General features: G+C 48.5%; 1 protein-coding gene across 1 annotated transcript; it reads left to right on the top strand.

Moving 5' to 3' along the window:
- The first annotated feature begins 4,041 nt into the window (after nt 1-4,041).
- Nucleotides 4,042-52,578, top strand: DIPK2B (divergent protein kinase domain 2B). Its single transcript, XM_081793452.1, has 5 exons — nt 4,042-4,499; nt 11,499-11,763; nt 43,700-43,873; nt 46,957-47,245; nt 48,671-52,578. Exons 1-5 carry the CDS (start codon nt 4,267-4,269, stop codon nt 49,009-49,011), a joined length of 1,302 nt encoding a protein of 433 aa, XP_081649578.1. The 5' UTR covers nt 4,042-4,266; the 3' UTR covers nt 49,012-52,578.
- Nucleotides 52,579-71,512: the final 18,934 nt, after the last annotated feature.

Consider the following 71,512-nt stretch of genomic DNA (forward strand, 5'->3'; position numbering starts at 1 on the left):
GCACCCGGGTGGCTCTGTCGGTTAAGCGTCTGACTTCAGGTCCAGTCATGGTCTCAGTTTGTGAGTTCGAGCCCCTCATCGGGCTCTGTGCTGACAGCTCAGAGCCTGGAACTTGCTTCAGATTCTGTGTTTCCCTCTCTCTCTGCCCCCTGGCCGCTTGCACTCTGTCTCTCTCTGTCTCTCTCAAAAATAAATAAACATTTAAAAAAAGAACAATGAAAGAGTAGCAACCTGGGTGAATACAATATAGTTTCCTTTTCCTCTTGAGTTGTCTCAAATGCGCTTGATTTTTTGATCGAGTCCCATGTCAGGCTCTGCACTGACAGCATGGAAACTGCTTGGGACTCTCTCTCCCTCTCTCTCTGCCCCTTCCCTGCTTGTGCTCTCTCTCTCTTTCTCTCAAAATAAAGAAAAACATTAAAAAAATAAAGAATTTTTAAAAAATAAAAAATCAATAAAACACAACACTAATTACAAATGTTCTCCCCAAAATAAAATACATAAGTGTAGATCCAAAAAAAAAAAAAAAACCATACAGGGGGCACCTGGGTGACTTAGTCAGTTGAGCGTCTGACTCTTGATTTTGACTCAGGTCATATCCCAGGGTCTTGAGATCAAGCCCCGAATCTGGCTCCAAGATGAGCATAGAGACCGCTTAAGATTCTCTCTCTCTCCCTCTGCCCCTCCCTCCTGCTTGCGCACTCTCTCTCTCTCTCTCTCTCTTTCTGAAAAAAAAAAGAAAATAAAATAAAAAAGAAAAGAATGTACAGGACTTAGGGGTGCCTGGGTGGCTCAGTCGGTTAAGTGTCTGACTTCAGCTCAGGTCGTGATCTCACGGTTCATGAGTTGGAGCCCCGAGTCAGGCTCTGTGCTGACAGCTCAGAGACTGGAGCCTGCTTTGGATTCTGTGTCGCCCTCTCTCTCTCTGCTCCTGCCCTGCTCATGCTCTGTCTCTTTCTGTCTCAAAAATAAACATTACAAAAAAAAAGAATGTACAGGACTTAGATGCTGAAAACTACAAAATCCTGATGAAAGAAATAAAAATCTAAATAAATAGACATAACATGTTTATACAGTTGAAGACTCAACATAATAAAGAAGTCAATTCTCGGGGCGCCTGGGTGGCTCAGTCGATTGAGCGTCCGACTTCGGCTCAGGTCATGATCTTGCAGTTTTTCTTTATGATCTTGCAGATCTTGCAAGATCAGGTCATGATCTTGCAGGTCATGATCTTGAGCCCCTCGTCGGGCTCTGTGCTGACAGCTCGGAGCCTGGAGCCTGCTTCCGATTCTGTGTCTCCCTCTCTCTCTGCCCCTCCCCTGCTCATGCTCTCTCTCTCTCTCTCTCTCTCTCTCTCTCTCTCTCTCTCTCTCTCTGTCAAAAATAAATAAACATTAAAAATTTTTTAAAAAAGAAGTCAATTCCTCGCAAATTGATATACAGATTTAACTCAATCCCTATCAAACTTCCAGCAAGATTGTTTGTAGATACAGACAAGATTATTCTAAAATGTATATGGAAAAGCAAGTGAACTAGAATGGCTAAAATAACTTTGAAAAAGAAGCAGGTTGGAGGAATCAGCCTACCCGATTTCAAAACACAGTCTATAGCTACAATAATCAAGACTGTGTGATATTGACAGAGGAACAGATGCATAGGTCAATGGAACAGAATTGAGAATCCAGACACAGCCACCTACGATTACAGACAACTCATTTTTGACAAAGGTGCAAAAGCAATTCAACCGCAAAAAATATGAACCTTGTCTGACCTAACCACATCCTACACAAAAACGAATTCAAAACGGATCATAGACTTACATGTAAAATACAAAACCTTAAAACTTTTGGGGCCCCTGCGGGGCTCAGTCAGTTAAGTGTCCGACTTCGACTCAGGTCACGATCTCGCAGTTTGTGAGTTCGAGCCCTGCGTCCGGTTCTGTGCCCACAGCTTGGAGCCTGCTTCGGACTCTGTGTCTCCCTCTCTCTCTCTCTCCGCCCCTCCGCCTCTCGTGCTCTATGTCTGTCTCTGTTTCTGTCTCTCTCTCTCTCTCTCAAAAATAAGTAAGCATTAAAAAATACGTAAATAAATAAAAATTTTAAAAACTGTTGATTCTGCGAAAGGCCCTCTTAAGAAGACAAAAGACAAGTTGCCACCTGGGAGAAAATATTTGTAAGCCACATATCCAGCACAGAACTAGTATCTAGAATACATAAAGAATTCTCACGACTCCAGAATTAGAAACAAACACAAGGGGCCCCTGGGTGGCTCCGCCGGTGAAGCGTCTGACTCTTGGTCTCTGCTCAGGTCATGATCTCGCGGCTCATGATTTCGAGCCCCTCGTCAGGCTCCCAGAGCCTGCTTGGGATTCTTTCTCCCCCTCTCTCTGCCCCCTCCTCTGCTCATGCTCTCTAAACAAACAAACAAACAAACAAACAAACAAACTTGAAGTTTGTACTACTTGAAAAACACAGACACACAACCAGGCATTTCACTGAGAATAGACAGTTCGCTAATAAGCGCATGTGTAACCATCAGAGAAGTGCCATTAACCTGCTCTTCCTGCCAATTTTTGGCACAACTCCTCAATTCTCCTGAGACCATCCTCGGCCCAGTCTTACCTGCCTTTTCTCCCCTCTCCTAACCCAAGCCTGCCTTCCCTGATTTGGTCCATGCTGTGGACCTTATCTTGCTGTCTGTCAATCGCGGGGCAGGAAATGCCACCAAGTCAGGCCGGCCGCAGAGAAGCGAGGCAAGATGGTGAAGGGAAGTGGGACCCGCCGGCAGCGGGGAAGAGGGACAGACACAGCTGGGGGCAGGTGGAAGAATCTCTCCGGTGCTCCCTCATCACATCAGAGGCCACCAGATTCTTTCCCCTCCCTTCTTAGACCTGGGAGAGGAGCTGAAACACGGGCTTACTTGAGTGTTTCTATTCCCTAAGCAGCCAAAAGTTTTTGCCATTTGAATCAGTGTTAAATGTGCCATGTAAGGGCCAGCAAACTGACCTCGGGTTAGTTCATGGCCAAATAGAGTCAAAGTGGGGCTGGTCTGGCTAGTCAAGCGGCAGGCCAAAGTATCCGCTGCAGACAGGGGAAGTTGTGTGTGTGTGTGTGTGTGTGTGTGTGTGTGTGATCCATAGGGACAGATGTAATTAGGGTGTGTGCGTGTGTGTGTGTGATCCATAGGGACAGATGTAATTGGGGTGTGTGTGCGTGCGTGTGTGTGTGTGTGTGTGTATGTGTGTGATCCATTGGGACAGATGTAATTGGTGTGTGTGTGTGTGTGTGTGTGTGTGTGTGTGTGAGATCCATTTGGACAGATGTAATTAGGGTGTGTGTATGTGTGTGTGTGTGATCCATAAGGACAGATGTAATTGGTGTGTGTGTGTGTGTGTGTGTGCGTGTATGATCCATAGGGACAGATGTAATTGGGGTGTGTGTGTGTATGTGTGTGTGTGTGTGTGTGAGATCCATTGGGACAGATGTAATTGGGGTGTGTGTGTGTGTGTGTGTGTGTGTGATCCATAAGGACAGATGTAATTGGTGTGTGTGTGTGTGTGTGTGTGTGTGCGTGTATGATCCATAGGGACAGATGTAATTGGGGTGTGTGTGTGTATGTGTGTGTGTGTGTGTGAGATCCATTGGGACAGATGTAATTGGGGTGTGTGTGTGTGTGTGTGTGTGTGTGAGATCCATTGGGACAGATGTAATTGGGGTGTGTATGTGTGTGTGTGTGTGTGTGTGATCCATAGGGACAGATGTAATTGGTGTGTGTGTGGGTGTGTGTGTGTGTGTGTGTGTGTGTGAGATCCATTGGGACAGATGTACTCAGAACTGAAACAGTGGAGGGCGGAGGCCTTCAGGATCCTTTGAAACTCCCAGGTGGAACCCAGGTGGGACACACATCCTGCATGGACCTTTCCTGCCCGGCCAGGATATCCTGTGTTTGTCAAAAGGACCGCACAGGGAAAGCCCTGACCATTGTCCTTCCCGAAATCTGCCAGTCAGCCCTTCCCCAGCCTGCGGCAGCCGCCCCAGACAAAGGAAGAGTAACTCTGGAAACTGTGTTATCAGCATCCTCCATGGACTTCCTCACCTCCTCCCCAGCCCCGTTCGCCCCAAGCTTCTTAGCATCCTCCGACAGGAACCGGGGAGCCTGGGATGGGCTCAGCGCCCTGAAGCCAGCCCCCTGTCTTTTGCCAAGACCTAACCCCTGTGCAGCCTTGAGTGGGCAGCTGAAGGCTGTGGCCGGAATCCTGAGCCTGAGATGGAACCCCAGCTGGGGCCTACGGCTGCCAGCCTCTGCCCGGGCCGGCCGCACCTGCTGCTGTGGGTCTCAGCCCTGAGCTGTTGCGTTTCCTCGCTGGCTTCTCCCTCTCCTTCTCTGGTGCCCCGAATCAGAACCAGCTACAATTTTGGAAGGACTTTCCTCGGTCTTGATAAATGCAATGCCTGCATCGGGACATCCATTTGCAAGAAGTTCTTTAAAGAAGAAATAAGGTCAGAATCTCCATTAGCTAACGCGGAGGGGCAAAATTCCGTTCCCTTCATGTGATGATATCCAGGGGTTTACTGAAAAGGAGTCAGGATGTAATTGATGGGTGGGAGCCGAGGCACAGCCATCGAATCATAGTGGTGATCGGTTGAAGTTGGGGTGCAGAGGGGGAGAAGGTACGAAGCTGAATTCTAACCCTAGGTGCTGACTTCCAAGTTTTCTTTTGAGGTGGGAGCTTAAAGTGTTCCTTCCCACGGATGGAGTAGCCTGGGATTATGGAGTTTACCAAGTTCGTTTCTCATGAAAAGAGGGAAATAAAATTGCTAGAAGGCCTACTACGTGACAGACATTTTAAAGCTATTTTTTATGTTTATTTATTTATTTTGAGAGACAGAGAGAGAGAGAGAGAGAGCCGGTGCGCGTGTGAGCAGGGGAGGGGCAGAGAGAATGGGAGAGAGAATCCCAAGCACTGTCAGCGGAGAGCCCGACTCGGGGCTCAATCCCAGGAACCGTGAGATCACGACCTGAGCTGAAATCAAGAATCGGACACTTAACCGACTGAGCCACCCAGGCGCAACCAAGTTAGTTTTATTTACCCCTCGTCACCATCCTGGAAGTTAATGTGTTGCAACTCATTGTTCAGATAATGAGCTGAGACACAGCAAGATTCAGTGACTCGCCCAAGGTCACCACCTAGTAAGTGGCAGATCTGGGATTCAGATCAGGGCAGTTTGCTCTCAAGTTCCTGAACCAATTTTCGGATCCAGAGGAAAAGCCAAGCTTAGTAAATGGCGGTGCACGGGGATCTCACCCAAGGATGAGAGGTATCACACTGTCAGCACATGGTCAGTGAGTCTTTCCCGCAACCAAGAGCCAGCAGGTACTCTAGGGACATCCCTAGAACTCTGGCCATGGCCCTCCAGGGGTGCAGGAGGAGGGAGCCGTGTTACAAATAACAGTAATATGACCTGGTCTGATGCAGGCCAGAAGGGAACTGTAAAATGGGGACGGGGGAAGGGCTTCTCCAGGGGAAAGTATTCTGAGCAAGGCCTTTAAAGGATCAGCTGAAATTCAGGAGAAGGGTTTGAGGTAGAAGGACCAGCGAAACAATGGCCCAGAGTGTGGGAAGAGGTGAGAAGCACTTAGAGGCTGGAACATGGGGCATGTGTGGCAGAAGGAGGAGATTTGAAGAGTCAGATGGGGCAGGGACCTTGAATGCCGTGCCAAGGAATTGGGACCTTCACCTGTGGGCCAGTGTTTCCCTGCCCCTTCGATACTAAAGACCCTTCGTAATAGGCCTTTGCTCCTCAGCCCTCCCCCAAGGACCTATCTTAGGGTTAGCAGAAGGCATTCATTTACAACAATTTGGTTTCCAATCTGTATTAACCAAAGACATATTGGATGAGTCCACTAAGGTACCGAACAGATATAACAAATAGAAAACATCGATCAAAAATGGGGAACTTCTTTTGTGAGATGACAGATACTGTATTGATGTGGACTTTTCCCATCAGGCCCCTTTTAAAGGCATTTCAAATGGTGAAACGTTCAAAGACCTTCCCAACTGCGGGAGCTCTTGCAGACGATGGTGAAGGAGTTTAGGGGGTAGGCACAAGACGTGCCTTGTGTTAGGAAAGAATCTCATGGAAAGCAGCGCGCAGGGGGAACTGGTGACTTCAGCTCAAGTCACGATCTCACGGTTTGTGGGTTCGTGCCCCGCTTCGGGCTCGCTGCTGTCAGCGCAGAACCCACTTGGGATCCTCTGTCCCCCTCTCTTTCTGCCCTTCCCCCACTCATGCGCTCTTTCTCAAAAGTAAATAAAACATTTAAAAAAAAAAAAAAAGATAGATTTCCCCCCTAAGAGACAGGATGGAGAGGACCAAGAACAAAGGCGACATGGGGCTGATTCCCTAGAGAAAGGAGGCAGGGAGAATATGGACATATTTTCAGAGAGGAGGGAGGGAAATTATGGGATTCGACTAAAGGGGGCTCCCAGGTAAGTAAACAAGAGTATATGAATCTTACAGTTGACTCTTCACCAAGTGGCAGTAAATGAAGTTTTTCTCAGCGGGCAGGTATTAGCCAAATTCGGGAAGCATTTCCCCAAATAGGTTTGTGTTCATCCATTCAAGTTCAGGATATCACTTCAGCTCCCTCGGAATTTATTTTCTACGTGTGCCTGAAAGGGATATGTGCAGATACACGCAGGAAAGCATGGGGGGTGGGGGGTGGGGCAGGCAGGCTGGGGTTGAGGGCTCTCTGCCTTGAGAAGGCATATTCCTCAAGCACAAAGAAGCAGAGAGAGGCAGCGAGTGGGTCTCGTTTATATTCTTCACAATTTAAGCAACTGGTTCCTTATTTTAAAAGTCATGCCTGTTGATTTTAGAATCTTCTGGCAATATTGATAGTAGAAAGCACAAAATAAAAATCACGTACAATTCCTCCGCCAAGAGATCGTCCCTTAGTTAACATCTTGTGAGTGTCCTTGCCACCTTTTTTCCAAGTATGGATTTAACATTCTTTCCACACAACTGCGATCATCCTATGTACACCCTTCTGCAAACTTTTCTTTAGCAATGTGTCCGGAATGCCCTTTTCACATTATTAACTCTTGTCTTTGACATCAGCCACAGAGACATTTTTCTAGCTATGTCTCCTTTGGCCAGGAAAACAAAAGTGAAATTAAACTATTGGGACTGCACCAAAATAGAAAGCCTTTGCACAGCGAAGGAGACCATCAACAAAACAAAACAAAACAAAACAATCCACTAAATGGGAGAAGATATTTGCAAATGATGTATCCACAATTAGATTTTTAATGGCTTTGTGGTATTCGATTGCATCAGTCAAGCATAATTTATTGAACCAACCCATACTATGAGACAACTATGTTTTTTTTGTTTTTTAGTCTTCTAAAACGTTATGTTGAACATTGCTGTTGCTGGCTTTTTGTGCATATCAGTGATAAATTCCCATGACACATTCCCAAGGGTGGAATTTCTGGGTCAAAAAATACAGCACATTTTAAAGAGATTTTATATATGTATGTATCTCCAAACAGAGACTTCTGCCTCTGGAGCTCATTGATCGCACACTCACAAATATTTAATATTTGTACTTTTAGTATGTATTTCTTCTGAGTCGAGCCTTTTTTTTTTTTTTTTTCGGGCTTACTGGCTGTTTCTATTTCTCGTTCGCTAAATCGTCTACAAGTTCACATCGTTTGCCTCTCTCTCTAAATGGTGTGTTCATTCGCCTCGTTCATCTCCAAATATTTTCCCTCTTTTAACAATTATTATGATGATGCGGGGCCTGGGTGGCTCATTCGGTTAAGCATCCGACTTTGGCTCAGGTCACGATCTCGCAGTTCGTGGGTTCGAGCCCCACGTCGGGCTCTGTGCTGACAGCTCAGAGCCTGGAGCCTGCTTCCGATTCTGTGCCTCCCTCTCTCTCTGCCCCTCCCCACTCACGCTCTGTATCTCTCTCTCTCTCTCTCAAAAATAAATAACCATTAAAAATTTTTTTAATCATAAAAATAATAAAAATTATGACGATGATACCTTAGGAAAAAGCCCCTCCCAAACTCGCAGATGTTTGACTGAAATGCCCTCACCAGGCAAGCATTAACATTCCAGGCCAGGTCCTCTGTACGAATTGGATAATGTTTGTTCAGCAGCCGAGAGCGAGCCTGGGAAGCTGAAGACGCGTAATTCGTAGATGAAGGTCATGTTTCCTTCTATCCCTTATCTTCTCTTTGGCAAGAATGCTAACGATAAATCAATCAGATGCTTCCCATACTCACCCATTAACCTTTGGACGTCTCCATGTTTTCGGTACCAGTTTTCCCATGCATTCCATGTGGACTTTCAAATCCTAAACGAAAAAGTTAAGGGAAGCCAGAAAAAAAAAAAAAAGAAAGAGTAAACCTGATTGACGCACTCTTCCTCCTGCAAACATACCTATCTGTGAAATCCCAAGTGATATCACAGCCAGAGGCAAGATGTACCAGGAACTGACTGATCCGTATTGGTGTATGTGCAGGTAATAGGTGGGGGTTGGGGGGGTGGGGGGAAGAAGGTTGGGTACTTAGTAGCACTATTTCTGATCAGAATCGCTCCTACGGATTCCTGGGCTCCTACCAAGACAGATGCTTTACTTTGCCCTTCCTTAATGTACTCGCTTGGCCTTACGTCCCTGCCCCCCACTCCCCACATCTTAAGGGATGTTTTAAATACTTCTGAGTAGCGGAGGGCTCACGGTAAAATCAGTAAATCATTAGGCGCGACCTTGCCTTCTCTTCTCCCCTGCCCTCACCTGTCTCTTTCACCTCGGAAGTCTTGAGAGCTGCAGGGCCCCAGAGCTTACGACCAAAGCTTCCGTCTACACATTTAATAGTCCGAACATGCACCCATCCTTCCATTTACCCATTCATTCGGGCATCCATCCATGCATTCTTCCACCCAGCCACCACTCTGCAGCCAGCCAGCCCTCCACGTATCCCTCCACTCATCTATCCATCCATACACCTAAGGCGTGCAAGCTGCTTCCTTTGAGCTTTGGGAAGACGCCGGATGCTTTGAGGGTTCTGTGCAGAGCTGGCGAATGGAGATGAGGAAAGACAGGGAAGAAATATTTAGGAAGGCATGTCTACCCACTTGGCGTTCGACTGGACGGAAGCCTGAGGGTCATGCCCTAGAAGGAAGTGTTTTATTCTCATTGCAACACTGTTGCTCTCCTCCGCACCTCCACCCTGCTCTCCAGGTTGAGGGGCTCGTGGGGATTGGACCACACGACCTTTCTGCTTGCTTCCAGCTGCGGAAGCTGTGATACTGCTTGTGTATCTTTCATGATCTCAGTTCAGAAGGAAGATTAAAAGGCTGCCTTTGGGGGGGGCGGGTGGTGCCTGAGCGGCTCAGTCAGTTGAACATCCGGCTCTTGATTTGGGCTCCGGTCATGATCCCGGGGTGGTGGGATCGAGCCCTGTGTTGGGCTCCGTGCTGAGCATGGAGCCTGCTTCGGATTCTCCCTCCCCCTTTCTGTCTCTCTCTGTGCCTCTGTCTCCCTCTGCCCCCTCCCCCACTCACACATGCGCGCGCGTTCTCTCTCTTAAAGGAAAAAAAAAGGATGCTGCGTCTGTTTTGCAGGTTTCCAAATTCTGGGATTTTTAACATGTTAGTGAAGGGGAAGACCATATTTTCTCACTGACACTCTTCTGCTCAGTAAAGTAGGGATTCAAAGTTGTAAGAATATACATGTTTTCCTTTCCATGCCGTAAATTTAGTACCACTTCGGAAGGGGGGAAAGCGGCCTGTAAACCTCTTTATTTGTTCCCAGTTGGTTCTTAACGGGATGCCTTGAGGGCCACCCCTGAATGTGTACCACGTGTCCATTACAGGTCACCTGTCATGAAGGACCCTGCTAGCTACACCCCCTAATAATGTTCCCGATCTGGTCCCCAAAGCTAACTCATAAAAAGGATGACAGAGGACTAAGCAACGGCAAAGCGGTTGAGGTTGCGAGCTCTGGAGACTTGAATGCCGCTTCCTTCAATTTCTGGTTGTAGGACTTCGGACAAATTACTTGATTTCTCCGTGCCTCAGTTTCCTCATCCGTACGGCTAATAACAGTACCGACTTCATAGGCTTGCTGCAAGGTTTACTGAATTAATACACACCAAGCGTTTAGCAGCGACTGGCATGCTTGTTTCATACATGTGTGTTGCTATTATGGCTATCTTAGGCCTTCCAGGGGGTTGAACCCCATGAGCAAAAGCAGCTACAGGAAACACGCGGACGGCCCTGCCTGGGTGCCCTCTGCCCTTCCTTATCCTGTCACAGGGGAGGATCATTTCCAGTGGCTGTCCTGAAAATGCCAGTGCAATGGACTCATTGCTAGTTTACAAGGTTTCATCTTTTTTTCTTAATATACTTTTATTTTTTTAAGTTTATTTAGTGATTCGAGAGAGCCAGAGACAGCACAAGCTGGGAAGGGACAGAGAGAGAGGGATGGAGAAAGAGGTTGTCCCATAATGTCTGATAGCAAGAAGTTAAAGATTCTTCCTTCAATTAAATATAGAGCAGATCTTACAAGCCAAATGTTACTAATCATGAAAGTAGATAGCGCCTTGGTAATTTTTCATACATAAATCGGAAGAAGATTTAATATTCTTCCCTAATGGAAATGTTGGCACACAGCTAGAAGAATGACTGGAGAAAAGGGTCAAGGTTGTAGGCCAGTGCCTCTCCCCTGGAATTACACACTTCCTGGATCCCAGATGGCTTTTGGGTTTGGTGACCATTTAGCAGCCGCCGCTCCCTGTGACTTGGTTGGTACGGATGACTTAAATCTTTCAACTGAAAGCAAAATTGATGGGGCCTCTTGGGGAGGGATATGGAGAGCCGCGCTCGTCCGAGTGAAGGCCGAGAAGCCTCTTCACGAACTATGCTTCCAAGACCCAGCCATTGGTCAGAGGGCAGGTTGTTTCTAGAACTGGTGTAGGGAAGGGGAAAGACCCTGGGGTTTTCTGACAGAGGGCCCTGGGTTTGCCCCTCTGCCTGGCAACATATTGCCTGACCTTGGGCAAGGTACGTGAGCTCGAGAAGCCTCAGTTTTCCCATCTGTGAAGTGGGGAGGGGGTATTAGGAGAATCCTAAGGGACCGGCATGTATAAAGCTGCTGTCTTTACCTGGAGAGGAAGTTTGGAAAGCCATGGTTAGTCCTTCCGTGCCAGCTGCATGAAAAGGAGAAAGTTTGCGTCTGGCATACATCTATGTCACCTCTTCTGGCCTCACATATTTACCTCCTGAGTTTGAGGAAAGGAAAGTAGTGTTCTCGCAGAGTTTGGAGCGCCCCCGTGTAAGGAGGAGAAATGGAGCAGGCTGGGTGTTGTCTCCTGTCTCCCTGTCCCCAGGCTCTGCTGGCTCTGGCAGGTACAGCTAGTCCCTCCTTGGCCCCCCCTCCATCCCTCTGGCTCCAGGCAGAGCCTAAAAGGGCTGTTCTTCCAGGTTTGACAGCCGGCTGGCCTCCCGCGTCGGACTGCCTCCCGACCCCCTACCTTCTTACCCTGCAAATTACTCAGATGATTCCAAAACCTGGCGCCCTGTGGAGATCTCGAGGCTGGTCAGCAAACAGGAAAGTGACATCTCGGACAGGAGAATCTGTGCCTCTGCGGCAGCCCCAAAGACCTGCAGCATCGAGCGCATCCTGCGGAAAACAGGAAGGTTCCAGAAATGGCTGCAGGCCAAGCGCCTCACGCCCGACCTGGTGCAGGTGAGTGTGCTGGTCACAAGGGTGAGATGGGGGGAGGTGTCTATTTCCACCTCACATCTCAGGGTGGGGGAAGAGGGGTCGTGATCTACCGGAAATGGGACCAAACAAGTCCACAAAACAGTGGCTCGTGGGAAGACAGTGACCAAACAGGTTCAGTGGTAAGGACCCTTCCCATTGTCATCCTCCATTCTCGCTGATGTGACCCCCGGCAGCTATTTGGCAAACGGTTTCTGGGTGCTACCTCTGGTCTGAAGATCCGACGGGATGACCCTCACCAACCCTCCCTACAACCTTCTCAGGGGACCTAGGCCAACCCCCAGACTGTGCCCTCTCTCGGAAGCTCTCATTACACAACCTGTTTCACCAGCCAGAGAGCCCGCTTTGGAAATCAGCTTCCTCGGTTCCTCAAAAAATTAAAAATAGACCTACCCTACGACCCGGCCATAGCGCTACTAGGTATTTAGCCAAAGGATGCAAAAATACCGATTCGAAGGAGCACACACACCCCCACATGTATAACAGCACTAGCAACAATGGCCAAAGTATGGAAAGAGCCCAGATGGCCATCGACGGATGAATGGATAAAGGAGATGTGGTATAGGGGCGCCTGGGTGGCTCAGTCGGTTAAGCGTCCGACTTTGGCTCGGGTCATGATCTCGCGGTCTGTGAGTTCGAGCCCCGAGTCAGGCTCTGTGCTGACAGCTGGGAGCCTGGAACCTGCTTTAGATCCTGTGTCTCCCTCTCTCTCTGCCCCTCCCCTACTCACAGTCTGTCTCTCTGTCTCTCAAAACACACACACACACACACACACACACACACACACAATGGAGTATTACTCAGCCATCAAAAAGAATGAAATCTTGCCATTTGCAACTGCATGGCTGGAACCAGAGTGTATTACGCTAAGCAAAATAAGTCAGTCAGAGAAAGACAAATATCAGATGATTTCGCTCGTATGTGGGATTTAAGATACAAAACAGATGAACATAGGGGGAAGGAAGGAAAAGTAAGATAAAAACGGAGAGGGAGTCAAACCACGAGACTTTTTTTAAGTTTATTTATTTGGGGTGCGTGGATGGCTCAGTCGGTTAAACGTCCGACTTCAGCTCAGGTATCTTGCAGTTCGTGAGTTCCGGTCCCGCGTCGGGCTCTGTGCTGACAGCTCAGAGCCTGGAGCCTGCTTCAGATTCTGTGTCCCCCTCTCCCTCTGCCCCTCCTCTGCTCGCGCTCTGTCTCTCTCTGTCTCTCTCTCTCAAAAATAAATAAATACTTTAAAAAATTTCTTAAGTGTATGTATTTATTTTAAGAGAGACAGAGACCGCGCGAGTTGGGGAGGGGCAGAGAGAGAGGGAGAGAGAGAGAATCCCAAGGCAACTCCACGCTGTACGTGCAGAGCCTGATGCGGGGCTCGAACCCACAATGCCATGTGGTCATGAGACCATGACCTGAGCCAAAACCAAGAGTCAGACGCTTAACTGACTGAGCCACCCGGGCGCCCCAACCATAAGAGACTCTTAAGTACAGAGAACAGAGGGTTGCCACGTGGGGGGATGGGCTAGATGGGGGACGGGCGCGAAGGAGGGCACTTGTTGGGATGAGCATTGGCTGTCATGTGGAAGCGATGGGTCACTAAATTCTACTCCTGAAATCGTGATGACGCTGTGTGTTAACTAACTTGATTTAAATAAAATGCAAAAATTTAAAAAAAAAAGAAAGAAAAAGAAAATTAGATTCTCATCGATTTCCCACCATAAAGGAGAACCCAATCTGAGTCACGACAGAAGGAGGCTCTGGTAATCCAGCTCCCTCTTCCCATTTGAGAGCTCCCACTCACTCGCACGAGTAGGCTGCCTCAGAAATTGCCAGTGCTGTCGTATTGCGCGTTGTTCCCCTCCTGCACTATCGTCCCCCCATCATGCCCATGTGCTTCCACACACCCCCCACTGAGCCTGTTGGGGCCAAAGATGCCACCCCAGAGGATTGAGGAGGGACTCCCCTTCAGCAAAGATGGGAAAGAAGAGGCGTGAGAAGGCCATCTGGCTTTGCTCTTAGGTTGTGCGGAAACCGCTTCAAAATCAGGAGGAATCGAGTGGCTGACAATATGGCCGTCATCTGACGCTGAGCTTACCAATCTACACTCTAGACTCTGTGAATGTCACTGGCACCGGAGTGAGGAGAGAATGAGCCAGAGGAAGTCAAGCTGTTCCCAGGCCAGGGAGCGGAACGCTGAGCGGAACCTGGCGACAGAAGACAGATAACAAAGCCCACGCCAGGGTCCACACCCTAGGCATGATCTCCCCGCACCTCTTTTTCTGCACTCGCCGACAGACCCTCCACACGCTGGCCTGGGTACCTGCCATCTGCCATTGGCAGGCTGCCCTCAAGTACTGAGGCGCAGGAGAACCGATATGAGACCTTTCCTGCTTTGCCTCGAGTATGTGCTCAGGAGCAAGTACAAGTCCCCAGGAAGAACAAGACAAGATACACAAGGAATTGTCTCAGAGCCCCTCGAAAACCCCATCACCTCTTCCTGCCCCCATCATTGTCAGGTCCCGTGCTGAAGGACAAAGTTCCCCCAAGACCCTGGTTCCAGACGACCTCCACTTGGGACCTGGACAACATACCAGAAGGCGTCCCGGTGTTCAGGATACACTTGAGACCCCAACGGAAAGGAGCCAGACTGACCTTAGGCTCTGAACTGGAGAAAGCTTCCTCTTTCCCTCAGCTTCCAGAGATTTCCATAATAACACTACGGTGGGGATTATCGCAGGGGGCCTGGTAATAGATCTCTGGGGCCTGGACACTGGCCTTGAGGCCCGACTCTGCCGCTAAAAGCTGCCGCAAAATGAGAAGGAGCGGAGAACCAGGAAGAGCACAGGGCTTCCGCTTCCGGTGCCTCTGGTCAACAAGTCTCAACACTGCGCTGTATCCTGGGGACACAGAGATGACTGCGACACAAGCCCCACCCCCAGGCGCACGCGGCCCGCTAGCGAGGACAGATTCAAACACCAACAACCACCGCAAAGCAACGCGTGTTATGTTCTGATGACACCCTGGAAGAGAGCGAAGGACAAACTGTTGACTTGGGTCCTTCGCTCACTAACCAGTTGATCTCGCATTTAAGCCCAGGACTTCCCCCTACGACACAGCCGAAGCCATAACCGTTTTTGCTTTTCTGCTAACCCACCTTATCATCCCCACCAGACATCTTTCCTTTCGTTGTAAAACAAAACAAAACCAAACAAAAAAACAGAAAAATATCAGCAGCCATTTTATAAATTTAGAACAAACCCCCTTTTTCTTCCACCCACCAAAGCTCAAGGTTATTGGCATCCCGTCTGGCACCGTCTCCTCCCTCTCCTGTTCTCCTTTCCAGAGACGCTTTGTCCTTTCCCTCCCAGACCTCCCTCATCCGGGCAGCACCGAAATTCCTGCCCTTTTCTTCTTAACAAAACTCACCTACCAGACAGTTTCTGATGGATCTGTCATCACCAAAGATGGGGAGAGAAACTCACCTCTCTGCCCGAGAGTTGAAAATGTGTGTTCACACAAAAACTTGTACGTGAACCTTCAGAGCAGCGCTCTCCGCAGTAGCCAAAAAGTGGAAGCAATCCACACCTCCATCAACTGAGGGGGGAATAACACGAAATAGGTTATATCCATACAATGGAATATTATTTGACCGTAAAAAAGAGTGAAGAACGGACACCTGCTATGACACGGATGACCCTTAAAAACATTACACTGAGTGAAAGAAGCCAGATGCAAAAGGACAAATATTGCCCCGGATGGGCAAATCCATGGAGACAGGAAGCAGATTAGCGGCCGCCAGGAGCAGAGGGCACGAATTCGAGAATTAGGCGAGAATGCTGAATGGGTACAGGTTTTCTTTTGGGGGTGATGGAAAAATTCCGGAGTTAGAGAGTGGTGATAGGTGTACAACCTTGTGAGGATACTAAAAGCCGCTGAATTATACACCTTAAAATGGTTAGAATGAAAGTTGTACATTGCATGTTATGTGAATTGCACCTCACCTAAAAACAAAGCAAAAAAAAAAAAAAAAAAAAAAAGGGAGACTCAGCCCCAAAGAAACTTCACCAATTCTGTGACTGTATTGCTTTGGAGCCCTGATGGGCAGCTAATCCAATAATTTGATTCGAGCCAGGATGTTAACAGCTAACAGCATCTCACTGTTAGCCTCCCAAGAAACCGTTTCTGTGTTAAGCCCATAGGGTAATACTCCTTCTCGTCCACCCGTCACACCTTCCTGATACATCCCTGAGTTCTTCCCCCCACAAGATCGAGATGTGCCCCCAGAATCCTTCTCAATGATGTTCCGAGCAAGCAGCCTGTTCCTCTCTCTTTTATTTAATTATTTATTTTTTTAATGTTTATTTATTTTGGAGAGAGAAACAGAGTGCAAGTTGGGGAGGGGCCAAGAGAGAAGGAGACACAGAATCCGAAGCAGGCTCCGGGCTCTGAGCTGTCAACCCAGCGCCCGATGCGGGGCTCAAACCCACAAACCACGAGATTGTGACCTGAGCCGAAGTCAGACACTTAACTGCCTGAACCACCCAGACGCCCCCCAAGCAGCCTCTTTCTGAGTGATCATTCGTCCCAGATTTGGCTGAACAGCTCTGCTGGCCCCAGGGATTCTCTTGACTGTGACCTAAGTGGGTTTTCTCTGATTTTCTCAAAAGCCACTTTCCAACAAAGATCTAGGCCAGGGCCCTCCAGACTGTGTTTCTGTGTGTGTGTGTGTGTGTGTGTGTGTGTGCACGCGCGTGCGTGCACGCGTGCTGGTGTGTGTTTGGGGAAAGAAAAAGGGGCCCCGAGGAACTCACCGGTTTGCTCAGAGGACCGGCAAGGGAGAGAAGGGAAACAAAGAAATAAAAGAAAACTGAAGGCAAGGGGGATGTGACTGGGACAGGGCCCACAGAACCTTGAGTGTGCGTTCTGCTTATGAATAAATAAAGTCAACTGGGATGAAAAGCCCCAGTAGTCATCATCAGAGGCTGAGCCAGGGACCCCGCGGCTCCCTCCTGTAGGGCCAAGTGCTGCTTTGGATTAAGGAGATAGCGCAGGACCAGAAATCAGCCAGAGGCTGAAACAATGCATTGTGTCTACGTGCGTGTGCGTGTGTGTGTGTGTGTGTGTGTGTGTCACTTATGCTAATAAAACCATGACTTTTCTCCTCTAAAAACGGCATTGTTCTGATGGGAATGTCCCACAGCCTAAATTACTAGCCCACAGATAGAATCACAGCCAAGGACACCACCCAGTTTATCGTGATGTGCTTGTTCGAGAAACCACAGAGAAGGCTTCCTCGTCTATTATGCCAAGTGCAAAGAGGCAGCCACCCTCGGCGGCGGTGCGTGGCTAATCGGAGGAAAACACATATCCCCCATCGTGTGCCCCTCCCATCCCCTCCACTCTGGCGTCGCTGACCTTGTTCTAAACACAGACCCTGTTTTGCCCTCTCCTGGGACCGGATTCCATGGCCTTGAATCCTTTTCTCCCACTAGATGGCAGCATAGAGCGTCCAGGCAGCTTTGTTTAAACAGGGATGGCCGGCAATTTTACTTCCTCCGTCTCAATTATTTTTTTTTAATAGCTAGAATAAGGGAAATAAGGACATTAAGCAAAAATGCATGTTGGCCATCTACTCAGAACATGGTCTTAGAGATAAACACTAAAATAAAATTCATTTTTGCTTAAACTTAATCCAAAAACACTTCAGGGGTCATTGCGAGACCTACCCGAGGGCCGGGGAGAGGGCATAAAGGTGTGGAGACAAGGTCCCTGCACTCTGGGAGAGGGACACTGGGGAGGGACAGGCCCCATCTGACCCACTGTGATACAAGACAGGTTATGATAAAGTGTTTGAATGAAGATGAAAATTTTATACTGGGCTCACAGCTAGTTTCCAGAGTATAAATATTTTCATGTGTCACAGGCTACCAGCTCAAAGACCTTTCCAAAAAGTTACCGTCGTGTTTTTATTTTCATTTTTTTAAGTTTATTTATTTATTTTCAGAAAGGGAGAGAGGGAGAGACAGCAGGGGAGGAGCAGAGAGAGAAGGAAGAGAGCAGGTTCCCCAATGATAGCGTGGAGCCCGATGGCGGGGCTTGAACTCACCGACCGTGAGGTCAGGACCTGAGTCAAAAGCAAGAGTCAGACGCTTAACCGAGCGAGCCACCCAGGTGCCCCAACCTTCGTTTTTTTTTTAACATGACATGACTTGATTGATGCTGGGCATCAAAGATGAGATGAGTATTCGTAGAAAAGGAAATTTAAGCCACTAAAAGTGCCTCGCCAGTCCCACGTAGGTCGATATTCCCAGAACATCAGCACATACCTGCTCGCCATGACCCTTGGGAAGTCTTCCTGGTGCTTTGCCTGTTGCCCGTGGGGGTGTCGGGAGTCAACTGGAGAGAGATGATGGCCTGGGCTTGAGCCCCGCCCCGCCCACTTTCTCCTTCCAGTCACGGAATTGTGGGCAGCTGAAACAACTAAGACACTGAATCATGGGGTTTGTTGAGGGTTACGGCCACCGAGACCTCATCACCTTGGCATTTGGGGCAAACGGGTTATCTGGCATGGGGTAGAGACTAACCTATTAATTTCCAGGCCTCCGTTGTATGGAAGGCTCATAGTAAAAGGACTGACGGACCACTCAGCCCGTCATGCTCAAATGACTCCTAAATGACTCCTGATGGAGCTCATGAGTGAAAGGAAGACGGTGAAAGGTGTTCCCCACCTGGACACAAACAAGTTAGGAAATTAAAAAGAGGCAAGAGAAGACCCAGGGAAGAGAGGTGTGAGATGAGTCACCAGGGGTTCCTTCCCGAAGGGCTCAGATGCAGAATAGACGCAGCCCCCAGCCAAGGCCTAACTGAAGCCTGGACAATCATCAAGATGGACCAGCCAAAGCAGGCCGTGCTTTCAAAGCAGGCTTTTCAGCTTTCTCTGAGAAAGAGAGAGAGAGAGAGAAAGAGCATGACCGGGAGGGGAAGAGAGAGAGAGAGAGAAAGAATCCCAAGCAGGCTCCACACTCAGCACAGAGCCCGATTCGGGGCTTGAACTCACAACCGTGAGGTCATGACCTGAGCCGAAAGCAAGAGTCGGACACTCAACCGACTGAGCCACCCAGGCGCCCCTCAATATCCCTATTTTTCCATATGCTGGAATGAATGCTTTTGCTTGGCTCAGAGGCCTGATAATTGGCTGTGCCTCTACACATGTCCACATAATATTAAGTAAACAGAGGTTAAACTATATAGTATATAATAGATATCTACAAAGGTACTCACTCGGAAAAACCAATGCTGAAACTAATTGATATATTGGTGGTGTTCTGAAAACTGTTTATTACTTGGCCACAAAACCTCTCAATAAATTTGAAAACGTCGAAATATCACAGACCATTTTATCTGATTAAAAGCCAATGACAGCAGACATTGACAATAACAAAAAGGGGGAGAAAAAAGAACCCTGCCAACCCCGGAATTTCAAAACATTATCTTTGGAGCCACAAATAACTGAAATTGTAATTATATCGAGAAAATAACAATGATAAAAACTCTATATACCCCCAATCTATGATTTAACCTTTGCCAAATCGCTGCTCAGAGGAAAACTGGAAACCACTCCATTGTTGTGTTAGGCAGCTGTCGATACAAGTTTGGCCATTAATGCAGAGGAGTAATGATACAAAAAAGACATAAAAATGAGGAATTACATGTCAGTTTGGTCCTGACTTAGGGCCACTTATAACAATAAAAAATTTTCCAGTTTTGTTGGCCCTTCTCTTTAAGGATTACCGAGAATTCTATGGAAGGCTTGAGTTGTAAGCCGTTTCGGTAGATTAAGTATGAAATAAGTGTATTATTTACCCCTGGTTTACATATAAGAGAGCAAACCACAGAACAATGTATCAACCTGTTAAAGATCGAGATAGATCTCTACCCACTGAACCACACCTTTGGGGCTGAAAGAAACTTGAAATCTTACCAATTGAAACTCTCAAAATCTTTGCATCTTTTATGTTGCCAAACAAATTGGGAAACTCACTATCTTCAGAAACAGCCTATTCTTTGGGGCGCCCAGTGGTTTAATCAGTTAGGCATCTGACTCTTGATCTCGGCTCAGGTCATGATCTCATGGTTCATGGGGTTGAGCCCCGAGTCGGGCTTTGCCCTGACAGCTTGGAGCCTGCTTGGGATTCTCTCTCTCCTCTCTCTCTGCCCCTCCCCTCTCTCTCACGCACTCTCTCTCCCTCAAAATAAATAAATTAAAAGAAACAGCCTATTCCTTCTTTGAACCGACCAAATAATTAGAAAGTTCATCTCAAATCTGTCCTCTTGTGGCTTTCGCTCATTTAAATTATTAAATTATTTTTACTCCTTGGAGTTACATATGACACTTCCCCCTCCCATATATTTGCCCCCTAAATCCTGGCTTCCCAGTCTAGATAATCCCCAATTCCCTTTCCTATCTAGGTCATTCCCCTCAAATTGATGCATATTAAACATTGTGTCAGCTAAAGCCCCTTCCACAGCTAGATTTTAGTTTTGAAAAACACAGCCTTTTAGTTATCCTGTTATATATGACCTTCTTAGATTAAATCCATTACTCTAAGAGCCTGTCAACTTGATTCTGTTACTTATCATTGTCACTATCACCCCAACTATGTATCATCATCTTATGTTGATGAAAGCAATTTTTATCTAGGTCCTAGTCATAAATAAAAATGTTAAACAGATCAGGGAGAAAGAGAAAGTCTTTCTCGATGGGGATTAATCCGTTAATTCTCATTACTGTTGAATGCCTCACTAAAGTCAATATATTCTAAGTCTATTGCATTTCTCGGATTAAAAATCAAATAATGAGGTCAAAGAAAAAAACTGAAGTTGGTCTAGGATGATTTCATTCAATGAATCCTATATTATAAAATATAGCTATTTTCGGAGTTTGAAAATCAAAGGAGAAAGTATATACTTGAATGCAAAAATCTTCAGTGAACACCTGAAGTTTTGCATGTATCCACTCATGTAACCACGATCCACATCAAGACTGTGAACATTTCCAACCCCTCAGAAGGCTCTTTTATGTCCCCTCCCTAAAAAGACACCCCCCCCCCCCAGGGTGACCAACGGCACGGTTTTCTCGAGGCTATCCTGGGTTTAGCACTGAAAGACCCACATCCCAGGAAACCTCTCAATCCTAAGCAAACCAGAGCCATTGATCACCCCACCCCCTCCAACGGCAACTACTATTCTGACCTAACTCACCATGAATTGGTTTTGCCTGGTTTTGAACTTCGTTGAAATGAAATCACACAGTACATATTCTGCACGGTGTTGTACTATTTATCCATGTTGTTGCATGAATCCGTAGTCTGGGGTTTTTTTTTTTCATCGCAGTATAGTATTCCGCCGTGTGATGATGTCGCTATTTATCCATTCTGCTGTTGATGAACACTAGGGTTGTATTTAGTTTGGGCGATTGTGAATTATAGCTGCTGCAAACATTCTTGTGTATGTCAACGGGCGACCATCAGTCTACTTACGGAGCGAAAAGTGCTGGATGATAGCATGTACGTGTGGACTCATTCAATAGATGCTACCAGTTTTCCAAAGCGGTTGTACAGAAGCGAGTTCCATTGTCCCGCGTCGCCCTCAACACTCACAGTGTTACTTTTCCATTTTCGTCATCTCGGTGGGTGCCTGGCAGTATCTCGTTGTGTGGTTTGAATTTGTATTTTTCTCCTAATAATATAGAGACCCTTTTTGTAGATGTATCGGCCGCTTTGACTTCATCCCTTGTAAAATGCTGGGTTAAGTTGTCCATTTTTTATCGGGTCACCTGCCTTTCTTGCTGATGCGTAAAAGTTGCATTTACATTCTAAGACACGAGCCCTTTGTTGGGTATGTGTATTACAAATATCTTCTCCTAGTTCACTTTCTCCTCGTTTTCTCCTCGTTTTCTCCTCGTTTCACTTTCTCAATGGTATCTTTTGATGAACTGAAATTCTAAATTTCAGTGTAGTCCAGTGTATTGACTGTGTATTTTAAAGTTAATGCTGTTAGCATCCTGATTACCCCGCGATCATAAATGTATTCCCCTATGTACTTCTAGAAGCTTCCACGAGTTATCTGTCATATACAGCTCGCTAATCATCTGCTCTGCTGTGCCCAGTTTGGTGTTCAATCCAGCGAATAAGTTCTTAATTTCAGATATTGCACTGTGTATCTCTAAATGTCATTTGGGTTTTTTTGTTTCTTTTTATAAATCCCAATTCTCTGTTGAAATTCTCTCCTCTTCATTAATTTTATCTGTCTTTTCCTCCGTTTTCTTAAAATCTTAATCATAGTTACTTTGAATTCCATACGTGCCAACTCTGGATGACCTCTGGTTCTACTCCCACTTCTGTGGGTTGTTTTCCTTTTTCTTGATTCTCAGTTAGTTTTTCTTGCTTCTTCACATTTTTTTTTTTTTTTGGTAATTTTTTATTAGATGCCGGATTTTCGGGAGCTTTGTAGAGGTTCCGAATCACATCGCCCTCCACGAAAGATTGTTGAGTTTTGTTCCAGGAGCCAACTACGTTGTTTGCAGATGACCCAAGTCCGGGGCTTCCCAATCTTGGAACTGTTGACATCTGGGGACGGTTATTCTTTGTTGGGAGGATGTGCCTTGTAAGGTGTTTAGCAGCGTGCTTGGCCCCTGCCCACTAGACGCCAGTAGCCTCACAACCCCCAACCGTGACAACTCAGAACGTTTCTCGATGTTGCGAAACATCTCGTAGGGTCCAAAGTTGTCCGCCGGTTGAGAGCCACTGTCTTCATCCTGTTGAGGCTGGGCGTTAGACTTGGTTCATGCAGATCTTTTTCAGTTTTGCTTTTGCTCCTAGCACATGTTCCTTGGACCACGGACACGGTAGGACTTGCTGAGGTCCGATTCAAAGCCCAGGGTGCTGAGATGCCCAAGGTCCAGCCTCCATCTTGCCAGCAGTGTGTGGCCAAAGACCTGACTGGCACTTTTACATATATGGCGGGAGGGGAGAGGGGGTCCTTCTCTGTGGCTTTCTCTTTTACAGGACCCTGCCCCCCCCCCCCCCCGCCCAATCCCAGCTACTCTGGCAGCCCCAAACTGTTTCCTTTACCCAGCAAGACCCTGTACTGCCGCTTGGAAAATGCCCTCTGGGAAAGAAGATAGTGTGAATATGGGGCTTGGCTCATGGGCACTCTTTTTCTCAAGAACCATTGCCCTATGTTGGAATAGGAATCTCACCTTATTCTCAAAGGCTTTGGCATTTGGGATACTATTTCAAGGCTGAAGGAAGTGCAGGGGATACCTGTGGCTTTCTGCCCAGCAAAAATGAAAGGAAGGAAGCCTGGCCTGGGAGCCAGAGGAGAATCTGACTTGCTAACACACAGCAGACCAGGAAGGCACTTTCTATAGAGTACATGGCATTGGTTTTCTGTCTTTTGGGTTTTGCCTCTCCAGCCAGACAGGGTGCTGCTTGCCGGCAGGGACGGCATCTTTTTGTTGTTGTTGTTTAGCTTTTTTTAATGTTTATTTATTTTTGAGAGAGAGAGAGAGAGAGAGAGAGGGACAGAGCGCAAGGCAGGGGAGGGGGCGAGAGAGAGGGAGGCACAGAACCGGAAGCAGACTCCGGGCTCCGAGCTGTCAGCACAGAGCCCGACGCGGGGCTCGAACTCACAAACCTTGAGATCATGACCTGAGCTGCCGTTGGACGTTTAACTGACTGAGCCACCCAGGCACCCCAGGGATGCATCTTATTCATCAATGTCTTCCCTCACGCATGTCTGACATGGAGTAGACACTTCAGAAAAGTCTGGGAGATGAAGGAGTGATAGAATGAGGGAATGGATGGGACATCATTCACCACTCGCTATTTGTGGCTTCAGGGTGACTCTCAGTCCAAGCCAGCGCCTACTCCCTGGTCAGCTCTAGAAGCCGTCGGATTTCAGAGTCTGAAAATCCTGACTTTCCCCCAAAGAACCTCTATACCAGCTTGACCCAGGTGTTAACACGTCCGAAAGTATCATGGTCCCTACTCCTTGGAATGTGACTCTCACTGCCAGAAACGTCTACCAGATTTAAGTGAGGAGGGATGGTGACCTGGTTATCCGTTAACCTTCTCCAGGGCTTGATCTCTCCACTGTGGCCTTGGAAAAGAGACCACGAAGGCGTTTTGACCCAGGGCAGGGGAGGAAGAAGTAGATGCCTTTTACTCGGGACAACAAGGGGTGGTGTTTCCAGGGGGTTGCCTGATAAGCTGGACTGAGCACTTCCGAGGACTGTACTTCAAAGGGAAGGTGAGACACCAGATGGAGAGGTGAAGTGCAAAGACTAACCCCCCCTTCCATCACTCTTCCTCCTAGGGTCAGCACTGCCTCCCTACGAAGCGCTTCTGGGAAGGTCAGGGGGCCGGGGTGACCGTGCATCTAGGGCCCCCAAAATGGCACCACTGGATGTGGTGGAGACCTTCTGCACACCATTATTTATTCAGATTCAGCAGGTGGCATTTCGGACTGGCATTTTCCAATCCTGGGGACAAGACAGTGGACATGTGTGCTTCTCATGGGGCAGGCAGTTTCTACGACATAGATGACTTTTGGGTATTAGCCAACAAACAGAACGGCCTTCTAGCATTTCGAAGTTGGCATCTTCTTGTCATCCTAAAGTTATGGTCCTCCCCCAGGGCTCTGGTCTAAGGAAGTCTATCTGTTCCTGGGTCCATGTGATCCCCCGGTCCTCCCAGATATCCTGCCCATGGCCCAGTAGCGAGCGCTCTATGTACGGCCTCCCCTTCCGGTTGTCTATTTCAGCTGAATTCCTCAAGGGCTCGCAGGTCTGGAGGCCATAGGATTGCCTGAGCACACTTTCCCCCTGGAGGTCCCCGGGGCAGGTCGCCTCCCCTCTGTTCCGACTCCTTGGCTGTGCACAGAGAGCTCTTCCAACCCAGCCCTTCCCCTTCACAACGTGCCAGCCCTTCCCCGCCCGCCGTGGGATTGGAGGACACCACTTCCGGCCCGCTGCAGAGAGCCCTGTGACCTGTCCCTTTCTTCCCCACCGCTCCATTCCCGTACACATTCTCACCCTGGCCACCTGTCACCCGTCACCCCCAAAACCAGATCTTTCCTTTCATGTTCAATGTTTAAATGTTATTGCTAATCATCAAAGGAACATATATTCATTATAAAAATGGCTAAAGTATATGGATTGAAAAACCCATAAGGAAGTAGGGGGGAAAAATCACAACTCACCCCCTGCCCCCCCCCCCCAGAGGCAACCACCATCAACCCATTGGAGTTCTTTCTTCTAGTCTTTCCTCTAGTCATATTAACTTCATTAAAAATGAGTCCAGGGGTAGGGGCGCCTGGGTGGCTCAGTCGGTTAAGCGTCCGACTTCGGCTCAGGTCATGATCTCTCGGTTCATGAGTTCAAGCCCCGAGTCGGGCTCTGTGCTGACAGCTCAGAGCCTGGAGCCTGTTTCAGATTCTGTGTCTCCCTCTCTCTCTCTGACCCTCCCCCATTCATGCTCTGTCTCTCTCTGTCTCAAAAATAAATAAACGTTAAAAAAAATTAAAAAAAAAAAAATGAGTCCAGGGGCGCCTGGGTGGCTCAGTCAGTTAAGCGTCTGACTTTGGCTCGGGTCATGATCTAGCGGCTTGTGGGTTCGAGCCCTGCGTCGGGCTCTGTGCTGACAGCCGGGAGCCTGGAGCCGCTTCAGATTCTGTGTCTCCCTCTCTCTCAATGCCCCTCCCCTGCTCTCTCTCTCTCTCTCTCTCTCTCTCGGCCCCTTCCCAACTTGTGCTCTCCTTCTCAAAAATAAGTAAAACACATTTTAAAAACTAAATAAATGAAAATAAGTCAAATACTTAGTAAGTGGAATAAGTTGAAAACTTACAAGAATAATCTTTAAATATTCAATGCGTGGATCGTGGCACGTTCCCCTGTAACTTAATATTGCATCTCGTACTATCTCCTATATCGTTAATGAAGAGAAAAGTCACCCGGCGAGACCCACAGAAAGGTCAAGGCGCGGCGGTGGCTTTGTCAGGTGTCACCTGGGTGGCCGAGCTGCATTTCCCAGAATTCCCTTCCCCGTCGATGTCTGTTTCAAGCAGCTACGGAAAGATTCGATTGGGAGTTTTGGACGGCAGAAGGGAAAGAGTGACCGTTTGGTCGCTCACACACAGGGTGGCCTCAGCTTCTCTGACTCCTGGCTGGGTTTAGCTCCATCCCACGGGACCCCGGCTTCCACAGGTCACCGCAGCATCAAGCTAAGATCTGACACAGGTTTCAGAGTAGCTTCATGAGCTCCAGTCTATGCTGGTGGGTTCAGCCTTGTCCTTGATCTTCCCTGCCCGGCTGCCTGCCTGTGGACTTCAGCTGCAGCATCAGATAGGGAGACAGCAGCCCCACAGAGACTGCTTAACCTGCTCCTGTCATTGTGTGAGGCCAAATCTCTGCTTTTAAAAACAAAGAACCTAGTGATTCTGCTTCTCTGATTGAACCGTGGCTGATACGGGTGGTACAACCTCAACAGAGAGGGGCCGGAGAGAAGCAGCCTGGCCCCCAGGCGAGACCCTGGCGAGCCCCGCCCCCAGGCGAGCACAAGACTAGTTTGAAGCTTTCCCTGACAATCAGGATTCTGTCTGAGCTTCCTGAACCACAGGACCTTTGCACGGCAGAAGGCACTGAGCTCCTATGGAAGTTTCTGCAAGCTTGCACGCTCAAATGAGTTGTCAGAAGCACTTGGTGTCCTGTCTTCTGATTCAAAAAGAAAGGTGGGGGGTGGGGTGTGGCAGGGAACCCAGCAGCCCATAAAATGGAACGGCCCCATGGAGAATTATGACCAACCTTGGCATACCTGAATCAGAATGACAGACCATGAAATAATGTGGTTTACTCTGCATCAGCTGCCCTGTCTGTCCCAACTATCAGCTGAATTGCCTGCCACCGTGATGATTTCATCTGCCACAGTGAGAAGCTTTGAGCAGCTCACAAACCCCTCAGGGGCAAAGCCTGGGGCCCCGGAATGGGGGAAGACGGAGCATGAGGTGGGAAGAAAGAAAGAGAGAGACTCCAATAGGACGAAGCTAGTCACCAACCCCACAGGCAGGGTCATCGAAGACGTTGACTCCCCCCACGGAAGAGGGGACCATGATTGCCACCAAGTGAGTCTCTGGCAGCCAGAAGTTTGACAGCAAGGAGCCCAGGTAGGCAAGGAAAGGAGGAGCCCTGATCACAGCTTCCGCTACACAGATGCCAGGAGTCACACTGTGGGGAGTTCAGCTAAGACGGTCACCTACGGAACCACAATGATACATGTCTTCCAAAAGGGAAACATTTGCTTGTAACCTAAGCAGCGATCAGAAACCTCCTGAGAGGGGTGCCTGGGTGGCTCAGTCGCTTGAACTTCTGACTTCAGCTCAGGTCATGATCTCACGGTTCGTGAGTTCGAGCCCCGCGCCGGGCTCACTGTCCGCCTCTCTGTCTGCCCTTCCCCCACTTGCTCTCTCTTGCTCTCTCTGTCAAAACTAAACACACATTAAAAAAAAGGAGAAAGAAAGAAAGAAAGAAAGAAAGAAAGAAAGAGAGAAACCTTAGAACAATTAAAGTAAAAAAAAAGGGGGCTTATTGTGCTGGAAGTACATCCCTTTGGACCTCATGGAAACTAGAAAGTTCTAAGGCACCTGGAGGCAGACACCGGCCACCTGACTCAGCATCTCAAGAACTGTGGGTTGGAGCAGACACCCCAAGTAAGCGCGCCCTGGCACATCAATCAGTCCGTGACCCAGTATTTGCTTGTTAAGGACGTAGAAAGTGTCAAGCCCCGTGATCACTGTCTGTGTCAACAGCAGTGGGTAACATCGAAAGGGCAGGACTGAGAGGCAGGGAGGTGTTGAAGTTCATTCTGTAAGACAGGGGTACAAGGGTTCTCAAACTTGAGCCTGCGGCAGAATCTTCCAGACGGCTTGTTAACACAGGCATCGCTGGGACCCAGCTCCAGGGGTTCTGATTCAGCAGGTCTGGGGCAGGGGCTGAGAACTTGCATTTCTTTCCCCACCCCCTTCTTTTTCTTCTTCTTTTTTTTTTTTTTTTTTTGTAAGAGAAAGAGAGCACAAGTGAGCGTGGGTGGAGAGAGAGGGAGAGAGAAAGAGAGAGAGAGGGAGAAGCGCGGCTCGTGGGTTTTTTTGTTTTGTTTTTTTACTGAAGGGGGGCTCGAGCTCACCCGATGCGGGGCTCGAACTCCCGAACCGTGAGATCATGACCCGAGCTGAAGTCAAATGCTGAACCCGCTGAGCCATCCAGGCGCCCCAGCATTTGTGTTTCTAGAGTAACGTGGCTTAAGGACAGTGGATCTTTCCAGAAATGGGCCTAAAAAAGTAGTAGGCAGGGTGGACGGACAAGAGTCTAGAGTGGGGTTGGGGCGGCTGGACAGCAAAAGTAAGACAGGGCCATACACATACAACAGCTGCTGGTGAAGAAAGTTGGGGGAGGGGAGGGGAGGGCACATCCACGATGCATGGCATCTGCTACCAGCCGGCCGATGCCCAGGGTTCCTGGAGGAACAAGGACACCTGGGATCCAGGTCATGACCACCTGGCAATACCTGGGAGAGAAGGCCTAATACGGAGGCTGCAGGGGCCAACGCAAGAGGCCAGTATGGTCTGGTCTGGGACTCAGACGGGCCTGAATTCGAATCCTAACTCCAGCACTTAGTAGGAAACCCTGAGTATCTCTAAACATCCTGGCATACAGAATCCTCACCGTGGGCAACAAAGCAACCCATGTGAGGCACAGAGCGCCACGCCCGAAACAGAGCAAGCCCCCCGGTGACGTTAGCTGCGGCTGCTATCGTCATCAAAGGATGTAAAACACAGCCACGCACGGGTGTGTCGCAGGAAAGGCCATCCTTTCTGCCAGCTCCTAAAGAACCTCACAGGCTGGCGCTTATGCTGGTCAATTCACCACAGCCCTGAGTTGGGCCGTCAACAATTCCTCCACTGATTTATTAAACAGCTACGTACGGAGTGAGGACTTTCTACCGAGTGCTAGAAACACAGTCGTGGAGAAGACTGAATTTTGCCCTTTTGGAGCTCCTGTGTGGTGGTCTTACTGCTGGCCAAGTAAGTCGCCGAGCCACCAAGTGAAATGGCCACTAAAACAGCGTTACCGTCACCCAGAGTGGAATGTACTTCTCTGTGCATGAAGACAAGCGCAGTAGAAGACAGCTTGCGGTCAGAAAGGTGGTGGGTGGGTGCCCATTCAAGAAGGGCTCTGCCAACGGATCGTCAGTGGCCCAGCCACCTGCCCGTGGGACACAGTGCTGGAGGCTGACCCCAAGGCTGACTTCTGATCCTCGGATTTTCCTGTCCGCGTGCCCAACCTGACCAACCCTTTATGTCCGCTTGGCCTTTGCAAATGGGGAACAAGACAATAACACTCATTTCCCATCTGTTCTCCCTGAAATTACTTCCAGAACTCTCTGCCTCAGGTTTCCTGGGGCTCCCAACTGGTTTTCCCATGTTTAAAGACAGTCTGGGGTCAATCATAGTCACAGCGTGGAGGTCATTTGTTGGACCCTCCAAAAGCAACCTCGTTTCCTACCCAGAGATCTGATGATAGCTTGTGAAATTGATGAAGGGGATGTATGACCACTGAGCCCATCGACTCCCCGACCTGACCACAGTCTCTTGTGTTCGCAAGGCCCTTCACAGTCTCTGTTCATCACACATTCGGGAAAGCCGTATCAGGTGCCTACAATGTCCAGAGTCCCATGAGAGCCAAGCAATGGCGTGATGTCCTTGGTATAAGCTGAGCAGCCATCATTGTGCCCACAAAAAGAGACGAGGAAACAGGCCCAGACCTTGGAGGACAAGGAGAATCACGGGCTCACTTACAGGAGTGGGAAAAACCAAGAAAGGTGCTGTCTTTGGGGTAAACAACAACAAACACTTACAGAGCCTTTGCCCCACACCAGACACTTTTCGCACAGATCTAAAACCCCCCAGCACCCGGATAAGGTGGGTGCCCTAATTATTAGGGTAACCGTACCTTCAGGGTTGCCTGAGACAGTCCCAGCGTATGCCTGTTGTGCCAATGTAATTACTCATATCATCCCTTTCCCTCTCAAAACTATCCTGGTTTAGAAGATGGGTCATAAGGTCTCCTTAACTATTTTCGCTCAGTTACTCATGAGGAAACTGAGGCACAGATCAATTCAAGAGCTCCCCCCAGGTCGTTAAGTGACACAGCGGAGATGTGAACCCAGGCAGCCTGTCTCTAAAGGACATGCTCCGAACCACTTTGTCGTGGTGCCACTTTTTCACCTTCATAGTTTGGGGTGAAGGCTGTCCGCCCATTCGGGCAGAGGTGCCGCGGGAGAGGCATGAGAAAAGAAAAGGCCACCCACTGCGCCCTCTGGAGGGTGGGGTGGGGGGGACTCTTCATCGTTCTTCTCCTTTGAACCTGGTCCATCGATTCAAACAGAACTTCTCGAACATTCCACCAGGGCTCAACCTAGAAACTGCAGAGTACCACGAATCCAAGCAAACAGAAGCCCTCTGCAAGGAAAGGATGTCACCCAGAGTTAGAGGCCCTGTTTTCCGTGGAAACCAGAGCTCGGCCAGAGACGGACCTTCTGGTGCAAGGGAAACATTTTCTATCCATCAGCCTCCCTGTTTAGTTTTTATTTTTTATTTATTTATCTTTTTTAACGTTTATTTATTTTTGAGACAGAGAGAGACAGAGCATGAACGGGGGAGGTTCAGAGAGAGAGGGAGACACGGAATCTGAAATGGGCTCCAGGCTCTGAGCGGTCAGCACAGAGCCCGACAAGGGGCTCGAACTCACGGATCGCGAGCTCATGACCTGAGCCGAAGTCGGACGCCCAACCGACCGAGCCACCCTGGCGCCCCAATTTTTAAATTAATGTTATTTTTATATCTACACAACCTCCCTGGGTGTGTTTTCCACTCTGAGTTGATCCACAGCAAACTCTAACTTCGGGACCTGCTCCTGGCTCGTTTCCTGTCTCTGTTTCTACTCGTTGAGCCTGACTTTCCATCAGTGATTGACCTGTATGGACCCTGAACTGAGAAGCCCAGGCAATCTGTAGTGGAGACAAACTTCCTCATGGGGAAGTGATAAATCTGTGATAAATCTACCCTATCATGGGTTCCAAAGCCAAATCGAAAGAAGGGACCATCTACCATACAAAGTCCCCTCCCTTCTCTGGTGCCAGGAACTGCATGACATGGGGCTCGAACTCATGAACTGTGATCTGAGCCGAAATCAAGAGTCGGACGCTTAACCAACTGAGCCCCAGGTGCCCCCGAGGACATTTTTAGACATCTAAACTTTTTAAATCATCCAAATGGTTTCTCCCAAATAATCGCTGTGCTGGATGGTTTAAAAAGTTTAGATGAAAAAGCAAAAAACACAAGACGATCAGAAAGCACGTCAGTAAAAGGGGGTCAGAGATCCGTCTACTGGAGTGGGAGAGAACTGGGAGCTGTTTCTTGTGATAAGAAAAGCCAAGTGGGTTTTCCTGGTTTTGAATAAATACAATGCAGCTCAAAGAAACGTTCAGTAACTTGCGACTTAATTATCCAGAACAACGGGTACAGCCAGTGAATCATCGCTGTTTTAATTATGACACATTGATTAACTCTGATACATAATTAACCTAAACCCTGCTTCGCGAGCATATTTAACAACTAAATCATGTACAAGGTGTTCGGGTGTGTATCCAGAAAACCCACTCAGGGCTTTATTAGCACCCGAATGCTCTCCTCTTCTCCCTGGGTGCTAGGAGAGCTTGATAACAGTGAATTCACTAAAAGCAAAAACGTGTTCGAGATTTCCCTCAGCCCTCCCAATCCCGCCAAATCAGAGCAGGGCAGCCTTCTTACTGGAAAAGCTGACTTCCAATTTTTTTTTTTTCCGGGTATCACTACATGAGTGTATTCCTACATCCCCACATGTAACGATGGTAGCTTGGAAATGGTTTGAATGTCCCAAGATGAGTGCACACGGGATGGCCAACTTTGGAAACTTCTTTCCTCCCAGTGCATGGGGAAAAAAAAAGTGCACTGGTTAACTGTTGGCGAAGGAGGTGGAGAAGGTTAAAAGGGGGGCCGGGAGGCGGGGGGAAGTGACTTAAGCACGTGTGCCATAATTTATGCACATAAAATAATATTTATTTGGGGGCACCTGGGTGGCTCCGTTGGTTAAGCATCCGACTTTGGCTCAGGTCACGATCTCGCGGTTTGTGAGTTCGAGCCCTGCATCAGGCTCTCTGCTGTCAGCGCAGAGCCAGCTTCGGATCCTCTGTCTCCCTCTCCCTCTGTCCTTCCCCCGCCCATGCTCTCTCTCCCTCTCTCTCTCAAACATAAATAAGCATACAAAAAAGGAATAATTTAAACAATAAGAAGAAAAATGGTATTTATTTGCCTTATTTTTATGTTCTGTAAAACCTTAAAAGAACAGATTCTATCTGACAAGTGAAAACTAATGCTCATTTGAACATGAAGCTCTCCACTGGTCCGTTGACGATGTCCTTGGAAAGCGACCTTGGAATGAAACTGCGCCTTCAGCCATCTCTATGACCTCAGATGGCGGACCTCCAATCCCGAAAAGGAAAGCCACCCTTCTCATCGTAGATTTTCTTTCCGAGAGCAGTTAGCGCTCTTTCTTCGACACATTTATTTCCATCGGAGCAAGTGTTCAAATATGTCCGGTGGTGGTAAATCTTTTGTCTTCTGAGTCATATTTGCATTTGGGAAACGGCCAAAAGTTATCCAGAACCAAGTGGGACAATTAATCTGGGAAATGAGTTTGGGGTTAGTATGGCTGCAAGCGGCCCAGGGTGTTGAGGTTTGTTTTGTTTTGTTTTGTTTTTTTAGTGTTTTAATTTTAGAAAATCCTCCGTCCTCTGGTTGGGTTCTGAAAATCTGGTCACCGCTAGAGACTGAGATGTTTGTTCAAAGGGTTCTAGAACCCTGGATGAGCCGGGGCACATGGGGAGAAACACGATTCACTCATACACCTCAATTGATGCTGTGTCCATCACCCATTTAGCCCAGCCCGCCTCCCCCCTCCCTCCAGCAACCCTCAGTTTGTTCTCTATGATGAAGAGTCTCTTACGGGTTGCCTCCCTCTCTCTTATTATCTCATTGTTCCGTCCCTTCCCCTATGTTCGTCTGTTGTGTTTCTTATATTCTCTATATTAGTGAAATCATACATTTGTGTTTCTCTGACTGACTTCTTTCGCTGAGCATAATATGCTCTAGCTCCATGCACGTTGTTGCAAATGGCCACATCTCATCCTTTCTCACTGCCAAGTAGTATTCCATTGTCTATATAAACCGTATCTTCTTCATCCATTCATCCGCCGACGGACATTGGGGCCCTTTCCATCCTTTGGCTGTTGTTGCTGGTGCTGCTAGAGACAAGGGGGTGCACGCGCCCCTTCGGATCAGCATTTTTGTATCCTTTGGATAAATCCCTGGTAGCGCAATTTCTGAGTTGTAGGGTAGTTCTATTTTTAATTTTTTCAGGGACCTCCACACTGTTTTCCAGAGCGGCTGCACCAGTTTGCATTCCCACCCGCACGGCAAGAGGGTTCCCCTTTCGCGTCAAATACTTTACAGAGATGCACACTCACCCGCATTATCTTCCCGAGCCCTCCTGCCATCTTGTGAACCATCATCTCCTTTTGCAGAGAAGGAAACTGAGTCTCAGTTGGGCCAAGATTCTGATCCGGACCCACTGACTTTCCCTCGTGCTTCAACGAGGCCACCTTCTCTGGGTTAATCAGGCTGCTTGGGAGCAAAGAGTCAGTGAACCCACTCTCTGGAAAACGAGTTTGTGGTAAGGCTCACCCTGGCCTAAAACTGGGCCCAGAAGCTTCCGGGACCCGAGGCAACTCTGACATCCAGCTACCATGCGTCTAGCACATCAGCCAGTCTCTCGTGGGCGCCCAATCACCCCGGCTCATGGCACCCCTTCTTTCCACAGCTCTGCCCCATTCCCTCTTTCTCAGATGGAATCCAAATCTAAACTCCAAGACAGAGTCTTTCACTTGTACCCCATTCACACCAGGCACCCCGCTCCCATCAAAGATGGCCTCCCCCTGGCTTGTAGCCCGGGGAAAGGAAGCCTCAGCTAAACGGGGATATAGTGCATGGAGAGTTCCATGGCTGGTTAGAAGGCGCGTCTATAACGTGGCAGTGATGATGCTGACGCTGATGACAACGAGGGCGACAATCATCTGTACCATTTACTGAATACAGAACACGCACTTCCCGCCACACCAAGCTTTTTGCACGCGTGTTCTGCGGGGCTTGTAAACTGGGTCTGTGCCCAGTCCTCAAAGAGATAGCAGGACAGGCCATAGTGGCGAATGTGAACAACTTCTCCAGCCTGTCTACCATGTGAAAATGGACAACTCAGCTGTGTGACTTCTGGAGCCATCTCCTGGCCAAAATAACCAAAGGGGAAATCCTAGAGTCTTCACCCATCCCTGACCCAACATAGGAAGCATAAAAATGGAGGCGTCTAGGAGTCCAGCCCCCCCTTCCGGTCCTGTCCCCCTGGGTTGTGGCTTGAGACCAATGGGCAGTCTGGGTCAGTACGCGGCCCTTGGACACTCAAGGCCTTTCCAGCTGTAGCTCGCCCCTCCCCTCCCCCCCGCCCCAAGGAAGAGATGTTTGCAAGAGATGTTCCAGCCTCCTGAGAAAGCAGAGCAGGTCTGAGACGGAACGGCAGGGGTCAGCCACCTATCCCTCCTCCAGGCATCTGATTCCCTCCTGAGATTCATCCAGTTGGGTTTTGAAGGTGGTCCCAGCATCCCTTTTACGGCATGCACAGCACCCCCTTCAGAGGGTCGCTCTTCTGGAAGGTCTCAAATGGTCTGAGGAGTGTCTGGGAAGTGTTTCTCCACCAGGTGTCCACACTCTGCCATCCAAAGTGCACAACTGTATTTGCATCCAAAATAAAGCTCGCCACCCCCCCCCCACACCCCGCATCTCCCACCTGCCTGATAACAAGAATGACCCAGGACACCTGTCAAAACATGCAGAGTCCTAGGCCCCCACTGGACCTACCTATTCAGATGGGGCCGAGGGAATCTGTATTTTTTTTTTTTAGTTTCTATTTTAGTTTTGAGAGAGAGAGTGAGCAGGGGAGGGGCAGAGAGAGAGGGAGACAGAGGTTTCGAAGCAGACTCCGCACTGAGAGCAGCGAGCCCGATGCGGGGCTCGAACTCACGAACCATGAGATCATGACCTGAGCCGAAGTCAGATGCTTAACCGACTGAACCACCCAGGTGCCCCAGGGATCTGTATTTTTATCGCACTTTGAAGGCTTCAGTTGTCGGTCAAGTTTGGGACATGCTACCCTACTCTGAAATCACCAGTTTCTCCCAGTGTCTGTCTGTCTCTCTCTCTCTCTCCATGCAGTCATTTTAAATCCCCTACTGAGATCTGGGTATGAAAGCAGGCTTGGGTACCAGTAAGCAGCATGATCTTTAACAAGTCACTTCTGTTTCCTGGTTCTTACCTTAGTACACTTATCTGGAAAATGGGTGCATTTTACTAGCTGCCTTGATGATACAGCCTGCCATTTGCATTTGGCAGCATGGGCTGTGAAAATTAGCGTCACGGAATTTTCCACAACTTGGGAAGCCCTTTGTGAAGCAATCACTAAATGTCCAGGATTGTCACCAGGGCAAGGGAGGACTAAAGGTTCAAAGTTCCTGCAAACGCCAAGGTAACGTCTGCGACAAGGCTGGCCATAGAGCCTGACGCTTATAACTTGTAGAAGGTGTTACTTTCCTTACCCCGATGGTGTCATGCCAACCCTGTTTGTCAAACAGTGATCGCTGCTGAGGCCTCGCGGCACAAGCAGCTCCTGTGATAATCATCAGATGCGGTCCCCTGGCTGCCATCTTTCACCTCCAGTGGAAACCCTCAGGTTGGGCAGATCTCACCCATGGGATGGAACTTGAGAAGAAGCTGGGGCAATTTTCGCACAATTACTGAAGATCCACATAACTTGAAGTGGTGATCTGCTCCGAGGGAAAGTCCCGTCTTGTTCCACCTATGGATGAACTCTCTTATCTCTAGCTTCTAGAAAGGAACAACATGCATAGCTCTTTTTTTTTTTTTTTTTTTAACGTTTATTTATTTTTGAGAGAGAGAGGGACAGAGCATGAACGGGGGAGGGTCAGAGAGAGAGAAGGAGACACAGAATCCGAAGCAGGCTCCGGGCTCCGAGCTGTCAGCACTGAGCCCGATGCGGGGCTCGAACTCACGGACCGCGAGATCATGACCTGAGCCGAAATCAAGAGTCAGACACTTAACCGACCCAGCCACCCAGGCGAACCCATGCATAGCTTTTTCTGTTTTGTTTTGTTTTGTTTTGTTTTCTTAATTTAAATTCAAGTTAGTTAACAGACAGACTAGTCTTGGCTTCAGGAGCAGAACCCAATGATTCATCACTTACATATAACGCCCGGTGCTCATCCCAAAAAGTGCCTTCCTTAATGCCCGTCACCCATTTAGCCCATCACCCCACCCACCTCCCCTCCAGCAACCCTCTGTTTATACTTGGTGTTTAACAGTCTCTTACGGGCTGCCTATCTCTCTGTTTTTATCTTTATTTTTCCTTCCCTTCCCCTATGTTCATCTGTTGTGTTTCTCAAATTCCACATATGAGTGAAATTATATGATACCCGTCTTTCTCTGACTGACTTATTTTGCTTAGCATAATACCCTCTAGTTCCATCCATGTTGTTGCAAATGGCAACATTTCATTCTTTATCATCTCTAAGTAATATTCCATTGTGTGTGTTTATACCATATATATATGTATATATATATATATATATATATATATATATATACACATATATATATTATATACCACATCCTTGTCCATTCATCCATGGACATTTGGGCTCTTTCCATACTTTGGCTATTGTTGATAAGGCTGCTATAAACATTGGGGGGCATGTGCCCCTTTGAATCAGCATTTTTGTATCCTCTGGACATATTCCTAGTAGTGCGTTTGCTGGGTCGTAGGGTAGTTCTATTTTTAATTTTTTGAGGAACCTCCATACTGTGTTCCAGAGTGGCTGCACCAGTTGGCATTCCCACCAGCAGCGCACAAGGGTTCCGCTTTCTCCTGTCATCCTCGCCAACGTCTGCTGTTGCCTGAGGGGTAACGTTAGCCATTCCGACAGGTGTGAGGTGGTATCTCATTGTGGTTTTGATTTGCGTTTCCGTGATGAGGAGTGACGCGGAGCAACTTTTCATGTGTCTGTCGGCCATCTGGATGTCTTCTTTGGAGAAGCGTCTATTTGTGTCTTCTGCCCGTTTCGTCACGGGATGATTTGATTTGGGGTGCTGAGTTTGGGAAGTTCTTTATAGATTTTGGACACGAACCCTTCACTGTTTAAGTACCTCCAACAGAGTCATGGGATCATTTGTCTAGACAATTCGACACTGATGTTTCTGTTGTCGTAAGAACCCTTGCAATGAGGACCCTGTTGGCGGCTGGTGATGTTTTTTGAGCAAACACGCGCGAGAATGTGGATAAAAGCCAACCAAACATCAAAGAACTCATCGGGGAAGTTAGGCCTCGTGTACTCAGATTTCCCGAGAGGCTTCAAAAGTGGAAGCACCTCCAGATTTTGGTCTCAGTTGCTGTCATGTCCACAATGAACAAACGCTTTTCCTTTAGCACCAGTGTGTAATCTGGGTGTAACGTATCTTGTGTATCGTGTTAATAGATTATATTCGGTGCCATATTAATCATTTATTAATTAATATTAGTTCACATGGTGTAAATTATTACTATAATATAAATATTTTGCAGAATATCTAATATTTTATATGCATGTATATATACAAATACACGTGTGTGTACATATATATACATACATATGAGATGTAGTTCAAGGAATTGGCTTATGCAATGATGGGGGGCTGAGTCCGACACGGGGCTCGATCCCACAAACTGTGAGATCATGACCTGAGCCGAAATCAAGAGTCAGACACTTAACCGACCGAGCCACCCAGGCGAACCCATGCATAGCTTTTTCTGTTTTGTTTTGTTTTGTTTTTCTTAATTTAAATTCAAGTTAGTGAACAGACAGACTAGTCTTGGCTTCAGGAGCAGAACCCAATGATGGGGGGCTGGCGAATCCCAGATCCACAGGGCAGAATTTCTTCCTCCCCGGGGAAATCTTAGTTTTGCTCTTAAGGCCTTTCAGCTGGTTAGATGGGGCCCACCCACTCTATGGAGGATAATCCCTTCTCCTTTAAGTCAGCTGGCCGTAGATGGTAACCACATCTCCAAAATCTCTTCACGGCGACACCTAGATCAGCGTTTGGTTGAAAACCGGGCTCCATAGCCCAGCCAAGTTGACACGTAAAACGCCATCATGGTGACATACCCTTTAGATTGTATTGGCCGATGTACAGACTGTTAGGGATTGCGGAGGAGACGTGTGACCATCGCTGTCAGTACCACCCAGCACAGATGGCCCCTGGTAAGTGGCCGTGTGGCAGAGCAGAAGCCCAGTCACTAGCAGCACAGCATGAAGACTTTGACCGGCTGCCCGGGTGCCCCGGGAGATGGTATGAGGCAGGAAATGCAAAGATAAGGAATCCAGGCGCGCTTGTGAGGGGCGGGGCAACAGAAGACCAGGCTTTGCGTTTCCTTTAACCTCTCACTGGCAGGTGCTGCGTTAGCCCTGTTGAGAAGGGAGTGGTGGCTTAGAAATTCCAAAGCAGTGGGCGATCCCCGAAGAGGGTGCCTTTGGCCTGGGGATGAGTCATGGTTTTACTGAAAATGCTTCGTTTCCCAATGCTGTTCGCCGTGAGCCGAGATAATCGCGGGCTTGCACTTGGCCAGAATACACCACAGACGGAACTAGTTGGAGCTCCACTCTGCGGGTGGGACCCCGAGAAGCAGCCGCCTCCACCATAAAGGGAGTTGGGGTACGAGATGGCTTCAGAGCCTTTTCTGGCCATTGTTCTAGAGGCGGGGGGCGGGGGGGGGGGTGTGCTCAGAACCTTCTCGGCAAATGTATCAGTTATGTATTGCTGTGTAACAAACCCTAGTGGCCTCAAACAACGACAACCATCGATTTTGTCCAAAAACTTGCAACTTGGGCAGGGCTTAGAGGAGCGAGCTCACCCAGCTCCACGTGGCATCCCCTGGGGTGGCTCAATACAGCCACCAGGAGCCATTTCCAAGATGGCTCAGTCACGCGGTGGCACGTTGGGGCTGGTGTCAGCGAGGCACTCCACTGAGGGCTGCTTCCTCTCCCTGCGGCCAGGATTTTCTTACGGCATGGTAGCTGGGTGCGAGAAGACAGCCAAGGAGAAGCTGAATCACCTTTCATGGCCAAGGCTCGGCAGTCATGTGTCATCACTCCCCTAAGCATGCCAGTCACTAAAAGTGAGTCACCCAGGCCAGTCCATGTTCCAGGGGAGGGGAATTAGACTCCACCCCTTGAGGGGAGGAGAGTCGAAGAGTTTGCGAACATGTTTTAAAATGACCACAGCTGGCGTGCCTGTGTGGCTCAGGCCATTAAGCACCTGACTCAATTTCAGCACGTGTCCAGGGTCCCGGGGTTGTGGGATCAAGCCCCGTGTCAGGCTCTGTGCTAAGCATGGAGCCTGCTTGAGATTCCCCCCCACCTCTGTCTCTCTCTCTCTCCTGCCCCTCTCCTCCATTTGCCCCCCCCAACTCTCTCTCTTTCTAAAATTAAAAAAAAAAAAAAACCTCAGCAAATGGCATCCACCCTCACGTTGGGTGTTATCTCCAACATGTCCCTTTTTCTTGCCCCTCCTCCCCCATCCAGCCAATCGCCCAGACTGATGGATTCTACTGCTGACGAATATCTTCAAATCAAAGCTTTTCATCCTCCCCTCTCACACCTGGACCACTGCATCTTCCTGATTTCCCTGCGTCCACTCTTTCTTCCTGTGACACTTGGGATTAAGTTCAGTCGCATATGACAAGAAGTTCAAATCACAGTGGCTTACACAAGATCAAAATATATTTCCCTTTTACATAAAAGAAACAGATCCAGGGGCGCCTGGGTGGCTCAGTCAGTTAAGCGACCGACTTCGGCCCAGGTCATGATCTCGCGGTCCGTGAGTGCGTGGGGCTCTGTGCTGACAGCTTGGAGCCTAGAGCCTGTTTCGGATTCTGTGTCTCCCTCTCTCTCTGCCCCTCCCCTGCTCATGCTCTGTTTCTCTCTCTCTCCCTCTCTCTCTCTCTCAAAAATAAATACACATTAAAATTTTTTTTTAAAAAAAAGAAAAGAAACTGACACCTGAATGTCCAGGGATGATACAGTGACTCTATGATTCTCGAGGACCCAGGCTATTTTCATTTTGCTGCTCTACAACACTCAGCATGCCCTGGTCCAAAATGGCTGCCTAATCACCAGCCATCGCTTCCGCATTCCGGGGTGGGGTGGGGGGGGCGGGGAAAGAATGAAGAAGGATACACCCTGTCCCTTTAAGGGTCCTTCCCAGAACTTTCTCCATATATTTCATTGACCAGGACCCAGTCACATCACCACACCTAGCTGCAAAAGAAGCTGAGAGAATGCAATCTTTAGGCAGCCATATGCCTCACTAGCATCCAAGAGCCCATAACTAGAAGACACAGTTCTCTGAATCTATCCACACTGCACCCAGAATCATTTTCCTCAAGTGCGTATGTGAGTATATCACTTCCCTGCTCAAGGCCTTCAGTGGTTCCCAGCCCTTCGGGATAAAATTAACATTCCTTAAAATGACCCCAATGTTCCTGCCATCTGGCCTCCTCTCTTCCCACTGTCACTAGCGTATTCTCTCTCATCTCAAGGTTTATTCAAGGTGTTCTGTCTGCAAAGAATCCTCTCCCACCCTCTCTGTGGGGTCCCTCTACCCATGCTTCCGGCCTCAGCCGAGACGTCCCAGTCCTCCAAGATTTGATGAGCCGATAGATGTGTTTTCGTTTCTTTTAGAATCGCACAGAAAAACTGAGCTTTTGGGTTCAAGAAAATGTTCGCGTTTCTCAATATTCATACTACATGCCTCCCTCGGCTCTTGCAAGGCATAAATAAAAGAAGCCACTACCTGTGAGGGGCTTAGAACGGCTCCTGTTGTACAGGAAGCGCTCAATAATTATCATCTATTATTATTGGCCAAATATAATATGGCCTTATATAATATAGCCATATATAATTGGCCATATATAATATGGCCAAATCGTGTCCTACCTCTTCCAGAGGTATTTTCCCGGGCATTGGGCTCACAGAAGAGAAGAGATTACTTATCTCCTCCTGTCCCCAATGATTATCTGTAAAGGTGGAATTTCAGGCTGCCCGGGACAGAGATCAGAAGCAAAGAGATGTTCTTGTAGCTTCAAATCATCTGTGGACTCCACCTGGGTAGCTTATGGGGACAGAAGTGGGGCAGGACCTATTCAGGGGAAATGGTGCGGATCTAACAGATCAGGTCCTGTCTTAGCTCGGGCTACTGTAACAGAGTAGCATAGACTAGGGGGGGTTAAACAACGGAAGGTTATTTCTCACACTTCTGGAGGCTCGGAAGTTCCAGGTCAAGGTGCCGGTCCATCGGCTCCTAGGGAACGCTCTCTCTTCGTGTGATGCTCCCGTGTCTCTTCTTTTTTTGAGAGAGAGTGAGAGAGGCAGAGAGAGAGAGAGAGAGAGAGAGAGAGAGAGAGAGAGAGAATCTTAAGCGGGCTCCACGCCCAATGCAGAGCCCAAATCAGGGCTCAATCTCACGACCATGAGATCATGAGCTGAGCCGAAATCAAGAGTCGAAAATCAAGACTGAGCCTCCCAGGTGCCCCAACGTGTCTCTTCTTATCTAATCCCTTTATGAAGGCTCCACCCTCGTGGCCTAGTTACTTCCCAAAGGCCCCACCGTCTGATACCATCCCGCTGGGGATGAAGGTTTCAACATATGAATTTGGGGGGGGGGGGGGGCAGGGGGACAAACATGCAGTCCCTACCCGGTTCAAATCCTGAATCCAACCCTTGCCCACACTCTGAAGACTTCCAATTCCTCGGTTGCAAAACAAGATGCATAATGACACCTACCTCGTGGGTGCCTGGGAGCATGAAATGAACTACTACATGGGGAATACCCAGCCCACTGCCTGGCAGGTGGTGGGTTAGTCCCCACTCCTCCCATCTATGAACATTCCCGAAGGATGGAACACACAGGAACTGGACCCTCACAGACTCAGAGGTGCAAAAATGGAATGGTCTTTAATCTGCTCTCTCTGAGCTCAGCTCCCGCGCTGTCACCCCTCTGGGGAGTAAGCCGGGGCATCTGAACACCGTCAGACGACCCCAGTCACATTCCATCATGCCCAGTCACTTCAGAATTTGGACCAGCCCCCTCCCTCCCTGGGGAGTCCGAGGGCTCACTGGGTAGTTCAACATGGTACCATGGTACTATCCATGGCAGTTCAACAACCCTCCGCACTGGCTTCTACCAGTCAGTTCTGGTCATCGTCAGGGGGCAGAGGCATGCTGTGCCCTCGGCCGTGGTCTAGCCATGTGGGAATGTGACCAACTGTCTCGGGTTCCCAGTTTTAGCTCTGAAAGCTCCATGTCCCAGGAAACTCTCAGTCCCAAGCAAACAGGGATGGTTGAGTCTATCTGTGCCCCCTTCAACCTCCAAGACGCTCAAGGCATCTCAAGGCTCCCAGTGATCCTTCCATCCTCCTGGGTTCTGGTTGTGGAGATGGCGGGCTCCAGGCTGCCACCCCGGCCCCGTGCTAGGATGTCCGGGGGCTCTGGAGAACCCCCCCCCCCCACCTCGCCACCTACCCCAACGGCTCACTCAGCCAGAGCCTCCGCTAGGCGGGCAGCCCGGAAACACGGTCTACAGACACCTGTGGGACACTTTTGGCCCTGGACCTTTCAGGCTTTGGTTTGCAATCTTCAAAGCCAGGCTCTTAGAGCTTGAAAATCCTGTTCTCAGCCACAAAGCCTGACTCCTGTTCCTGCTGCTATCATTGGCTATCACCCCTATCCTCTGTGCTGGGAGTTTAAACTTCTTTCATGCAATAAAAGCCGATAGCGTTTACTGAGTGCTTACCGCTGGCCAGACGCTCTTCGAGTATTTTACACCTATTGGTTTTTTTCATCCTCATGATCTCTTATTACTGGCACCCTCGCTTTAGACTTTAATCCAAAGTACAGAGAGACGAAGTAACTCGTCCAACGTCACACAGCTAGCCGGTAGGTGTGGGGCTGGGGCTGAATTGTGGCCAGCTGGGCCCCAGGCCCCTATTTTTAACTCGCTTTTATCAGTCGGTTGGGTTCATTCTCTTGGTTCAGCGTGAAGAGAAAATGGCGGCAGGGTGGAAGGTCACGGAAGGTAAGCATAGGTCCGGACCTCCCAATTTGATCCCAAGAAGATGCTCACGTGTAACACCACAATCGTGGTAGGCGTCACGAGACGGTGGAAGGAATCGAAAAGGTCAGTGAGGGCCGCTCTGGTTAATTCGGTGTGAGATTGGCTCTCCGTGGAGGGGCACAGTGGGGGTGTGACGGTGGCCAAATGCAGGATCTCTAACACGTTCACTGCCTGCTGGGCTGTGCCACCTGCCCAGCGCCTGCTTACCCTGCCCCTAGGACAGCTCATCCTTTCTCCCTGGCCCTCGGGGTCTCCCCCCCAGGCCCCCCCCCCAGCCCGAGCCCGTGCAGCCCCTTACTCTCTCCATCCTCCAAATCTAGTGTCTCCTCCCACCATCAGGGCCTGCCTGTGTCCCGTCCTGACGGCTCCCCACAAGACCTCAGCAGCCTTTCCCCCTCCTGGGGTCTCTCCCACCCACCTCCCACAGGGCCTGCCCAGTCCCTTCCTGCGCTGCCCGTCACAGCGACTCCTGGACCGTGTGGTCCGACGCTACGCCGAGGTGGCCGATGCTGGCAGCATCTTCATGGACCACTTCACGGACCGCGACAAGCTACGTCTGCTCTACACGCTGGCTGTCAACGCGCATCCCATCCTCCTGCAGGTACGCGGGGACTCCCCCCCCCCCACCCTGGGGAGGGGGTTCAGGTCGGGCTCCAAGGGGGCCAGCCCCGGGCTTAGCTCTCTTCCCCTTTACAGCAAGCCTTGGGGCCACACCTCCTGGAGATGAGCCCCGCAGCGATGCTTAGAAAGGACAAAACCGTGGAAGTACCCTAGATGTCTACCAATAGGGGAATGGGCAAGTAAATGAGGGTGCACTTGAACTTGGGGATACACTGATCAGTAAGGCAGTCATGGTGGCTCCCCGTTTTCTTGTAGTTTCCAATCCAGTGCTGGAGGCAGCCACCGAGCAAGTCAACAAGCATCCACAGAACATGGGGAGCCCAGTCGCACCCATTTCCCCCAAATGCCAAGAATCAGGATGCTCACACCATGGGCACAAAGGAAACTAGGAAGTGAGGGGAAGGAGCGGGAAAAGGAGGAGGGCTACAGAGAGGAGGAGGGAGAAAGAGGAAGGAGGGGGACAGAAAAGACATGGAAGGGCACCTGGGTGGCTCAGTCGGTTAAGCATCCGACTCTTGACTCTTGATTTCGGCTCAGGTCATGATCTCGTGGGTTGTGAGTTCGAGCCCTGCTGTCGGGCTCTGCACTGACAGTGTGGAGCCTGCTTGCGATTCTCTGTCTCCCCCTGCCTCTGCCCCTTTCCCGCTCATGCTCTGTCTCTCTCTTTCAAAATACATAAATGAACATGAAAAAGCAATTAAAAAAACAAAAGAACGAAAAGAGAAGGAAAGGGAGAAGGTACAAGTGGAGGAAGAAGACGCCCCAGCAAAGACACTTGATATTTATGATCACAATTAATTCTATAATTATTAATTTCATCATGTTAATGTAACTTTAAGTATAATCATATGCTGTTGTTAATTGTGCATAATTAATAATTATTGTTATATTAATTAGATTGCATATTCTATCATATATTAGTAACTGATATATTAATATATTTCTCATCTATAATTATTTGATATATAATTATTTATTATATATCATATATTAATATATATTAATCATTATGCATAATATAATTTGTAAAATATAATAATAGAATATAAAATTAATCATTATGCATAATATAATTTATAAAATATAATAATAGACTATAATATAAAATTAATCATCATGTGTAATATAATTTGTAAAATATAATAATAGACTATAATATAAAATTAATCATCGTGTGTAATATAATTTGTAAAATATAATAATAGACTATAATATAAAATTAATCATTATGTGTAATATAATTTGTAAAATATAATAGAATATAATATAAAATATATAAAATGAGTTATAATTCTATGATAGCATATATAATAATATATTAATAATCATATGATTTGCTATATAACCATTAATATATTAATGTATAAGTTACTGTGTCGTGAATGTATATTTATTAATACATACATGATTACTATTTTGAAATATAATGAGCTACTCTCACTTCTTGAGCACCTGCCAGGTACTGGATATTGTATTGAATGCTTTACATCACGACCACTCGACAACTGCACGGAAATATTATCATTGTCCCCCTTTCCAGATGAGGTGGGTGGGGCTCCGAGATATGAGGTGACCTGACCACAAGTCACTTAGCTAAGGTCAGCAATGGGACCCAAACCCAGAGCCATCTGGACCCAAATCCAGTGCTGGGTCCGGACTCTTTCCGCTAAAACCTGCCTAGTGACCCCCGAGGGTCTTCTTTCCCGTTGTCCCAACCTCAGTGGTGGCAGCCAACTCCCAAGAGGCCTGGGCTGGGACCCTCCATGCACGCAGGGCTGGGGGAGGGGAGGGCAAGACCTCCCTCTACGGCAATAGTGGGAGAGCCTCACAACATGCGGATGGGTTAAAAGGGGCAGAAGGCCACAGAAAATCATCAGAGAGGGGAATCAGTTCTTTTTCTTAAAGAAGGAAAATAAGAAACAAAAAGTGGTATTTATCCTTTCTGCCGTTTCCCCCTGGTTTAAAGAAATACCATTCTAGGGGCGCCTGGGTGGCTCGTTTAAGCATCCGCCTCTTGATTTCGGCTCAGGTCACAATCTCACGGGTTCGTGGGATCGAGCTTCACATCGGGCTCTGTGCTGACAGTGCGGAGCCTGCTTGGAACTCTCTCTCTCTCCCTCGCACTCTTCCCGGCTCATACTCTCTCTCTCAAAATAAATAAAAAGGAAGGAAGGAAGGAAGGAAGGAAGGAAGGAAGGAAGGAACTATTCTAGATACAGCTGCTTCAATAAATAGTCAAGAAAAGACCAGCCAGGATTCCCGCCTCCCTCTGTCATTTCCCAAATCCACACAAGTGGTGCTCTTGTGAGGACACAAAGGACATCCGCTGGGGGCTGTATGCTTCCCTAGATCAGTGTCAGGCTGTTGGAAGGTTCCAGTTTTGGGAGTGGGGGGGCATTTGTGATTAGGTAGTTACCCAAACCAGGCAGATTCACCCAGAGTCAGTGCCATGGTTCCCAAAACTTGTGCCACCAGGGGCCACTTTCATGATTTTGGCTCTATCCCAGAACCTGGTGCCTGTGCTGTCATTTTAAAAAATATTTTTCTCTGGGGCCCCTGGGTGGCTCCGTTGGGTAAGCATCCCACTCTTGCTTTCGGCTCAGGTCATGATCTCACGGTTCGTGAGTTCAAGCCCCGAGTCGGCTCTGCGTTGGCAGGGAGGAGCCTGCTTGGGATTCTCTCTCTCTCTCTCTCTCTCTCTCTCTCTCTCTCTTTCTCTCTGCCCCTCTCCACTCTCTCTCTTTCTCTCTCTCTCTCAATAAATAAACATTTTAAAAATATTTCTCTTTAAATAAGCCTCTTTTTTTTTTTTTTTTAAGCCCATGGCCTCTTCCTAGGCACTGGTATCTGTGAAATCCCAAATACTGGTCATATTTTCTCGACTCTTCAACTCTTAAAAAAAAAGGGGGGGGGGGTTGAGGGCCCCGTGGCGGACACGTTTGGAGACGGAGGGTGCCCGGTAAGGCTGATCCCTCCGGGTGCTGCCGGTGAGAGGCAGGGGAACAGGTGTCCCGGCAAGTTTTTCTCTCTCATCCTCTAATGCGTCCTCCTTCCCGCTTCCAGATCTTCCCCGGCGCTGAGGGCTGGCCGCTGCCCAAGTACCTGGGCTCCTGCGGCAGATTCCTGGTCAGCACCAGCACCAGCCCTCTGCGGGAATTCTACGGCGCGGCCCCGGACCAGGCGGCCGACCTGGCCTACCAGCTCCTCGGGGTCCTGGAGTCCCTGAGGAGCAACGATCTGAACTACTTTTTCTACTTCACCCACGTCGATGCGGGCACGTTTGGCATCTTTAACAACGGGCATCTGTTCATCCGGGATGCCAGCGCCTTGGGCGTCATCGACAAGCAGGAAGGTACCCAGCGTGGGCCCGGCTGAGCAGCTGTCAGAGGGGAAGTCAGGGTGACAGGAGGCAGGGAGGGGTGACTGAGTGGGGAGGGGAAGGTCGCACCCCCAGGTCTTTCCAGTCTCTGGGTGTCACAGTGAGAGCAGCCCACGGTCGGCGGGGGCGGCGGGGGGGGTGTCAGCTGTCACGTAAAATGTCCTTCTCCCCCGTTTGAGTCTGTGCTCCGACTCTATCTCTAAAGGGGAACTGGACCTTGGCCATGGAGGCATTTTGCATCGTGGCCCGGCCCCGACTGCACCCTCAGGGCGCTGCTGTTGACCCAATTCGGTCTGGGCACACTGGGACTCGCCCTGCCCCCTCTTCGCACACACACCACCACCGGATCCATTTTCTCAGAGCCTTGCGCATCAGATGCTTCTAGCCCTTATCTGAAACTTACATATCTGGCTGATTCACTGGTACACGTTGCCATCCATTTCCGCACTTTCGCTTTGTAAAAATGTTCAGACTAAAAACCACGGCATCAATTGAGGTGTATGAGTGAATCATGTTTCTCCCCATGTGCCCCGGCTCATCCAGGGTTCTAGAACTCTTGGAACATCCCAGTTTCTAGCTGTGACCGGATTTTCCGAACCCAATCAGAGGACAGAGGATTTTCTTCTCTGATCTCCGATTTTGCTTACACGAGAAGGCCTACGAAGACAGGCCGGTTAAGCCACACTTGCTTCCTGATTTGCCTTTATTAAGAAGAATCAAGTCAGTGGGCGCCGGGGTGGCTCAGGCAGTTGTATGTCTGACTTCCGCTCAGGTGGCGATCTCAAGGTTCATGAGCGCGAGCCCCGCGTCGGGCTCTGTGTTGACCGCTCAGAGCCTGGAGCCTGCTTCGGATTCTGTCTCCCTCTCTCTCTCTGCCCCTTCCCCACTTGTGCTCTCTCTCTCTCTCTCTCCAGAATAATAAATATATAAACATTAAAAAAAAAAAAAAATCAAGTTAGAAGAAATGAGTCTGGTTCCATAATACTGGGGATACGAAAACTATTGCGCCTGTCGGTCGCACTGAATGCATATTCTGAATCACCTGTTGTTTCTCCCAACTCTGGACTCAAAAAGAACCAGTGGATCCGGTTCCAGCGATTTCTGGGGCTCGCCCATTGAGTCATTATAATGGGAGCATCGCAGTGCGGATGCGAGCCCTCTGATTCGAACCCAGCCTGTGGCAGGGACAAGCGCACGCTCCGTGCCCAGGCTTCATCCTACCGCAGCACAGTGAGCCCGTCCCACTGTTGTTCCCAGCCGGGACCATTGTGTCCCCGACGCTCTGCATCTGGTGACTGGACACGCCGGGGCGCTGGCCGCACCATTCACCCCGCAAGTCTAACCAGTGGCGCCCCCCGCCGGTTGCAGGGCGTCTAACATCTCCCATCTCTCTTCCAGGCAGCCAGGCGGCCGCCAGGGCAGAAGAGAGTCCAGACATCTTCAGCTGCCTGGTTTCCGGCTGCCGGGCCCCGCTGCCCTCCTGCGACGCCGTCCCCGAGAAGCAAAGCCTGGTGCTGGTGTGTCGGCGGGTGCTGCCTCAGCTTCTCCAGGGCAAGTTCCCCTCCCCCGTGCAGGACGAGATAGACGCCGCCCTTGCTCGATGTGGGGAGGATGCCAGCCCAGACCCCGAAGTCCTCGGAGCCGCCAGCCGCCTGAAGGACCTCTTGAGGCCCCTGAGAACCTGTGACCCCAGATTCGCCTACCGCTACCCGGATTGCAAGTATAATGAGAAGTTCTGAGGGGCCCGGGGCCTTTGGTGGCCCGGCGGGGACCACATCCTTGGCTCCTCCCCTCCCCCCCTCCAGTCGCGTGGCTGCAGGGTGCAAAGAGGCGGCTGTGTCCCCAGACATTAGGAGAAATGCACGTTCATTTCCCAGGACCCGAGGAACCTGCTGACAGCCAGAGGGGGCTTGTGTCACACGACGTGATTGTCCCAGGGCCAGGCGGTGGCAGACTCGGGTGTGGACACTCCCTGGACCTCTCGGAGCCTCAGTGTCCCCTGTTCTCCATCAGACTCACGAGTTCGTGAAAGAAGACAGGGGGATGTGAAGGGTCACAGACACCTGCCGGTGGTTACAGAATGTTCCAGAAGTGTGCGCGGGCAGGGCAAATGAGACAGAGCCGTGGGGGTGGGGGCCGTTGGGAGGGAAGGCAGGGGGAGGGGGAGGCCCTCTGGCCAAGACCCTGTTAGACTCCAACCAGAGGGGCCCCCTGCCTGCTCTCTGTGTGCTCCCACTGGCCCTCCTGCCGTGCTCCCCACACTGCCACGGGTCGGGGGGAGGAGACCCATGGACAGGGCCACACTCCGGGTGAGCCAAGGGTGAGAAGCGATGACGGGTGGGCTGGGGGGGGGGGGGGGGGGGAGCGATGTGTCGGTCCAGGAGCTCCGAGAAGCAGGTGTCAGGACAGGGGTGAGAGGGGCGAGAATCGGATTCAAAAAGATGCCCGCGTGGAAGGCAAGAAGGAGCAACTCAAGTCTGAGCCCAAGTGAGGGAGAGACGGTCAGCTGCACAATCTAAAGGAAGGTTCGGCAGGGCTGCTGGGGTTTCCTGGAGGACAAGCCAGCCGTCAGAGGAGCCCCGAGTCTCCCCAGGCCAGACGGCCCTTATATCCCGGCTGCCCTCGGTCGCTGGCAGGAAAACAGCCTGCCGCGAGCGTGGCCTTGGCCTAACCGCCAAGATGGATTTCTCCCTGGAGCGGGAGGTCTGTGAGGACACCGCAGCCACTGCCAGGGCCCCAGGCCAGCTCTGTCATCACCAACAGCCTCCAGTGCAGGAGGCTAAGGAGTCTGAGAATGTGCATTCCAACTTGACCTTACAGGTCATTATAAAAATTTTGGTGGTGGTGGGGGGCGCCTGAGTGGCTCAGTCCATTAAGCGTCTGACTCTTGACTTCGGCTCAGGTCATGATCTCACAGTACGTGAGATCGAGCCCCGCGTCGGGGAATGTGCTGACAGCACAGAGCCTGCTTGGGATTCTCTGTTTCCCTCTCCCTCTGTGCCCCTCCCCTTGCTCGCGTGCTCTCTCTCTCTCTCTCCCAAAAATAAACATTTAAAAAATAGTTTTTCAAGGTCAGCCAACAAAACATACTCTATTCGACAGTTTGTCAGTTTGCTTCATACCTTTGAGATATTTAGCCACATACTATGTGGGCCCCTGTGTGTAGTCTTGCCCGGCACCTCAAACCTCAGTGGGGGGCTCTTTGGACCTTTGTCCAGCCTCCCTGTCAGCCCTCTCCTCTCAGGGACCTCCCGGTCGGCCTCCTCTTTCTTCCCTCTGAATCACCACCTTTAGGTCAGAATGCCTGACTTAACAGGCTTCACACGGCAGACGGGGAAACTGAGGCCCAAGGAGGAAGAGCGACTCGCTGAGATAGTTCCAGAACTCCTGCTACCAGTCCACGCCCCTCCTACCTTCCCCGTCACCTGCTGATTTTCACCCTGTCCTAACCACATTGGGTCCCTTCACTCACATTCAAAGATGGGCCAAGAAAAGTCGTATTTGTGGTCCACCAGATTGGTTGTCTTTGGGGTTTGCCCTTCGACTGTTCCAGGCACTACCCCACCCCCCATCCCCAGGGCAATGACAATAGTGAGGATGACGGGCCAAGCTTCTGGAAGGGCAGGGTTGGGCTGCCTGAGAGTCTTTGAGACCATTGCCCTCTGGCTTGGTCTGGAAGGGCAAGGATTGACCACCTTTCCCAACACCTTGCTTTCGACCCAGCGAAACTGATTCTAGACTTCTGGCCTTCAGCACTACGAGACGATACATTTCTAGCAGCTGAAAGCCACCCATTTTGTAGTAATTGGTTCTAGCGGCCACAGGAAACTGACACGCACCCCACACTCTGTCTTAGCGTCTGCTCCTCAAGAACCTGACCTGCAGTATTCCCCAACGCCAGTCTATAGTGACAGGTTCCAACGCCGGACCTGCCCACTGTATGCACCTGTACCCAGGGCTGAGGTTCAGATGGTTCCAGATCTGTGTCCCAGCCTGCCATCCAGCTGGGAGCTCCCTCAGCATGGCGGTGACATGGGGTCCTTTTGTGTTCCCCACGGCAACCGGGCTGGGCACAGAGCGGGTGCTTGGAAAATGCTCTTGCTGAGGACAACGACTGCATTCTCCAGCCCTTCTGGCTTGGTGTTTGTCACAGACCGTGTGCTCTAGACGAAATGTTTGTGTCGCCCCAGAATTCCTACGTTGAAATCCTACCCCCCCGTGTGATGCTGCTTGGTACTGGGCCTTTGGGAGGTGGTTAGCTCCTGAGGGTGGGACCCTCGTGGGTGGGATTAGTCCCCTTGTAAAGGAGACCCCAGAGAGCCCCCTTGTCTCTTGTGCCAAATGAGGACGCAGTGAGAAGATGGCCGCCCACGAACCAGAGAGTGGACCCTCACCAGACACCAGATCTGCCGGCGCCTTGATCTCAGACTTCCCAGCCTCCAGAACTGTGAGAACTGTGAGAACCGACTCTCGATTGCTCACAAGCCACCACCCCGCCCCCCCCCCCAGGTCTGTGGTGTTTGGTTACAGCAGCCCGAACAGACTACGACATTATGCTGGCCATAGACAGGACAGAGGGGCTTCCTTGAGAACGGCTCTTTCCCCTCGACGGCCGGGAGACGGGTTGAGTCAGCACTCAGGAGACTTGGGTCACAAAGATTATCATTGTGGTACATTCTCAGTCCTCGGGAATCCTACTGGAGGCCTCAGAGTGTATTGCTGAGTTTTGCTAGCCACCGCCATTTTATAGCAGGACCAGCTACATAATCTGGGGAGGGGGGGGCTAGTAGAAAACGAAACAGTGGGGCCTCCCGGTATTGAGATTTGCGAGACCACAGAACATTAAATTAAGTGCAAGCCCTGTGAGACTGTACAGTTTGCATGGCCCGTGAAGCTGGTCCTGGGTGCTTGAGAATACTAATTGTTAACCTTGGTGTAGAGGGCTCCTGGGATTCACTGGGGTCTCACTTGACCTCCACAACCAAGGGGACTAGGTGTGGGATCAGAGGTGATATACAAAACACTTCATCACCACCATGGCCAAGGAACTGATCTACGAGAAAGGACTCCACTGGCTGCAGCTATGAGGTGGGCTGTTCAAAGGAGAAAACTAGTTCAGGCAATTCACTCAGAGTGACAGTTTTTAGGTCCCTCGCCTTCCAGACCTCTCCTGTAACATCTGACTTCCACCCGTAAGTGATTCCGTGACCCTGACCATTTCCTCTAGGGTTCAACATAAATATTTTGTTGGATTCGTGCTCTTTCTGGAAAGATCTACAGCCCTGGAATCAGACAGACCTGGTTTCAAACAATGATTCTGCTGGTTCCTATGTGACCTGGGTCAAGTTGCTTAACCTCTCTGAGTCTCCATAAAATGGCGGGGGCGGAGTCCAGGGGGATGGGGGGTGGAGATCTACCTTCTCGGGGTTGCTGTCTTATTTCAATAAGACAGTGTGTCTCGAGAGCCTGGCACATACAGGCATTCTGTGTTTGCCAACGTAGGGCACGAACAGAGGGTCTCTCAGCCAAAAGGGCCACAAAATAAATAATGCTAGCAACATATCATAACCCAGAAATGACCTCCATTCTTACATGACTATACTGATCTAAATAAATACGCGAATAAGTAAATAAACGGGGAAGGCGAGGGCTCTTCCTTACAGAATTCCAACTCATGAATGTAGAAGAAAGGGTGGGAGTGGAAAATGACCACTTGGCCAACACCACACCAATAATTGTTGCAGGCAATGGGTGGCTCAGTCGCTTAAGCGTCGGACTCTTGACTTTGGCTCAGGTCATGATCTCACAGTGGTGAGATCGAGCCCCGCACAGGGCTCCGTGCTGACACTGCGGAGCCTGCTTGGGATTCTCTCTCTTCTCTGTCTCTCTCTCTCTCTCTCTCTCTCACTCTCTCTGCCCCTCCCCTGCTCGCTCGCTCTCTCTCTGTCAAAACAAATAAATAGACTTAAAAAAGTAATAATAATAGTTGTAGGCAAGAATCCCCAGTGGGGGCTAAAACTAGTAGATGAAAGTATGAGAAACAGGGCCTTTGCATCATCTCAAAGTTATCTTGCCACCAACATACTCATTAAGCGTGAAAGGAAAAATAGGAACTTGATGGTGAAAAAACCTGGCAGATGTGACCTTAGCCAGGTGAGCAGGGTCAACATTAGGAGTGATGAGTCACATAGACATCGTGTGCTCCCCACCATGATGCCCCGTGAAGGGCATAGCATCACTTCCGTGGTATTCTTGCCCCAAATGCAAAACCTCAATCGAATTCATGAGATAACATCTACCAAGTTGAGGGACGTCCTACGATTGGCCATGAAAGGCAAGGAAGGACTAGAGAATTGTCACAGATTGGGGGGTGGGGGTGGGGAGGGGGAAACTAGCGGGACCTGAGAACTACATGCAACGTGGGATCCTCGTCTGGATCCTGACCCAGAAGAAGGACATCGGTGGTGTCAATGGCCACCAGCCAAGACTTACCAGGAACCCACCCACAAGTTGAAAAAGTAGGGTCTATTGCTCCTTGGAACAAGGAGAAAATGCACCCCAAGGAGCAACATAAGGTGTCCCAATAAGAGGGGGTCAGAAAGGACTTCTTAGAGGATTAGAGCTTGTTGGGTGAGTTTGGGGACGGTTCAAGGAAGGGGGGCTTTGCTCTGGATTGGATGCTGTCAAGAAGTGGGGGTAAATCCATGATTGCCCATCTCCATACATCCCGTCTATAGGGCAGGAGGAATGAAGCAGGCTAACCCTGTAGTTATCAAAGCAGCAGTCACTCATAGCAGCCAGGGTGGGGGACATGTTGGGTTCTTTTTGGTTGAACAATGATCCTGTTGTTTGTCTTGACTCATTGTGGTCACCGAGTGGCCTTGTTTGATGTTAGCGATGTGAGAAATTGTTTATGTTCAAAGAAAACACGGAGGCCCAGCTGTGAGGGCCAGGCTGGCTCTGAGCACCACCAAGGGGAAGGCTTCACGATGCCAGGCCAGTGCCCAGCTACCGTGGGCTGCTTGGCTGCTTTTCAGTGGGACAGTCGGTGAAATTCCAAGAAGGTCTCTTGGATTAGCACGTAGCATCTCATCAGTGTTCATTGCTTGGGGGATGTCGGGTGGGAATTCTGTCTACCAGTTTGGAACTTTGTTGTAAGTCTAAAATAAGTCTAAAATATTTCTAGTCTAAAGTCTCAAATATTCCCCCCAAAATAAAAAGGGGAAAAGCAACTCGGTGAATGAGGCAGAAATTGGTTGGCCACCAGGTGAGGAAGTTGGCTTGCACAGTGGAGTTGTACTGTATGAAACGAAAGACATATCCCAAAACGTGAAGGCATTACCTGTGTGATAAGATGGTCCTGACTCTGAAAAACACATGGAGACTGAGTCGAGTTAAAAAGAAGACTCGGGGCGCCTGGGTGGCTCAGTTGGTTAAGTGTCTGACTCTTAAATTCGCCTCAGGTCATGATCTCACGGTTCCTGAGATCGAGCCCTGTGTTGGGCTCCTCGCCGACAGCGTAGAGCCTCTCTGCGCCAACCCCCCCCCACCCGCCCCCGCAACTCACACTGTCTCTTTCTCTCTCAAATAAAGAAAATAGAACTTAAAAAAAAAAAAAAAGGAAGACTCCAGTTTCCCATTTGGGGCTTACTCTAGAGTGATGCTCATTGTCCTTACCACAATCGAAAGCAGTAGAGACTCAGGGCTCACATACTCACTCCTGATTCCTTCCCTTCTACCCACAAACCATGGTGCCTCATGTACAGAGATCATGTAGCACAAATGAAGATCCCCCTTCACACCCCTGCACCCCCTTCCCCAATTGGCTGAATCCACCTTTCTGCCTCTTGCCCCTACCTGGAGCTTCTCTCTGAAAAATCCTTCTTGAGGGGGAATTGTGTCAAAAGTGAGCTGATAGTCCCCTTGTCAAAACACATTTTTGTATTTTTTTTTTTTTTAATGATCCTACCCAAGGCAGGCAACAATTCAGGAAAAGAGGCACGTCATGGAAATTTGGTGAAAATATAATCCTATTGAAAAGTAATTTGGCAAAGTTCATCAAGAACCTCAAAAAAGATTGCACACTCTACCCAATAATTTCACTTCTGGGATGCTATCCAAAGGAAGTAATCAAGAATGCAGAGAGATTTATGCACAGACTGACTGTTAAAAATCACGGATTGAACACTTGTAACCTCTACAAAAATGAGAGTAAGTGGAATTTTTAATAGGCATAGACTATCACACAGGGGGAAACGAAAGGAGAAAAATAGAAACAAAATTTTGAAAGCTGGAAAGCAAATAACTTAGCAGGACCCAGAGAACAGAATCCTGAGCTGGCAGCAAAGAATGCTGAGAACCCTCCCAACTTACACCACGAAACCTCTCAAAAAGTTGAGGAATCAGCAGCACTGAATCCTTCAGGAAGTAAGAGGGAAGGCTGAAATAAGGATGAGTCTTAAAAGGCCACTTTAAGACCCAAATGGAGGCACCTGGGTGGCTCAGTCCATTAAGCATCCGACTCTTGATTTCGGCTCAGGTCATGAGACCGAGGTTAGTGAGATCGAGCCCCACATAGGGCTCTGCGATGACACCTTGGGATCCCTCCCTCTCTCTCTCTGCCCCTCCACTGCTTGTCCTCTCTCTCTCTCTCAAAATAAACAAATAAACATTAAAAAGTAAATCAATCCATCAACCAACCAATAAAAAGCAAATGGAACCCGATCTCCCTCTCCCTTCGTTGCCAGGTGATGGCCCTCCAAGCCGCAACAAAATATTGGAAACTCCTTGCCTGGAAACAGTAAATCAAAGGGTCTTCAGGGACAGCAGGGAGAGTAGAACAGTAAGTCACACTGAAAACTAGGGGATCAAGGGCATGTGTGCACAGTAGATGCTCTGTGCCCTCCCGTGTGCTGAAACCCATCCCCACCCCAGGCAGGAGAACTGACCAGTGAGCTTCCAGGGAAAGGTTAAAAACTCCCAACATCGGAAGCCCCTCAACCATCCCACTCAGGTCTCTAAGGGAAGGTCACAGCTGGCAAACCCCACTGGTCGTCCAGAGCACCTAGTTATCCTTTTAGTTCCCCAGTCCATTTTTTTTCTGCCTTTTTTCTAATATTGTTTTGAAATATTTTCAGACTCTCAGAAAAGTTGGAAGGAACGTACAAATCATTGCCATATACCCTGTACTGGTATTCTCAACTATTTAATTTTTTCCATGTTTGCTTTATCATTTTCTCCCTCTTCATTTCTCTCTCTCTCCCTCCTTCCCTGTCTCTCCTCCTCCATGTCTCTCTCTCTTCCTCTCCCCTCCCCTTCCCCCGATTCGGGGGCTTGAACTCACGAACCGTGAGATCATGACCTGAGCCGAAGCCGGATGCTCAACCGACTGAGCCAGCCAGGCGCCCCCCAACCATCTTTTTCTGAACCATCTTACAATAGGTTACAGACGTGCCTCTAAATACTTCAGGGTTTATATCCTAAAAACAAAGAAAGGCTCACATAACTACAGTACAATTCTCAAAACCAGGAGGTTAACCCTGATGCCACATTATTTCATAACCACGGCCGTTATTCAAATGTTTCTAATTTCTCCAGTAAGGTCCTTCATAGAAATTTTTTTCTGGTCCAGGATCCAATTCAGGATCACAGATTGCATTTAGTTGGCATGTCTCTTGCCTTCCTTTCATCTGGAACATTTTCTCAGCCCGTGTGTGTGTGTGTGTGTGTGTGTGTGAGAGAGAGAGAGAGAGAGAGAGAGAGAGAGACAGAGAAAGAGAGAGAGATCACCTTGACATCTCTGAAGAGGAAAGGAATATTGTAGAATTTCCCTCAATTTGGGTTTGTCTGTTGATCCGTAATGATTCAATTTAGCCTTTTCATTTGGGGGAGGGAGGCCTCAGAAGTGAGGCTGAGCTCCCTTCTTCGCATCCTATCAGAAAACACATGAGGTCAACTTGTCTCATCACTGGTGACACTCACGTGGCTGACATGAAGTCTACCAGGTTTCTGCCCTGTAAGTTTAAACGGGAATTGGAGAAGACATCCTCTGAGATTATGCAAATCTCCTGTATTCGTCAAACTTTCACCCACTTGCGTTAGCATCCATTGGTGATTTTGCCTAAATAACTCTTACTACGGTGGTTGCCAAATGACGATTTTGTAAAAATTCTACTCTTCCCTTTGCATGTGTGAGTAGCATTCTGTTGTCAAACAAAAAAACTTTTCTTCCTCCCTACTTGGGTTTTTTTTTTAATTTTTTTAATGTTTATTTATTTTTGAGAGAGACAGAGACAGAGACAGAGCATGAGCGGGGGAGGGGCAGAGGGAAAGGGAGACAGAATCTGAAGCAGGTTCCAGGCTCCGAGCTGTCAGCACAGAGCCCGATTGGGGGATCTGGCTCATGAGCCGCGAGATCATGACCTGAGCGGAAGTCAGGTGCTTAACCGACGGGGCCACCCAGGCGCCCCCCTTCCCTACTTACTTATTAATGCTTTGTATTAATTAATACAATTAATTAAATAAAATTAATTAATAAAAATCAATAGTTTGTATAAATATGGACTTGTGGATTCTTGTTTTCTTTTTGCTTTCATATCTCTTTTATGTCCCGAGTAACAAGGGGAGGATTCTTATTTTATTCAGTAGGTTATAATGTATGATTATCATTTATTTTGGTGCTCCAAATTTTCCCGGGGTTGAACAGTAGGAAAATTCCCAGGGGGTAGAGCAAAAAGTCAGACTAAAAATGAGAAAAAAATTAATTACAGAATTAGCCCAGGAGGTCCAATATCCAATAACAGGAGTCCCAAAGAGAACACACACACACACACACACACACACACACATAGACACAGATACATGCATAAACATAGACCACACATAGTGACACAAACACATACACAAAGACACACACGGACACACAGACACATGTACCCAAACACAGATACTGACATAGATGTGGAGACACACATATGTACACAATCACACACAGACATACCAACAGAAACAGAGACAAATAGATACACACACACATACACACACACACAGGGGAGGAAATCATTAACAAAAAAATTAAATTTCCCAGAAGGAAAAGGTCAGTCGTGTTTACATTGTAAGGACTCATGGAGTGCCCCTTACAATGCATGAATGTTTAGAGCCCTGGGGACAAAAGAAAGACGCTGCAAGTTTCAGGAGGCTGGGGCTGGGGCAAATGGTCACGTAGACAGAGTCAGAAGTTAGAATGGTCTCAAACTTCTCCCCAACACTAGAAGCCAGAAGAGAGCAACTTCAAAATTCTGAAAGAAAATTATTTCCGCCTTCGATTCTCTACCCACAACACTATCGATCACTCCTATGTCCGAACTACCAATTGTAGACATCCGAATTCTAGAAGTTTCCATTTCTAAACAGTGTATTTTAGGAAGCTATTGGAGGATGTGTTCGGCCAAAGACTACGGTAGACCAAGATAAAGGAGACCCAAGGTGTAGGATAGAAGAGATCCAGCATGGGAGAAGGGGAAAGGGGTCCCCAGAAAATGGCAAAAGGTGGTCCCGGGAGACAGCTGTGCATGAGGCATGGGGCCACCCAGTCCACAGGGGAGCAGGTCGGAAGGCTTCGATCATTCTGTCAGGAAGATGCAACTCATGCCAACCTGGTGCATCTGAATATTTTGAGAGAAGATTTAGACCATTGGTGAAGACTTTGGATTTGAATTAACAATAAATACACAGAGGGGCGCCTGGGTGTCTCAGTTGGTTAGGTGTCTGACCCTTGATTTAAGCTCAGGTCATGATCTTGTGGTTTGTGAGTCCAAGCCCCACATCGGGCTCTGTGCTGACAGTGCAGAGCCTGCTTGAGATTCTCTCTCTTTTTCTCTCTCTGCCCCTCCCCTGCTCACACTCTCTCAAAAATAAATAAATAAACATTAAAAATTTTTTTTTTCTGAGAAAATTAAGTTATCCAGGAAAGGAAAAGTGAGCATTGTATACTACGCGGAGCAGCTTTGAATGGCATTTACATAGGCATCGTTATCTAAACGCTGTTAAAGTCACCCAAGATGGAGTCACTCATGCTAAGCCCCATGACAGCAAACCAAAACTTAACTCAGTTTCTATGCTCAGCTCTCCCAGAAAACGAAGGCCTAGATCAACCAATCAGCACTTAGCCTGCTCAGCACAAGCTTCTAGACCTTCCCTCTTTGCCATATAACCGAGTAGCAAACGCCCAGTACAACCCCGTTGTTCCTGCTCACTTTGGCCTATACGACAATCTCTTGCCTTGTACCGCTCTTTGGAGTTCCCTTCTGTCAGCTAGACTGGATGCTGCCCAAGTCATGAATCGCTGAACAAAACCCGCCAGATCAGTGAACTGTCTGTGGGAAATTTTCTTTTAACAACACGAAATAGCGACTTAACCAGAATGATGACGTATTTCTACAGGGGAAAAGCGTGCATGGGACGACGGAGAAGAAAACTAAAGCCAAGAAAAAAATCCTCATCTTCCACAGGGGAGATTCAATGATGCTTACAACAGAAGAGTCGAGAGCATCCATTCAAACCTGTTTATCTAGAGAGGCGATAGTAGGCAAAAGAATCAGCTAAAAGATGTTGTCGCCTGTGGGCCAAGACAAATAGAAAGGTGGGGGTGGGAGCAGCTGGGTTTTGTAACAAACCCCGCAGCACTATATGACTCTCCAGACTACATAAATCTATAACTTCTCCAAAGTTGTTTTTTTTCTTAATGCAACACCAGAAAATGTTAAATAAAAGAAACAGAAGACTTATGCACTGAAATTATAATCACACCATTACTTTAAATAGCAGAGAGTTGTCTATAATTTAAATTCCCAAGAGCAGAGATTTTTTTTCTTAATGCTTATTATTTGTTTTTGAGAGAGACAGAGAGAGACAGAGGGCGAGTGGGGGAGGGGCAGAGAGAGAGGGAGACACAGGATCCGAAGCAGGCTCCGGGCTCTGAGCTGTCAGCACAGAGCCCGACGCGGGGCTCGAACCCACGAAAAGTGAGATCGTGACCTGAGCCGAAGTTGGACACTTAACCGACTGAGCCACCCGGGCGCCCCCCAAGAGCCAAGAAATGGCTAAGTATTTGGGGTTGCACCCACACGATTATGTAACTAAACTGAAATACTGTTTATGTAGACTTTATAATGCCGGAAGAAAATGGCTATGAACCAATGCTCAGTGAAACTAACAGATCACCAAATGCTCTGTATGTGTTGAGCGCATTCTGGTTTTGTGTGTATTTTTTTCCCTTTTTTTTTAAATAAAGCTTTGCATAGAAATAAGACTGGAAGTAAAGATACCAAAATATTAGCCATGGTTGATTAGCTTTAGATCATGGGGCTTTGGATTGTTTAAAAATCATTTCTACTTTTTTGTGTTTAACAAATATGCTTTGGGAACTTAAAAAAAAATATCTTAGGGGCACCTGGGTGGCTTAGCCAGTTAAGCGTCCGACTTGTGATTTCGGCTCAGGTCATGATCTCACAGTTCATGAGTTTGAGCCCCACATCGGGCTCTGCACTTACAGTGTGGAACCTGCGTGGGATTCTCTCTCTCCCTCCTTTTCTGCCCCTCCTTTTCACTCTCAGTCTCTCTCTCTCTTTTTCAAAAATAAACATTAAAAAAATAAAAAAAATTTTTATTTTAATAACAATATTAAATATGTGCCCATTATAGAAACATTGAAAATATTAACGGGGACCAAGAAGAAAATAGAAATCATCTAGATGTATTGTTTTCATTACGAAAAAATGCAGACATTTTTATTTTTTTATTTTTAATTTTTTTTAACGTTTATTTATTTTTGAGACGGAGAGAGACAGAGCATGAACAGGGGAGGGTCAGAGAGAGGGAGACACAGAATCAGAAACAGGCTCCAGGCTCTGAGCCGTCAGCACAGAGCCCGACTCGGGGCTCGAACTCACGGACCGTGAGATCATGACCTGAGCCGAAGTCGGACGCTCAACCAACTGAGCCACCCGGGCGCCCCGCAGACATTTTTAAAGAACAGGGATTTTTCTCGCCTTCCACAGTCTGGCCGGCCAACTGAGACTTGACCAAGCTTCCGAGCCTTGGCCTTAACTTGGAGACAGCCTTCATCTGAGGCACCAAAATGGCTATTTTTTTTTTAACTGAGATAAAAACTTATTGAAAAAAGAAAAAAACAATGTGAACCAGGCTTAATGATTATTTCCAAGTTAAGTCCCAGGAATTACAAACAAACCAACACAAAGTTTCAGAAGCATTCCAGAAACCTGGCGACCGACGGTGAACGTCGGAAAAAAATCACTTTCACCTTTATCATTCCTTTGGTTTCCTTTGCTACCGTCCTAAATCCGTGGCCTGCTTTCTCTCGGTTTCCATCCGAGCTGTGCACTGGCCTCAGAGGCCCGGGTCGTGCGGGGCAGCTTCGTGGGCTCGGAGAAAAAGGGGGTATTAATACATAAATTTTTGTCTAGGTTGCACACGCGTAACTTTCGGCTACGCTTGTATGAGGAATAATTGTCCACCCAAGTGCCTGTGATAGAGCTTTTGGCGGATGGGGGCGTGCAAGCGACAGGCTGGGTGTCACGTGAACCAGCCCTGAGTCGAGGAGAAGGCTGAGCCCAGCACAGAACTCCGCTGGGAGTCTGGGATGCACTCTGGCCCTCCAGGAGAGCAGTCTTGGCCTCCAACTGTTTCACTATTTCTTGGCTTTTTTTTTTTTTTTTTTTGTAAGTTGCCATTTCTCTTCCTGTTTGGCAGCAAAACCGTGGGATTAATGCCCACTCTGTTGCACTCTGGAAACTGTCTCAACTGGCTCTGTGACGTCCCTCGAAGCAGCCGCCAGAAGGTTAGGAGGCTGAATGGAGTTGGCCCAAAGCTCCTGTAATTTTTACAGAATTATCTGTCTTCCCAGAAAGAGCGCGCGATAACCATTTCTGGAGGCTGGGGAGCGCGGGCCCGGTGGAGCCAGATCTCTGGCCCCGAGGTCAAATCGTGCCTCGCCCCTTGGGCCGGCTTCACAGCAGGCACCCCTGGGAAGCAGCCCAGAACACTGGCTCCATTCACAGGCCTCCCCCTCGTTGGAGGACACGTCCCCAAGGCACTTCCCCCGAGTCTCATTTTGTGCTTTGCTGGCTTTACTGATGACTTCATTTCCAGAAGTCTCGTCTCTCCTCTTGCTGTTCTCCTTCCCGTTTGAACCGGGGTGTAACTTACACACCAAAAAGGCACGCATCTCCAGGGCACGGTTGGAGGAGTTTCTGTGCTACATCCGCTCCTGTGAGCGCCATCGAGCTACAGAACATTTCCATTCCCCAAGAAACATCCCATTCAGTACAGAGCGCCCTCCCCCCTGCAAAGAAGGGAGCCGTAATTCTGGATTCTCTCACCACAGAGTTGTTTTGCCTGGTTTTGAACTTCGCATCAATGGAACCACACAGCGTTTTACTCCCTTGCCCCCAGCTTCTGTGGCCCAACACGTTTCTGAGATGTGTCTGTGCTGTGGGTATCCGCACTCGGTTCCTTTTTATCGCCGAGTAGACTTTCATCGCGTGGAGGTGTCGTGTCTTGTTTTCATCCACTCATCCGTCCAGGGACCTTGGGCCGCTGTTAGTTTGGAGGTACTATAAATAAAGCTGTTATAAATGTTCTTGGACGTGTCTTCACGCGACCTGCTATTTTAGCGAAGAATCCATTTCTCTGGGGTGAGACCAGAGACCATGTCTCTGGGTCCTTCCCCAGAGAACAACAGGAATGTGGAGGGATGGCCTCATCTTCACAGGCCTGGCATCAGAGAAGCTGTCCAATGCTTCTTTGCACAGTCCAAAAGCAGCTGTGTCTGATGGCAACGAAATGTAACCGCAATGGAAGCCATGACTGGGCTCGAGTTTTTATTTTTAATTAAAATTTCATGCTTGGCCGAGTTTCCTCAGACTCTGGCCTGACAAATCTCACATAAATGGCTCGGACACCATCTGTGTGGTTTGAACCAACCCTGTCATGAATGACTCTGTCGTGTTCATTTATCCCTTAGCTGTCCTGTGGCATTCGGGAGGGGTTATGAATGATGGGTCTAGAACAAAGGCTACTGATTTCACCCCCACGGAGACCGAGCGAACCGATGTGGGCCCCCTTGGAGAATCTGTGATGCTAAGGAGGGCTCCCTGCCTGGGTGGTTGCCCTGCCCCCATTTCCAGTTCCTGGGGGTAACGCCACCTCGCCTCCTGGGGCAGATTTGTTGAGTGTTTATTATGCGCCAGGAACGATTCTGAATTTTTGGTTTTTTGGTTTGTTTGGTTCCTTCGGTTTTGGTTTTGCTTGCATTTACGCCTCACATAAGGTCTGGGATGTCATTCTTTTCGTGGGTGAGGAGACCATGGTGTGGAGAAGACGGGCGTCATGGCCAGCTCGAGCTGGTGTCACAAAGTGCCACAGACCAGGTGGCTTAGATGACAGAAATGTCCTTGTCGCAGTCCTGGAGGCTGGGCAGTCAGAGATGGGGGGCAAGCACAGTTGGGTTCTGGTGAAAGTGTTCTTTGCTCTCTGGCGTCTCTTCTTATAAGGGAACTGATTCCGTCATGAGGGTCCAACCCTCGTGACCTCATCTAAATCCATCTACCTCCCGAAGGCCCCACCTCCAAATAACATCATATTGGACGTTAGGGCTCCGACATTTGAATCTGGTGGTGGGGAGGCGGCGGGGGGGGAGGGGGGGAGGACACAAATCAGGGCATAGTAGTAACTTGTCTGTAGACACGCCCTAGTTAAGCAGCGGACTGGGAGTTGAGCCTCGGTCCGACTCTAGAGTCCATGCATGTCGCCACCACACTATACTTTTCTGGTGGCATCAGGACCTTTGCTCGCTTTCATGTTCCGGGACCAACCCTCAGGATGGGCTCCAGCCAGGCAGATCTCGTGTGCCAGGCCATAGGGTCAGATTGCAGGGGCCGTAATCACCAACCCAAACGTCCCACCGGGCTCCAAGCTCAGGCCCACCCCTGCATTTGCTTTTCCCCCTGGTTGGGATTCCTTAGGCCTTCGAAATTCAGCTGGGGCCTACCTCCTCCTTTTCGTGTTGACCTTGCCCCTCCGTAGTCCCACACTTAGTAAGCACTTCTTGTCTTTATTATCCAGATTGTCCAATCAGCCTCACGTTCACCGTCTTATTCACACTCCCTACAAAATATTTTGCTATGTCGTATAGGACTGTCATTAACCTGCTGTTCTATTTCTCCAAGGGCTGGATCTCCTTGGATCTCCAAGGGATCCAAGGGCTGGATCCCATAACTCCATGAGGTAGGCAATTCCCAGTAACTTTACTATGGTAAAGCTTGCTTTAGTATGTTAGACACCAAAATGAATAATAGAGATGACAAGTGCAGAGATGGTCATTCATTCATCATGCCAACATTTATTAGTAACTGATGATGGGCCACTGACCAGAACATGTACTTTGTATGGGTTGGGTTTCATTGTATTTGAACAGACATTTGTTGAGTACCTACTAAGTGTTAAGTACCAGGAATTCAAAGACGAATATGAGAGAAGCAAAGTCAGTCACTGGGTAGGCTAGAAAGATGGGAGTTTGTGAAGGGCAAGAGGGGAAGATAAGGCAAGAAATTCGGAAGGAGCACGGCCATGGGAAATGTAAGCAGAATTGGAAACAGGGATCCTATAATAGATTCAGAATTTTAGCACGAGGTGAGTGGCGTTATTATGTGTGAGGGGTGTTAGAGTGAGGCAGGGAAGTCTCGGCTCCAAGTCGGAGAAAGGGAACATCTGAAGTATGTTGATTTAATGAGAATGCGGGGGCTGGGGGGCTGGGGGGCGGGGGAGAAGGGCCAGAGAGTGCTCAGCTGAGGGCCTTGATTAGAACACGGAGGAGATACTAAAAGATCTCTGCCCGTGAGAGGACACTTGGCAGCTTGAAAGAGGCTAATAACCTGGATCCCTACCTCACACCTTAGATAAACACTCTGGTGGATTATAAAACTGAATGTGGAGAAACGTTTGAAGCCTTTAAGAATATAATATAGGAGAATATCTTCATGACGTGAGGCCAAGGAAAGTTTTCTTTCTTTAAAAAAAAAGTTTATTTTGAGAGAGAGAGAGAACACACATGGGGAAGGGCAGAGAGAGAGAGAGAGAGGGAGAGAGAGGGAGAGACGGAGAGAATCCCAAGCAGGCTCCACACCACCAGCACAGAGCCTGATGCAGGGCTCGAACTCACGAACCATGACCCGAGCCAAAGTTGGATGCTTAACCGACTGAGCCACCCAGGCACCGCCCCAAGGAAAGTTTTCTTAAACATGACACAAAAAGCAGTAACCATAAAGCAAAGATTTGGTGCATTCGACTACATTAAAATTAGGAAATTTTATTCATCAGAAGACTCCCTAAGGACACAAGCCACAGAGTGGGAGAAGGTATGTGCAACACATTCACTGACAAAGGACTCACACTCAGAATATGCACAGAATCCTTACATAAAAAATGGGAAAAAAGACAACCCAGTATAAACATGGGCAAGACATTGAAATAGCCATTTCAAAAAAGGGGAGGGGCACCTGGGTGGCTCAGTCGGTTGGGCGGCCGACTTCTGCTCAGGTCATGATCTCACGGTCCGTGGGTTCGAGCCCCGCATCGGGCTCTGTGCTGACGGCTCGGAACCTGGAGCCTGCTTCGGATTCTGTGTCTCCCTCTCTGTCTCTGCCCTCCCCTGCTCACGCTCTGTCTCTCTCTCTCTCTCTCAAAAATAAAAACATTAGGGGCGCCTGGGTGGCGCAGTCGGTTAAGCCTCCGACTTCAGCCAGGTCACGATCTCGCGGTCCGTGAGTTCGAGCCCCGCGTCAGGCTCTGGGCCGATGGCTCGGAGCCTGGAGCCTGTTTCCGATTCTGTGTCTCCCTCTCTCTCTGCCCCTCCCCCGTTCATGCTCTGTCTCTCTCTGTCCCAAAAATAAATAAAAAACGTTGAAAAAAAAACGTTGAAAAAAAAAAAATTTAAAAATAAAAACATTAAAAAACTTTTTAAATTGGTCAACCTCATTGTTAAAGAGGGAATACAAATGAATCCCATGACGATATACCGCTACACACATATCATATTGGCAAACGTGTATAAGTCTGAAAATATCAAATGTCGGGGAGGATGCGCAGCTAAAGGTAACTCGTGACTGATAATGGATATGCAAACTCATACCAACTCTTTGGAAGATGGCTTAGCATGTTCTGATGAAGATGGTGATACACCTACCTGACGATCCACTAGTTCTCCTCTTGCGTAAACACTAAAGAAACTCACGCATACATTCATTCACTCCGACTCGTGACAAGCTCCTCGTGGTTTCCATCCCTGCGTCGAGCTCTATGCTTTGAAGTATTTCTTCTGCTTGAGTTCCGTCAGCCTGTATCTCAATAATGGCCATTCTTTTCTTCCAATTAGCTACTGAACGGAGCAAATAAGCAAACACACGGACTCGGAAGATATTTCGCACTACACGAGACCCTTCCCGTGTTCATAGTTCTTGACTCGAGCGGTTATCTGGAACAAATTTTACGGGATGTGTGTCAGCCTTGTTGTGATTGATCCCTCGTTACTTTCTTGGACCCCCCTCAGAGGAGTTCATTCAACTTAGGGCTGGGGTGCAGTTATGAAAGTACAAGGGAAGTAGGCCCCAAAGGGTTGGAAGACAAAGTGGTCTCGCCCTTCAGGAGCTCCCCATAGCAACAGGCAGGTTACCAGTTCCCCCACTGAAGCCCCAGGAGAAAAACCTTCCTGCTCTCAGGCCTCCCCACACCTCCCCAAACTCAGGCATGGGAACAGTCACAGTCTCCGCCCCCGCCCCCCTTTAAGCTCCCGGTGGTCTCTTGCAAGCCCAGATCATCCAACTCATCTGAGGGGATCCAATATCAGTCCCCCCTACCCCCAGCCTTGAGTCCCCTGGCTCAGTGGCCTGAAAGTTTTCCAGTAACTGCCTCATTCGAATGCCCTCCCTGGGGCTCTCCCACTCTGGGTTCCGAGGCGTAACCCGTCCACCTAGGGGAAAGTTCCATCCAGCTTCTCCCTGCTACGACTCCCGCGAAGATCACCACCTCACTTACCCCCAGCTATCAGCTCCAGGAGCAGACCAAACTGGGGTTGCTACCCACATCCAGTTTGTCACCTCTACGGAATTCGAATGTCAATGCGGATCTCAAAAGGAGCAAACTCCCGACGCCAAAACCTGCTCAAAGATAGCAAAAGGGGAGAAAGAAAGAAAGAAAGAAAGAAAGAAAGAAAGAAAGAAAGACAAACGAATCTCACCGATAACTAGAAACGCACAAATACCAAATGAAATGTTCTTGGCTGAATTCGGTGGCCTATAAGAAACTGATATACCGGGGCGCCTGGGTGGCTCAGTCGTTAAGCATCTGACTTTGGCTCAGGTCATGGTCTCACAATTTGGGAGTTTAAGTCCCACATCAGGTGCTTGAGCTCTACTTTTGGTGAACACGAGCCCCAGAGTGAGCCCTGTTTCTCTCTTTTTCTCTCTCTCTCTGCCCCTCGCTCACTTGCGCCCTCTCTCCCTCTGTCAAAAGGAAAAAAAGAAAGACAAGAAAAAAGAAAGAAAAATGATATACCTATTTGATTGCTAGTTGCAAAGTCTATTTTCAAAAGTATAGATGGCCTCTCTGGTCTCTCACAGGGCTTCTTGGAGATTAAGTCACGAGGCCATGTTCTTAATATTAAGAGATTTCTTCCCCGGGGCGCCTGGGTGGCTCAGTCGGTTGAGCATCCGAGTTCAGCTCAGGTCATGATCTCGCAGTGCGTAGGTTCGAGCCCTGCGTCGGGCTCTGTGCTGACGGCTCAGAGCCTGGAGCCTGCTTCGGATTCTGTGTCTCCTCTCTCTGCCTCTCTCTCTCTCTCAAAAATAAATAAATATTTTTTAAAATTTTTTTAAAAGATTTCTTCCCCACCAGACAGCATGAGTAGCAAGCCATTTGCTACTTTTTTTGAGAGAGAAAGACAGAGAGCATGTAGGAGGGGCAGAGAGAGAGGGAGAGAAGGAGAGAGAATCTCAAGCAATCTGCTCAGCACAGAGCCTGATGCAGGGCTTGAACTCACGAACTGTAAGATCACGACCTGAGCTGAAATCAAGAGTCGGATGTCCAACTGACTGAGCCCCCCAGGAGCCCCTCGAGCTATTTGCTACGTAAACAAGTGTAATATAGTATATAAAAAAGATAAAGGTCCAGGGGTGCCTGGGTGGCTCAGTTGGTTAAGCGGCCGACTTCGGCTCAGGTCATGATCTCACGCTCCGTGAGTTCGAGCCCCGCGTCGGGCTCTGTGCTGACAGCTCAGAGCCTGGAGCCTGTTTCAGATTCTGTGTCTCCCTCTCCCTGACCCTCCCCCATTCATGCTTTGTCTCTCTCTGTCTCAAAAATAAATAAACGTTAAAAAAATTTTTTTTAAAAATAAAAAAAAAAAAAAGATAAAGGTCCAACTGAAGGTTATAGACCTTCTTTTCTTTTCTTCTGGGAGTTGTTGCAGGCTTCTTATTCGGACTCTAGAGGGCAGCCAGAAAGAAGAAATTACATTTTTCTGTTCTCTTGCACCCCAGTTGTCGCAGCAGTTTCAGGGGGTGAGTGTTACGGTTTCCTCGGACCTGGAAACCAGCCCTTCAAAATGGCCCTGGCCTGCGAGTGGAATGGCGGAGTGGGGAGAAAAGAAAGGAAAAATTTTAGGGCGATTGAACTGTCCCAAGGTGGCGGATACATGACTCTACCCATACAGAGTGAACTTGACTGTATACACGCTTTTTTTTTTTTTTTTTCTTTTTTTAATCAACAAAGGTGTCAGGGGGGCCCAGAATGGATGCAATGCAGGCTGTGACCAGTGAATCAAACTGTATTAAAATGTGTGACAAAATGTCACCGAGGGGTCGGGATAAAAGGCGCAAGAGTTCTCATCACAAGGAGAACGTTTGTTTTCTTCTTTCTTTTCTTTTTATTGCATCTATATGGGAAGACGGATGTTAGCTGAACCTATTTTGGCGATCTTTTCCACAACATGTGAATCAAACCCTGGTGGGTGTCACTTGTTTCTCGATAACACCGGAAAAATAAAATAAAGGAGCTGACCAAAGCAACCTTGGAGAACAGTGTTTTAATTAGACACTCAAAGGCTACAAAAAGAACGATACATAATACTGTATTCTAGTTTGTGAAGTTTGTTTGTTTTTTTTTCTCATAGGGCTATAGGATAGTAATTCTGAAACTATTTTGCATGGATTATGGCACCGAACAAACAAGTAAATAAATTGTAGATAACAGGGGCCAGTGATATCAGAGTAAGTAGTTACAAACAAACAGAGAGGGAGGGCAGGAAGCGAAATTAAACTCTGTGGTGTTGGATTCAAGTCGCGGATACCAGAATGAACTCGTGTGTGTCTGTGTGTGTGTGTGTGTAGGCATGTAATTATGTCGGATTTATTTTTGTTACAGATGAAAAGCTTCTAGAAGACTGGGATGGCAAGGCATGATTTTAATTTTTCGCATCAATTTCCTCGTATCTTTTTTATGTGAGTGAGCTCATGTTTACTTTAATATATGATGCAGATAGAGAATTATGGATATATGCGTATACATGTATTCGCACACATACGTATATTTTCTAGTTCCGTCCTTTTAGAGGGCCTAGAAACAGTGACATCCCAGTAGCAGTGAGCACACCCATCACCCAGATCTTGGTTTCTAACACCATTCTTCAGTAAAAGGAATAAGGGCTCTTAGGAGTGTAGGGCAGAGGAAATACAAGATGAACCTGGAGCATTTTGTGGGACCGAAAAATTCGGAAGTGCTGAAAAAAATGCAAGAGGGCTTGTCCAAAGTACACAAGAGTCAACTTGAATGGGCTCCCAACGGCCAAAGCTGGAACAACTTGATCAAAAATTAAATAACAATGCCCACCCCCCCCCCCCCCCGGGTGGCTTAGTGGGTTAAGCCTCGGACTTCAGCTCAGGTCCTGATCTCGCGGTTCACGGGTTGGAGCCGCGCGTCGGGCTCTGTGCTGACAGCTCAGGGCTTGGAGCCTGCTTTAGATTCTGTCTCCCTCTCTCTCTCTCTGCCCCTCCCCGGCTCGTGCTCTGTCTCTCTCTCTCAAAAATAAACATTAAAAGAATTAAAAAAAAAATTAAATAACAATGGTGTTGATTTATAACTCCAAAAGTAAGATAAATATTCATGGGTTAATAGCACTATAAATGACTAAATAAATAAGTAAATGGGGGAGAAGGGACAAACTATTCCTTACAGAAGAATTCCAAGTGATATACCAAATCGGTACTATCTCCTCTAGGAAGCGGGGATTAATTCCCTCCTCTTGAGTATGGTCTGGACTTAGTGACTCACCCGGAATGAATAGAGTATGGAAAGAGAAAACAGTAACTTTACAGTAGAAAACACAAGTGGACACCGCCTTAACCAAATGATTAAGGTCAAAATTGCCAGTGAACAAGTTATGCGATATCATGGCCCCCACCATGACATGGTGAAAACGACATTTTACCTCTATAGTGTTGTTCTTCCCCAAGGCCTCTTATTCAAATCTAATTATGAGAAAACATCGGGTAAGTTCAAATTGAGAGAGTCTATAAAATACCTGACCAGTACTCTTCAAAAGTATATTTTAATAAGTAATGTAAATTTTTTTAAATAAGCAGTGTGGTGGTTAATTTTATGCGTCACCTTGGCTGGGCCACGGTGTCCAGATACTTGGTCAAACATAGTTCCCGATGTTTTGTTTTCTTTTCTTCTTTCTTTCTTGAGAGAGAGAGAGAATGAGAGAGAAGCAGGGCTTGCCCTAAGCGGGGCTCCAGCTCACCCGACGCAGGGCTCGAACTCATGAACCGTGAGATCATGACCTGGGCCAAAATCAGATGCTTCACCAACTGAGCCACCCGGGCGTCCCTGGACCTTTTCTGTGAGGCTGTTTCTTGGATGAGATTAACATTTAAGTTGACGGACTGCGAGTAGACGAATGTGAGTAGACCTCCATAATGCGAGTAAAGCTCAGCTGATTAGTGGAAGGTCTTAGGAGAACAAAGATTGACCTCCCCAAGCAAGAAGGAATTCTGCCAGCCAAGTGCACAAATTACAACTCTTCCTGGGTGTCTCGCCTGCTGGCCTGCAGATTTAAGAGTTGCTAAGCCTCCATATTTTTATCAACGATTTTGGTAACACAAACAGCATCTT

The sequence above is a fragment of the Panthera onca genome, chromosome X (genome assembly GCF_046562875.1).
Source record: "Panthera onca isolate mPanOnc1 chromosome X, mPanOnc1 haplotype 2, whole genome shotgun sequence".
Lineage (NCBI taxonomy): Eukaryota > Metazoa > Chordata > Mammalia > Carnivora > Felidae > Panthera > Panthera onca.

What these genes read in the sequence shown, in the direction of transcription:
- DIPK2B (XM_081793452.1), top strand. Translation starts at nt 4,267, where the DNA reads ATGGAACCCCAGCTGGGGCCTACGGCTGCCAGCCTCTGCCCGGGCCGG. An exon ending in TCACGCCCGACCTGGTGCAG is followed by an intron (nt 11,764 to 43,699) that starts GTGAGTGTGCTG and finishes CACCTCCCACAG; the next exon opens with GGCCTGCCCAGTCCCTTCCT. An exon ending in CGTCATCGACAAGCAGGAAG is followed by an intron (nt 47,246 to 48,670) that starts GTACCCAGCGTG and finishes TCTCTCTTCCAG; the next exon opens with GCAGCCAGGCGGCCGCCAGG.